Here is a 68,280-nt window from a genome sequence, read left to right as displayed (position 1 = left end):
GCGCTGGCTGTCCTGCCCATCTGGGGAAGCGGTGCCTGGGACGCCCCCTGGTGGCAACCTCAGGGAGAGACTTGCAGAAGAGCGTGCAGTCCCCGCAACTGGTGCCTGCCTTCCACTTTATGCTGGCGATCTGTACCCGTGCTTCACTGCAGCAATGGCCAAACTCAGCAGCGTGGTGGTGAAGATGGCAAAGGAAGTGAAGAAGAAAAAGTCTAGCACCTACAGAGCACCTCCTACCTACCAGCACTGGGCTGGCCACGCCACATGTGCACGATGACCTTCCCCAAGCATCTCCACTTACGCTTGTGGTTGGTTCTTCAGCATGCATTTATTAAGCCCCTCCTCTGTGCCAGTCTCCAGACTACAGGAAACAGTCCACTTCCAGGTCTCCCCAGGCTGGTGGGGGGAATACCCAAGTGGGGGTGATGGGTATGAAAGGGATGCTGGCTGAAGCTGAAGAGGATCATGGGTCGGGTAGGAGGGGAAGCAGACTCCTGCATAGGCAGGGATATTTGAGCAGATCTCAGGAGAGGGGGAGGCAGGCTAGGGAGGGTGTGCACAGGCCTGGGCCTGCTAGGAAAAGGCCACAGCTGAGGGGAGCGCAAGGCACCAAATCAGAGGGACCTGGGTCTCCTTTTGAACCAGAGAGCTCTGTAGAGGCAGGTGGAGGAGGGAACCCAGGATCAGGGACTGGCTGCCTCCACCTTCCAAACTGGGCCAGCACCTCAGGTTTGGGGCCTGACGATCCCAAGAAGACCAGAGTCGGGCACTGCGTCATCCCACCAATGTATCTTGAGCCCCGACCATGCTGGTGGGTGGGGAAACAGTCCGCAGGCATAGTAAACTGTGGACTTTGCTCTCCAGGAGGCTGAGATAACTGCGCAAGCTCCTGAGCTCTGCCTGGAATGAGATAAGGGTGGTGGCAGAGGCTCACCAGGCCGAACGTGGGTGGCGAGGACAGGCCCTGCAGGATCATGGGAGGTCTTCCAGGAAGGGCGTCTGAGCTGGGCCTCAGCAGGGGCAGACGGGGCCCCAGGGATTCTGAGCAGTGAGGACAGTGGATGGAAGCCACTCATGGGGTGAGGGATGGTACTGGGACCAGAGCAGGGGTCAGATGTCTGTGGCTGCATGGAGTCCTCAGAAGCAGCAGATCCGGCCTGGTGGGGGTGATGGGTATGAAAGGGATGCTGGCTGAAGCTGCAGGGCATCATGGGAGGGGAAGCAGACTCGCGCAGGCAGGGGTCCTGGAGGGAGCGACCCTTGAGCAGATCTCAGAAGAGGGGGCGGCAGGCTAGGGAGGAGGGCTCCAGACTTAAAGTCGGGCGCATGCCCCGGAGCCTGTGTCTGCACCTCCCGAACAGGATCACAGATTACCTCGCAAGGTTGCCAGTGGGATTCTAGGTACTCGCAGGTGACAGGGGGGATGGAAATAGCACAGAACAACGGGACTGGGTGGGCACAGCGCTCAAGGCAAGGACGGGGGCTCAGGGTGCCCAGGTGGGCACTCAGAGTCAAGAAGGTTCAATCCTAGCACTAGGGGGAAAAAAGGCTGGGGCGGGGCTTGAAATGGTCAGAAGAGTGAGCCTGGCAAGAGCCAGAAACGTGCCCCAGGTGGAGGGCACTGCAGGGCCAGAGCAGAGGCCACCCAGGGCAGGCGCTTTGGGCTTCGCTCATGAGAGTGGAAAGGCGAGGTGGAGAGAACGGGGCCTCAGGGGCACGGGGGCACCAAGGTCTTCCGTGGCCCCTGCAGGTCTGGCGGCTGGCATTGAGGCGAACATACCTGTGACCTATGGAATTGGCAGCCAGAGGGGAGACGAGAGCACTGGCTGTCAATTCATAGGTCAGAGCCCTGTGCACTCGGTCTTGGCGGCCCGCCGACAGCCCAGCAGCCTTGCCGTCCTGGGCTGGGGGGCCTTGCTGTGGAAGCCCCTGCCGGTCTGCAGACGGTGGCTCCCTCTCCTCCTCCGAGAGTGCTGGCCCCCACCCCAGATAACAGCAGCCCCAGCGGAACCCGTGGACACTTCCACATGGAGTTGCTGTTACAGGGGGGAGGAGCCAATTGGAGGCCGGGCCCTGCTTGCCTGGCCCTCTGGTACTCAGGGCCCCAAGTCCACGGTCTTTTTTTATTGAGGCTCCTTATCTCGGGGGCCCAGGCTGGTGCCAGCACCCCTTCCCGGGCGAAGTCCAGAATCAACCCCAGATCTGCCTCATAAAGCCGGGAGTGGCCCTGGTTTACGGCTCTCGGGCAGCCTTTGCCCACTCCGACACCCACACGCCCTCTGTCCCTAAGTTCTTTTGTTTCCTCGTTTCTTTTCCAGTTAGAGCTAGGCCCCAGTTTCAGGTCTGGCCACTGTGGCCTCCGCCCTCTGCCCTTTGCCCAACCTTCCCGGCTGCAGCCATGGGGCAGAGGGGAAGCCGGGCTTCTGTCCATCTCCAGGAACCTTTAAGTGCCCACTCTTGGGAGGGTGGAGGAAGAGAGGACAGGGGAGGGAGGGGCTGAGGGGCTAGAGGAGCAGGCAGAGAACTGGAAAAGAACTCAGAGAGAGGACAGAGGGGAGGAGAGTGGAGAGGACAAGGGAGGGGACAAGGGAAGACTGGGGGCTTGCAAAGATGCAGAGGGCTGGGTGTGGCTCAGTGGCAGGGGGCGTGCTTAGCCTGTGTGAGGCCCTGGTTCCATGCCCAGCACTGCAAAGGAAAAAAAGAAAAAGATAACAAAGAAAAGATGCCGGTACCCAAATCTGCCTGCCAGTGCAAGTCACCGCCCATCTGGAAGAACACTCAGGACCTCAGCAGCCTGAGAGCCAGCTGGGGCCTGGGAGCTGGGCGACCTTGAAGGAGTAGCTTAACCTCTCTGATTCCTCCTATGCAAACCAGGGCTCGTGAGGCCATCCTGCACTCCGCTCTCGGCTGGTGGAAAGTCACCCATCCTTCGACTCGAGTCTGTCCCCGTTGTGGGGATGGGAAGGAGTTGCTGCCTGGGGACCCTAAGCTGGCCCAGAGTAGAACCTTTGGGAAACTTTCATCCCCATCCACACAGGCTTTGGCCTGAAAGTCTTCAGGGACAGGTTCTGGTGCCTGTCCTGCTAGGACCCAGCGGACGTGAGCTAGTGGTAGAAAAAGGACCCCAGAGGCAGAGGAGGCTGCCCAGTGTGACAGAGCAGGGCTTCGGGTGGCGCTACCCTGGAGACCCCCTGTTGAGGCATCTCTCAAGATGCAGTCAAGGCAGGGTGGGGGATCCCCGGGCAGGGGATCTGGGGTCTGCGAATGAAGACGCCAGAGCAGGTGACCAACAATCCTCCTCAAACCCAAACCCAGCAGACCTCCGGGAGGCGGGTCACAACGCCAGCAACTCGGCTGACCCTGCAGCCCCTGGCCCAGGTGGAATTAGCACAGCGGGGAGGCTAGGCGGGCTCACCCGGCCCCTGGGCTCGGGAGCACTTGGGCCGTGCTACGGGAGACCGCCGGGAGATTTCTTACCTTGGCGCCTGGCTGGACCTCGAGGCACAAGCAGGAAGTGGGGACACCCTGGGCTCAGCGCCTTTTGAGCCGTCGGCCCAGCCCCGGAGGTGGTTAATGTTTAGCCCACTGCCGTCAAGACCGATCACAAGTGCGGTTCGAAGGGCAGGCAAGCCTGGACTGTGCCCGGGCAGGTGGGTGGGTCCAGGAAGCATCGGCTGGGCCCCATCCACCCATCCTGGTGGCCTCAGACCCCAGCCATCTACAGCTATCTCCCTCTGGGGTTCGACCCCTTGAGTTCTTGCTTTGCCTACTGTTGCAAGTGACCATGGGCAGCTAGGACCTGGACAAAGCTACTGCCCGTTCCTGGTGCCTGATCTTCCCCCAGGGGCCACAGACAGGGAGCTGGTAGCCCTCTGCTAACTTCAGAGGGGTCTGCAGTAGAGGGCTCTCTGGCTGACTCCCAACCCTGGCCTGCACCTCCACAGGCCCACCTGCTTCTGTGCATTGCCATGAAGAGGACGGGCCATGGGGAAAGGCCCCCTCTTTCTTGTTCACAGGAACAGGGGGTGTGGTGGGGCAATGGGCATCTTCTGGCCTCAGGGAATGTCCTGGGACCCTTCCAATCACAGCTCCGCACCAGCACCCTTCCTCTTCCAAAGCCTGATCACCCCAAAAGCCTTCTACTAGCGATGGCGGGAACAGCCTCCAGAGGGCCCAGGGCTCAGCATTTGAGGAGTGGCCTCCAGTGACAGACTGGACCCTGGCTAACAGGCTGGGACCACTGGAAGGAACCTGAGGCTCAGAGTCTGGGCCACATCAGGGCCTGTGCCTCCCTGACTGGCTCACATCCTTGCCCTTTGCTCTGGCTCCAGGGTTAAGTCTGGACCTTGGGGATTCAAGGGCCATTCCTACGTCCCTGGAAGCCCCAGGTGACTCCTCCCAGCTTCATTCAGCTCCTGCCAGGAGGAAGTGGAGCCAGGGTGACAGCTCCCTGGGAGGGTGGCCAGGGAGAGCCGGCAGCAGAGGCAGGCAGGTGAGGGAAGATGGCTAGGAGGTGCGGCGCCCCCTGGTGGTCACCAGGAGGAGCTGGGTGCAGGAATGGGATCTGGCCAGAACCAAGGGGAGGCTGTGGGGGCAACAGGGCCCTTCCGGCACACAGGACCTGGGAGAGGGACTGGCGGTGGGCGCAGTTTATTCCACTTCATGCAGACACTGACCCACACGTTCAAGGAGCTTAAAAATAATACAGAATCACACGGCATCTGTCCCCCACCGCCCCATGAGACGTGGAGAGACACTTGGCTGAGTGGGGCCGGAGTCTGAGGGTCCAGAGCCTCTGTCTTGGGACAAGGCAGCAGCGTGGCCCAGGTGGAGGGGAGGGGAAGAGCCCCTTCTCCCCAGAGGAAAAGTGCACGGACGGGGTCGAGGCCCCAAGGCAGGGAGGCCCACTCTCACAGCGGGTTGGCAACGGGCAGGCTGGGTAGGTATCCTTCACAGCAGCCATCCCCTGAAGGGCCAGGCCTGCCAGCTATGGATCGCCGCTCTCAGGAGGCTCAGGAGCTGGCGGCACCACTGGGGCAGGCGGAGAGGGTGGCTGGGCAGTGGCCCACCAGGTCCTGGAAGCCCTGGTCTCAGTCCTGGGCCTCCTCCGAGCGCCACTTGAGAGCATGGTCCTTATGGGCATCCGGCAGGATCTGGTTGCGCATCCCCCCGAGCAGGTTGGATGTGGCCTCCGTGGCGAGGATGAATGGCTTCACCACCGTCGGGGGCAGCTGGCGGATCACCCCGCCCACGGCGCCTGTCAACCCCTTCTGCTCATGGCCCCGCGACGCCACATCACAGATGGTCTGAGCTGTGTCCAGGATGCCCTGTGGAGGTCAGAGGTCAGTGTAGGGTCTGAGCGTGGAGGTGAGTGTGGGGTGACTGGGAGCAGGGCTGGGGCATCAGTCACCTCTCGAACAGTGTCATAGGCCTTGGCCACGCCTTCCCGGAGGTCAGCGGGCTGCTGGCCCCTGCGCAGCCTCCGCGCAGAGCGCTTGTCCTGCAGGGAGCGGGAGATGGGTGCCGCCGGGGACAGGATGTCGTACACTGTCTCAGCTGTGGCCTGGAGGACACAGGAGAGTTGGCCAGGCAGCACACGGGTCCCCCGGCCAGCTCGGGGACCTGCCATCACTCGGCCTCGCGGCACTCAGCCTTCCGCTATGCATCCCGCTCCTGCTCGGTCCTCTCCCCACTCCTCCCCTCCCATGGCTCCTGCCGGGGTCAGGGAGTTTCCAGCAGAGCACGTGACCCCTGGGGGCTTTCCTCCCATGTCCCTCAAACCCTTTCCCACTAACATCTAGGCAGGCTTCTCATGGCTGCCACAGGTGAGCCCTCTGAGGCGACTGCTGTCCCCGCCCCATTCCTCACTGGCCTTCCCTGCCCTCTCTACCCCACAGCCGCCCTGGGTCACCCTTTCCCACCCAACTTAGACACTGGGGGCTCTTTGTGCTTCTCGCTCCAGGCTCCTGTTTTGAGACCCTGTTCTCACATCCCAGGATGCACTGCGCCTCCACACAGCCAGCCCACCTCAGGGCTCCTCACACTGTGCCCTGCTGCTGGCCGCCTCCCTGGTGCCCTTGGGGACCCCCGTGGGCCTAGGGAAGTGCATGCCCTGAACCAACGAAGGCCGAACTCTGCAAGCAGTCCCTCTCCTGCCCTCCTTCTCAGACACCCTGAGCATGGAGACACAGCGGGTGCTGATGGACTGGGGGCACTGGTGTCCCCCAGCCATGGAAGCCACTGTGTGCCTCAGGGCTATGGGGCTGCGGGCCATCTCCGGGCCTCTCCTCTCCGAGACTGTTCCTCTATAAAATGAGACTGCGGGACCAAGTCTGCAAGCCTCAGCCATTTTGAAGGCAGACTGAAGGCGCTATGGGGCAGAGGGCTTCTGGTCCTCCCGTCCCCCATGGCCAGAGTCCACACTCACCTGGATGGCCTGCACCAACCGGTTGCTCAGTTCCAGGGCAGCAGAGGCTGTGGACGAGCCGAAGGAGGCAGCCCCCCGCTGCAGCCCCCGCATGAGGCGCCCGTCCTTCCTGTACTGCTCGATGGGCAGCCACAGCAGGTCCCGGAACCCTTGGACTGGGGGCAATGGGGTTGTCAGAGGTGCCTGAGGCCCTCCTGCCTCCATTTCCGCTGCCTGGCAACCTCTTCCTCCTTCCCCCAGGCAAGTTTCCAGGCTGCCCAAGAGTAGTGGCAGTGGAGGGACCTCAAAGCCAGGCACTTACAGAGCTGAACAACGGAGTGCATGGGACCCACGCCTCCCAGCAGGCCAGGCAGCTGGTTCTTGCGGATGTCCTGCAGCCACTCGTTGAGAGCATAGCCCAAGACCTTGTCCACACCCAGGAGCCTGGGACGAGAGGGGAGAAGGGGGAGCGGGAGGAGAGTCAAGGGGCCAGGAGGACCAAGGACCCCCCCTGGCAAGTACCGCGGGGACCTCCATAGAGCAAGGGCCATGCCCTTCACACAGAGGAACAGGCCTTGGCCACACAACCAGTGAGAAGCACAGCAAAGGGGAGATCCAGGACCTGGGGCGGACAGAGTGCTGGGGCTCACCCGTGCCGGCAGCAGAGTCTCTTCAGCTTCAGCTCGGAGCAGTTGAGCTGGGCCAGGCCGATGAGGAGGCCAGCGAAAGTGCCCTAGGGAAGGGGGTCCAGTTCTGCGATGGGACACAGGGAACTGGCCAGCCCATGAACCACTAGAGACTGATGCAAGCACTGTCCCCAGGGAGACTTGGCCACAGCTGAGCAGAACCGGGACCGCCCCCCTAGAGCCCGGTCCACCCAGCCCTGCCTGATGGTCCTGCTTACCACCTGGTCCATGGTGACATGCTTGCCATGGTAATCCAGCCAGATGGGCACCTCAGACGTGAAGCGGAACTCCCTGGATGAGGAAGCAGGGAGAGTCCTGTGGGCACCAGTCTGGGCCCCAGCAGGGGCCCAGAGCATCTAGGCCACACCCCTACCTGAAGTAGATCGGCTGCTGCTCAATGGAGGAACCGTGTCCACTGCCAGGGGCCTCCTGCGAGCCGCTGGGGTCTGTGCTCTTGGGCTGCCCTTCCTGAGGGCTGCTGGGCCGGCCTCGGGTCTCAGGGTGAGCTAAGGCGAGAGAGGCCTCAGACCAGGGATGGACCGGGGATGGCCGGGTGCCTGGCTGCCCAGAGGCAGGTAGCTGGGTTTTCCCTTCCCTGGCCCAGCCTCTCACCCTCAGCAGAGGTCTCTCCTGGGACCATGGGGTTGATGCCAGCTGCCAGGCTGGTGAAGAAGTCCTTGAGGAAGAAGAGGGCATCCTGCAGAGCACCATTTGGGGATCAGAATCAGACTCAGAGGTGTGGAGACAGCAGGGGCCATGCTGGGCTCTGCCCTCGCCTGGCCGGCTCACCTGGTCCACGTTGAGCCGCAGGGGCATCAGTGAGACGCGGAGACAGCACTCAGGTCCACCCAGGTTGGTGGTGGGGGCCACGTGCAGTGCTTTGATGGTGAGCTGAGAGCAGAGGACAAGCTCTGGGTACCTGCTGGGCTTCTGGGGTCCCTGCACCCCTACCCGCCCCATCAGGCCCCTCTGCCTGCACTGTGTGCTCTGCTAGGCCCACCCAAGCACTGTCCTCCCCTAGGCTCCCACAACACGGGTGCATGTGCGATGTGTGGGTGCTCCTGAGCAGTGCGTGAGGGTGTCGCCCTGTGCCCCGCGGGCACGCACCATGTTGGAGTGGGTGCGTCGCGGCAGACGCTCGCTTGTGTGCAGGTGCAGGAACTTGTTGATCTGGGAGGTGGCCAGCCGGTCTCGGATCTCCAGCTCCTGCACAATGAGCACCTGGCGGGACAGTGGCCGCTCCTCCAGCTCCTGGCTGGGGGCGGGGCCTACGGCCGGCTCCTCTGGGTACACCTCGTGCTGGAAGCTCACCTGTGGAGTGGGCCCGGGAGGGAGGGAGGGAAGGCTTGGCGCAGGCCTCTTCTCTCAGCGACTCCGCCTGTCCCCATTCCCACCTCAGGCCTGCATTTGGCTGCCACCCGGACACCTTCACGTGACAGTTCCACCAGCGTCAAAGGACTTGGTGGGCTGAACTTGAACACCTCCCCCATGTCTATCTGCCCCACCCCACCCCACTGCCTCCAGAAGGGCGTACCTTGGCTCCACTCCCCTCCCCGAGGCCTCCTTGGAACACCTTTGAATCTTGGACTGTCCCCACAAGAGCTGCCTGCCTGCTCTGCCCTGGACAGCCCCTGTCCACTCTCTACATGCTGAGAGGCCGTGAAGCGCCGCATGTCCCCCGCTTGCTCTGCCTCAGCCTCGGGCCCTGCTCCCTCCCTCTAGACCCGCCATCCCAAGCTTCCTGTGCCCCACGGCCCTCAAACAGGCCGGCCCATGTCATCCTCAGGCTTTGCCTCGTGCCCCACTGCAGAGAACCTTCCTGCTAATCCGCGAGAGCCCCGGCTGCCACCAGTCTCAGGCCTCTGGTCCTGAGCTATCCGTGTGCCCACTGCTCCAACGGCCTTGTGCGCTGCCTGCCCCCACAGGTTCCTTGGCACCGACGGAGGTCACTCAGAAAGTGGGGCCTCCCCTGCATAGTTTCTCAAAACAGAAACCTCTGGAGCATTCTGTGTCTCCTACACAATACAGAGCCCAAACTCTGCTTCTGCCTGCCATCCGGTCCCTCCTGAGTCTGCCCATCCTCACCTTCCCGCTGTCTTGCCCTGACTGAGGCAGCCTCTACAGGCCCCGAGGGGACCTCACTCCCGTAAGACCAAGTAAGACCAAAACCGTTTCTGGTCTCCAGGGCTCTACAAGGTCGCTGTGACCTCTGGCCTCACTCCTCCCCCTTTCCTCCCTCCCTTGGCTTTGGCCTTGCTGGAGCCTGGGGCTCCTGGAAGATGCCACGATGCTCCCAACTGGCAGCATTCAATGTTCCCTGCCCCGGGTCCTCTCTGCCTTTGTTCAGAGGTCTTGTTTCGAGAGGGCTCTTCCTGACTCAGTCCCACCACTGGCCGCACCAGGGCCATATTGCTTGGGTTTTGCCTGTCTTGCTCCACTGTGAAGGCAGGCAGTGTGCCTGCTTTGCTCACTGCTACGGGAAGCGTCTAGAACCTCTGCCCAGCCGTGCTCTGACGGTGCTGGTGCCCGCTACGTGAGCGTACCCCGCGGCCCGCACTCACCTTGCTGAGCTGGATCTCCATGAGGACCTGGTGCTGTCGCCCACTGCCTCCCTGGGTGCGCCATGAGTTCTGGGGCCGGTTGGGACCAGAGCAGCGGGAAGGGGAGCCCCTGGGGCCCGTAAATCCAACTCTTGTTCTGGGAAGCGGGATGAGGGACAAGCTGACACAGGAGTTCCTGCCCTCCTCCCACCCCACCCCTGCCTTAGCAAGGCCTTCCTCCTGGAGCAAGGGGCCAGCTCCAGTCTCAGGCAGGCAGGGCAAGGAAGGAGACTCAGGCCAGTGAGGGGTGTGTGCTGCTCGAGGTCACTAGCTGCCAAGTCAGAGCTGGGCTGGGCCTGGGCCCCCATCTTCACTGGCTGCCACCCATACCCTCCTCCTCACCTGTGGCTGGGGTGGGGGCCAAAATCTCGGCCCCCGTAGAGGTGCCAGACCAGGGAGACCTCACGTAGCACCACACGACTGCTGGGCACTGGGAAGTGGGCAGGTGCCCGCAGCAGGTCTGTGCTCCCCAGTGGCCGGGAGAAGTGCCCATCCTGCACGATGATGGGACCTGGATGCAGCTGTGTCACCACGGGCTCCCCATCTCGGGGCTGCCAGGAGGCCAAGCAAAGATGCGTGAGCACGGAGGCAGTCCCGGGCGCAGGGCCGCGCGGTCTCTCCCCTGTCCTTACATCTCCCTCTCCTCCTCCTACCTGTTTTTGACAAAAGATGGCCCTCTTGGGCTACCATCCCCAGAGCTCGTGTCTGACTATTCTGCCCAGGAGGGACTAAGAGCCCCTTGTCCCAGGCAGCTCTCTCTCCCTGGATCTTCCTACTGGCTCTTGCAGCCACATGGTCCCCAGCGCTGCTAACTGCCCTTCTCTTCCTTCATCCCTAGTTCTCCCAGTCCCTCTGCTCAGGATGCCAGGCCTCCTATTCCTGGAAACCCACAAGCTTCTTCCGAGCCCAGAGCCGAGGCCTTCCCTGCCTGCTCCTCCCACTGAGGCTCCAGAAGGGCCGAGCCCGAAGGGTAGGAACGAGCCAGCCCCCACAGCACGCACCGGGATGCCCAGGCCAGGAGCGTCAAGGATGCAGAACTCGTCACTGTCCAGGGTGTCTCCATCCCCCTCCTCTTCCTTCTCCTCTTCCTTAGCCTCAGAGCTCGACCCTAAGCTGCCAGCGGGGCCCCCAGGTGGGGCTGAAGGGGGCTGGGCCCCACCCCGTTCACCTGGGAACAGGTAGACTGAGATGGGCGAGGCCTGAGGGAGGGGACCACCTATGGGAAAGAGAGGCCAGTTTGGAGAGATGTCACTGTGGGTGCCTGATTGGGTCTGCTATCCCTGAGGCGTCCCCAGCCCACCTGCAGGCTGGGCCAGCTCCCGCAGGCTGCGCTCCGTGTCCAGGAGGGCGTCGGTCAGGTCCCGCTGGTTGATGAGCGCCGTCTCCACCGGTGGGCATGAGGGCAGGGAGGCAGGGTTCTCGGAGAGCTGGGCCAGGTGCGGAAGAGTGACAAATGAGTGACAGGAGGGAAGGAGGTTCCCGGGGCTCCCAGCCCCGAACCCCGAGGGCCATGCAGGGGAGGGGCCTGGCCGAGCCCTGGTAGCCTGTGTGGCCAGGCCTCACCTGTACCTTCTGGCCGGCGATCTCCGTGGGGCTGGGGGGCCGGGGTGGGGGGTGCAGGTCGCCCGCGCTCATTACGTACTGGAGCAGGTTGGCCAGCATGGCGCAGGAGTCCGCGCAGCTGTGCACATGCACCACGTTGTTGGAGCAGCGCAGCTCGAACAGTGGCTGGCTCTGCGGGCCCAGGGCAGCGGCATCAGCACATGCCCCTCTGCTCCAGGGGCCGGCCCTGGGGGGCCCACAGTCCTGCCCCTGCCACAGGGACAGCTGGCCAGGTGTTTCTCGGGTGGCGGCCTATGCAGCAGCCGCTGAGGGAATGTGCAAACTCAGAGTGGCAGGGGCCTGGCTGAGGCCTGGAGCAGGACAGCACCCACTCGCCTCCCGCCTCTGCCCTCAGTCCAGTGGAGGAGCCTGTTCTCTCACTGCACAGAGGAGGAAACGGAGAACCTGTAGGGTCACCAGTGTCCCAAGACCCCATCTGGGCCCTCCCCACAGCTGCCCTCAGGTGACAGGGCTGAAACCCGGTGTCCATTCAGCAAACAGTCCGGGCACCCAGGAGCCTGGACCTTCCCAGGCAGGTACTAATTCAGCCAGCAAGGGTGGGGCAGGCCCCGTGACCGCCTCAGGCGCCCCGAGGCCCTGGTGACGGCTGCACTCACCAGTTTGCCCTCAGTGCTCCCCTTCCACGTTTTGATCACCAGCTCCAGGAGGTCAACATCCAGGACACAGACATAATCTGAGGCGGAGGTGGAAGACAGGTTACTATAGCCTCTGGCCACCCAGCCCCTGCCCACCACCAGGGGGAGGATCAGGTGCTCTGGGTGTACCCCTGTGTGTGTATGTGCATGTGCACTGAGAACCCGCGAAGCAGCTGGGCGAGGACCCCTCCCTGCCCTGGGTGTGGCGGGGGCTGTGGTCCCTCAAGGGAAAGGAGCCCAGTCCAGGCCCTGCCCACCTCGCCGCAGATCCAGGGTCTCCACCTCACACTTATCAGACAGGTACAAGGCAGAGTCGTCAAGGATGAACCTGGTGGGGAACAGGGCTGAGAAGGGCCCAGGAGCCACTGCGGCGGCAGCTCCATGGCAGCCGGGCAAGTGTGGGGTTCCTGGCAATAGGCAGAGGGACCCCCGAGCCCACAAGGAGCTGCCCTGTGAGGACCCCACCAGCCTCGGGGCTCATCTGTACGATGGGCAGAGAAGGCCTGCACTGCAGACCCGGTCAGCAGGCACTGGTGTGGGGACACACTGGGGGTTCTCAAAGTGCTTCCCCTCCACCACCCCACGTAGGCCTCACACAGATCTGGGGCAGGGTTCCCGGTACAGCATTACTCTTTTAAAACAAGTCCTTAGCCAGGTGCAATGGCTCATGCCTGTGATCCCACTGGCTCAGGAGGCTGAGGCAGGAGGATCACAAGTTCAAAGTCAGCCTCAGCAATTTAGTGAGGCCCTAAGCAACTCAATAAGACCCTGTCTCTAAATAAAATATAAAAGAGGGCTGGGGATGTGGTTCAGTAGTTAAGTGCCCCTGGGTCCAATCCCTGGCACCAAAATAAATACATTAATAAATAAAATTGAAATTAATAAATAAATATAATAAGACAAGTCCTTATTTTTTTTTTCCTCTGAGGTGCTGGGGATTCAAACCCCAGCTCTTGCGCATGCTAGGCAAGCACTCTACAATATGGGCTATATCCTCAGCACTGACAAGTCCTTATTTTATAGCAACATAATACAAACTATATTTTAGCATATAATAATAAAAAAGAACTCAAGTCATTCATAATCTCTAATCTCAAATTCCAAGAAAATTACCAGGTATGCTTCTTTCTAGTCTTTTCTGTGCAACCATATATATGTGTGTATGTGTATATTCACCCACCCCCAGGACGGAGGAACAAACCCAGGGTCTTACACGTGCTAGGCAAGCACTCTGCTATTGAGCTAAATCCCCAACTACCATTTTTAAAGCATTTTTTAATGTTATTCTTCAACTTTACATTAATGGTTACACTATATCTCATGGGTGGAGCATATTACTTTATTCAGTGGTGATTTGGGGGCATTTAGATCATTTGTAAGTTTGGATTTTTCTTTTTCTTTTTTTGTTATTTTTGCCATGATAAGGATTGAACCCAGGGCCTCACACCCTTGCCTTGCCAGGCAAGTGCTCCCCTCAAGCTGCGTCCCCAGCCCAGTTTGGACTGTTTGCAATTACACTACAGAGGCTTTCCACTGCACCTCTCTTATCCTTATAACCGCAGGGCAACCCCTAGAGGAGAGATGACCAGCAGAAGCAGGAGGATCAGATCAGAGAGCTTGAATACCCTTGTAAGGATCTGACTTGGGGGACCCAGCTCCCTTCTAAGAAGATGTCTGCAAGGGGAACCATGACTCTGAACATACAGACAGGCTCAGATGTGCCTAAGGACACAGGGTGGGTTGGCAGCTGCACCCCACAGCCTGAGGGGCAGCCTGCATACCTGAGCAAGAAGGTGGACGTGTCCATGACAATGTTGCTGGAGAGGGTGAAGGTCTCGGCGGTGAGGAGGACACGCACGGGGAGGTAGAGGGGCCTAGGGGACATACTCGGGCTGGGTCAGGCTCCTTACACTTGAGGCTTGCCCCGCTGCTCCTGCCCCAGCCCTGGCTCTGGTCCTGGCCCGCGCCCGCCCAGCCTGGGTACCTGTAGTCCACAGCGCAGGAGAACAGATGTGTGTGCAGGACAGTGATGACGGTGGGGGGCAGATAGCCCAGCACGGGGTCATCCAGCACATCTAAGAACTCCAGCAGCTTCGGAAGCCGGGCCAGGAAGGGAGAGTGAGCACAAGGCGGCCTCTTCTAATACCTCCCTGTCCCGGCCCCCGCCCAGCACCACACCTGCTGCCCCTCAGCTGTCCACACTCCCCTTGCTGGGAGCTCCAGCCAAGGTCAGCTCCACTTCAGCTGGTGTCCCTCACCCGCTTCAACCCCCTTCAACCTGCCCACCCAAACCGAAGTCCAGAGTCCCTGGGCCAAGCGACTTCCCAGGCCCCTTCTGTTCACCTGGGAGTGCCAGCTCTGTTCAGGCAGGGCCATGTAGTGGCGCAGGGTGGCTTTGTGCAATCTTAGTGTCACCAGGAACTCCTGAGGGGAGAGCAGTCAGAGCAGGGGAAGTCTGACCCCAGCATACACGGGGGAGGCAGCTGCCCAGCCAAGCAGGTAGGTGGAATCTGGGGAAGCTGTACCTTGACATTCTTGTGGGGGTCCAGGTGGATGCGCACGGCAGCAGACAGCATGGGGGGGCCCTGACCCTGGCCCTTGCGGCCTGAAGCTCCCCGCTCGGTCACCCCCTCCTCTGAGGGGTAGATGGTTGGGGCCAGCTGGGTTGGCGGAGTGAAGCTGGGCAAGTCCAGGTGGCTGGACAGCTGGTAGTCGTCCACAGCCGCTGCAGAGGGATCTCACTAAGCCCCTGCCAAAACCATTGGCCACCCGCTCTGCTTGGGGACCCTGTCCCCCAAAAGCCCTCCACCCTTCACACCTCGGTGGTACAGCGTTGCCTTCTCAGCCTCCAAGCAGAAGTAGCCGAGCCCCGGCTGGCCGCGGTACTGAGAGACGCTGAAGACGGTGCCCCGCTCCACGTCCAGCACCAGTTCTCCATGTGCGACCTCCAGCCGCCTCCCACCTGCATCCTGCCGACAGAGGACCCCTGGCCTACCCGCTGTGTTCCGCAGCTCCAGGCCCTTGGGACAAGTGTCACCTAGAGGCCCACCTGCGGGGGCAGCTCTACCTCCCCGCAGATCCACTGGAGGCCCTGCCAGCACTCGCTTCCTTTGACATAGGAGAATAATCCCTGCCCTCTGCTCCTGGGGACTAAATGATTCCCTTTCTGCCCAGCAGCGTGGTTTCACCCAGATGGGTGTCAGTAAGTTGCTGACAGGCGCAATGGAATTGGGGGGTGGCGGGGGAGGGTGCTGGTGGCCACGTGGCCTTCTGCTCTCCAGCTCCTGCCCCGGAGCTGTCACGCTTGTGGTGCCCTGTCAGGGGGTCCGGGGCAAGGGCTGGTCTCCCAGGTTGCCCTCACCTTGGCCTCACAGAGGGCTGTGATCCGACCCTTCAGCACCGTCACCAGTGTAGAGAAGGTACTCTGGGCGTGACGGCGTGGGGGCTCGGGGGCAGGGGCCTGGGGGGCGCCTGACGGCCCCACTGAGAAGAAGTGGGCGTCCTCGTCATCCGAGTCGGAGTCTGGGGTGAGATGAAGGTGGCTGGTGGGACGGAGACCGGGCGGGCTGGCCCCGCCCCGCCTGGCCCTGCTAGAGCGCCCCTCCTACCCAGCTTGAAGGCTGACTTGCACATCTTGAAGTTGTCATGCCAGAAGCCCGAGGAGCCCAAGAAGCCCGCGGGCTGAGCGGCAGGGTCGGGGGTGGGCAGCAGGTCCGCGGGCTCCCACATGAGCAGGTCATTGTTGATCCTGAGATGGCAGAGGCATGACGGGTGAGTGGGGACAGGGCCCAGCCCCTCGCCCTGCCCTGCTGTCCCGTGTGGCCACCTGTTGTAGATGCTTTCATAAACCTCCTTGCTGGGCAGGAAGATATGGGCTCCAGGCAGAAGCACTTCCAGGCTGCAGCGGGACAGCGCCAGGGTACGGCTCTGGAACGTTCTCATCTCCTCAGGGTCTCCAGGGATCACCATCTGGACAGAGCAAGGGGACCCTCAGCAGGAGAGTCACCTCAGACTTCCAGGGCCTATTGCCGGCTCCAGACCCTTCATTCATTTACTTATTCGTTTGCAGAAGCCCTTCTCTGTGTGCATGGGTGATGCCCATCTGGGATCCAGCACCCACGGCACGCCAATGCTGCCCAAGGGCAGAGATCCTTTAATCCTCACAAGGGCCCAAGAGACAGGTCCTTGTACCTACCTTCCAAAGGGAAAATTCATCTGCAGGCAACTCCCCGAGTGGAGAGCCTACTTGCAAACTGAGGCGGCGTGGCCCACAGAACAGCCTCTCAGCCCTGATCAGCTTCAGAGAGGAGGCTGCCGGGCCACGTATAAACTGCCAATAAACAGCTGAGCTGGGCTGGGGTACTGATCTTCCCAACCAAGGGGCCTGCCCTCCCTGGGTGCTTCCCTCCCCAGCCCTGAGTGAGGAGGGGGGCTTCACATGCCCTTATTGGGCTGAATGAATGAAAGAAACAAAATCCTCCCACTTGCACGCCCACCCCAGTCACCTAGGTGTTCCCCTGGCAGAGATGCAGGGTGGTCCAGGGAGAGGTGGGGCGGGCGGGCTCACCTCCTCCGTCTCATACATGGTCCTCTTAGAGGAGAAGGGCGAGGGCTCCGGCTCCCGCAGCTCGCACGGACTCTCGGTGGACAGCTCCAGCTCTTCCCCCTTCTCCGGGGCCGCCTCCCACTGTGTGCTGCTGGACTGGGGGTTCAGGGTCAACACTACCCTGCCAGGGCACAGGCCTGTCACTGGCCTGTAGGACCCCTGGGACCTGGGCCTGGGCTGGCCTCCTGCTGCCCCCGTGGCAGAACCCTCCCCTCCAGCCGCTCCTTCTAGAGTCCCCACTTACTGGGGCAGAAAGTACTTGTGTCCAGTACTCTTGGGGTCCAGGGCTTTGGAGACACGGAGGCAGGGGACAGGTGGCTTCTCACCATCTTCATAGATTCCTGGAGGAGATGGGCAGAGGTGAGGATCCTCACTGAGGCCTCTCTCCATTTCTTCCCCATTGCTGGGACAGGTCAGACACCCATGGTCTGCAGTAGCCCAGGGATAAAGGGTCCACTCTGCCTGTTGCCCAGGAGGCCAGGGATAGTCAATGCAGGTGTCCCAAAAAGCTGGTAAGAGCCTGTGCCAGGGTTTGCTCCAACTGTGACCCATTTGCCCCAAGCCCACTCTCCCCGAGGCCCAGGCCCCCTGCCCCAGGTGTTATTCTTGAAAGGGTTCTTACCATGCAGGTCAGAGCAGGTGAGCTCCAGGCGGGTCGGGGCTGGGGGGCCAGGCCCACTGCTAAGCTCTGAACGGAACTGAGGCTCACTCAGCTCCAGCCGCAGCTGCTCGGCCCGCACAGCCCGGCCAGCCCAGGGGTCCCGCTCCGGCCTCAGGTCAGCAATGGGGAATCGCAGCCTCAGTGTGGCCCGGGGTGCTGAAAGCCGGAACACCGTCTGCTGCTCAGTGGCTGGAGGGGGCTCTGTCTGCAGAAGGGTCAGGGATCAGACACCAGGGCCCTTACTACTATGGTCAGGAGCCAGAGGGTCTGGGCTCTGCTCCGCACCCCAGCTTGATGGGATGTCTCACCAGCAGGCCGGCAGGCGGCTCGGGGGGTGTGGTGGCCAAGTGCAACAGGGCAGCCAGCCGGTCCAAGGCTCCCAGCTCCACATCTGCTTGGAAGTCCGCCAGGTCCAGGGCCAGTTCTGAGTGGCAATGGCAGGCAACAGAGCGCCGGGGCCGGCTCTGTGTGGGCAAGAGCGTTAGACCAGTGAGGGCCATGGGGAGGGGAGGCAGGACAGGAGAGGGCTTCCTCCAGCAAAAACAACCCTGAGCCCTCCCTGCGGCGGAAGAGCTTGGGTAGGGGCCCAAGGAGACTGGGGCTTTCAACACCTGGCCCTGTGTAGATGACCTGCTGGTTTATTTAAGCCAACCAACATTTGCTCCTCCCACCTCAGAGGCTCAGCAGAGGACTGCCGTGTTGAGCCAGGGAAGGGGACAACCAGCCTAAGAGGACAGCATGGACGGAACAAGAGGTCAGCACACCACGGAAAGCAACAGAGCCTCTCAGCCTGGAATGGCGGTGTTACCTTGGGCACCCGGCGCAGAGTCTGTGTGTGGCGCAGGTGGGCACAGGGCCGAGCTGAGGCCTGGGAGCCCAGGTTGCTGGGAAAACTCAGGATCTGGGATGGGACGTGGCAGGTAAAGAGGGTCAGGCAGTGTCAGGCCCACCTGAGCCCCTGGCCCCGCCCCTGCGCTCACCTCTGTGTACTCGGGCTCTGATGCGCCCCTGGGCCACAGGCACTCCAGCACCTCCAGCTGCCCGAAGTGCGCTTCTGTGTTGCTCATCCGCCGGCCCCGACCGCTGGCCCGCAGCTCCCAGGACAGCTGCACGGCCGTGCCTGTGAGCCTGCAGGGAAGAAGATGGGCATCAGAGGGTGGGCCTGGGGACTCCGGGAGTCTCTACAGGCCCCTTCCTTGGGCTTGCGGCTTATACCGGACATGGCTACAAGGGCAGGCTTTCTGGAAGCGTGGCCGAAGGTGGTGGAATTCTCGGGAGCCGAAGGGCCCATCCTTGGCAGCATCAAACTCGGCAAAAAAATGGGTGGTGAGGTCAGGTGGTCCGGAAGATGGGGCAGATGTCTGAAGCAAAGTCAGGGTCACACCCCCCAAGGTCATCTTCAGCAGCGAATCAGGGCGCATGGTGTCCGGAATGGGTGTGGGGGCCGCTTTGCCTGAGGGGACAGAGGTTTTACCAGGGGTTCCTGGGAACTCGTGGGCACCCCAGCTGGGTGAAAGTCAGCCACGGAGCTGGCCAAGCTGGACTGTTGGGGGCTGAATCGGACCCATCCTGTAGCTCTAGCAGGGGGCTCAGTCAGGCAGTGTCAATGAATACCTCCTACATACCAGGGCCTCCACCCAGGCTATTAACCTCCTCAAGGTGCTAGAAGGATTGATTGGTATGATAAACACCCAGCCCAGTGCCTGACCCACAATAAGCTCTCACACCAACCAACGACAGCCAGATCTTACTATGCCCCCCTTTTTTTTTTTTGCCGTGCTGGGGATCGAACCCAGGGCCTTGTGCTTGCAAGGCAAGCACTCTACCGACTGAGCTATCTCCCCAACCCACTACGCCCTTTTAAATCTCAGTCTCAGAGAGTTTAAGTGCTTGGCCACGAGTGCTGACTTAGGTACCCAGCCCTGTCCATTACATCGCCAGATTCCCAAGTTAGGTCTCTGGGGAACTGCATCATAGGTGGCAGAGTCTCAGGCATCTCTGGGAGTCTCCTACATGCATCCGAGACTATGCATCAAGCCTTTCCCAGCCCTTCTCACCCCTGCAAGGCTGCCCAGGGTACTCCACTCACCAGTTGGGTGGGTCGGGACAGAGAGCCGGCGGGAAGCCATGTTGCTATGCACAGAGGAGCCCAGGTCCACGTCAGAGAGGGAGAGCTCAGAGACTGCTGAGGTCACACTGCTTGTAAGGCCAGTCATGGAAAAGAAGAGGTCTAGGGACAAGGTGAGTCATGTTAGGGACAGACAGGTTGGCCCCTGGGCTCCTGCACCCATGTATGCTGCCCCTCCAACCCGCGTCTGCCCTATACCCACCAGTGCTGTCCAGGTTGGTAAGAGGGTTGGTAAGGGGGTCTGGGCTGAGGGGCTCGGCCACAGCACCCGCCTGCAGTTGCTGGTTCAGATCCTGTTCGATCAGCCACAGGTCTTCAGCACCGAGCGGGCGACTCTTGTTCAGCTTGTCAGTCAAGCCTTCGGGGTCTAGAGGAGGGCATCTCAGTCCAACCTGGCTGGCACTCCCTGCCATCCACCCCTGGACTGCCCAGAGGCCTCACCTGCAAGGCTAATAGCACTGAGCAGATCCTGAAGCTGCTGGAGCTGCCGTGGGGTCAGAAGCAGGTGCAGGGAGCCCAGCTGTCCAGCCACCTCCAACTGGGAGCCAAAGGGACAGCCATGGAGCCTGTAATCACCACCTGCCCCTCTGAGTTCTGCTGCCCACCTGTCCTCACCCTGGGGAAGTAGGATGAACCTGGCCACAACTCAACCTCTCTGAAACTCAGTTTCTCTAGTTGTAAAGAAAGTAATAACGTCTCCCGTTTGACATCCTCCCTCTGGCCTGTGCGTGAGCAGCACTGCTATGGATGGGTCCCAGATGGGACATGCTGCTCTTCCCCAGAGGCCTGGGGACTCACCTTGGGGCCTGGGAAGGCCTCATTTTGCTTCAGCTTCACCGTCAGCTCCATGTACCCCGAGCAGCTGCCAATTTGCAAGGGGGGCTCTGGCGGTTCTGCCTGGGAGGCAGAGGGTTGAGAAAAGCGGGTGATGGTCTGAGGGATGGGGGAAGGGTGAGGGGGCTCAGGGCGTGGGAATCCGCTGGCCCACCTGTCGGGGGAACTCCTCGAAGTGCAGGCGCACCCCTGCCAGCTGCAGCAGCTTGTGCAGGAAGGCGGGCGGCTGGTGCACATCCACTGGTGGCGCCTGGCTTGGGTCCCGCACTGCCTCGTCACAGTACTCCAGTCTGGGGAGTGCAGGGTCAGCCCTTGTCCTGGCCACCCCAGCCTGCAGAGCTGCCCATCATACCCAGACCATCCTGGACCACCATGTTCACCTTGGGGGCTCAGGCCAGGCCTTGGTCCTCTGACTGACCCTCAGCAGCTATCCTGTGTTTGGGGCCCAGCCACTCCAGGCCTGGATAATAGTCCAAGCTCCAAACACAGCCCACCCCTACCACTTCACCACCACCCAGGCTCACCCTGCCCTGCCCTGCCACTTCCCAGGAGCCTGGACCAGGGGCAGGGGGCCAAGGGCAAGGCCATTCAGCACCCCCATCCACCCTAGCCCACCCCAACCTGGCCTGCTCCTACCTCTGTACGTGGACTTCCACAGCCATGCCGTGCTCCCCATCGCCTGGTGAATGCTCCACCCTCACGACTGTGTCCAGGAAAGTCACCTTGATCCTCCGCAGCACTGGGGAGGAGGTCTCAGATCAGGTGGAGCAACAAGAGGGCAGCTGGGTAGCAGAGTTACTGTCTGGGCCCTTGTCCTGTGGGCCAAGGAGGGGCCTGCTCACCAGTCTCAATGGTCTGGGCAAACATCTCCAGTCCCTCCAGAGGCTGTGGTGGCTCAGAGGGCTCAGGGAGCCCCTCCCGCAGACACTCCTGAGCCAGTTGCAGGCTTGTGGTCATGCATGAGGCCCAGCTCTGCGAGTCAGCAGCCCCTGGCCCTGTGGGGAAGAAAATGTTCTCAGGGCAGACAGGTTCGGTCAGCCCCAGACCGCCCAGCCCTGGCCTGGCCTTACCCTCACCTTGTCCTTGGCGGGGCTGCAGGGTGAGCTGGAGGCCTGACACGCGCACGGTGCAGTGGTCAGTGAGCAGCGCAGCCCAGGGCACGGCTACCTCAATGGAGCCCACGAAACCTTCTACCAGCTCCAGCGGTGACTCCATCGACTCCAGTACCTCGTTCACAGACTGGAAACAGGCAGGGGACAAAGCCAGCTTGGTGAGCCCCCACATCCAGCTGGCAACCACAGCCTTTTCAGTTACTGTCATACGGAGCGCGCTGCTTTCCTGGCCCTCCACGTGCCACCTACCAGGTCCTATCTGGGCTCATGCTGTTCCCTACCCCTGGCCTCCATCATCTAAAGCTACCCAACCCTCTAAGCCAGTTCAAATGCTTCCCTCTACATGCAGTTAAAATCATTTACTGAGCACCTTCTATGTGCTAATGCCAAGGACCCATGAGTATACATTCTAGACATGGGAACAACACGTGCTCATGGTGGGCAGAGAGAATAGCAGCGCCAATTCACCCTGGGCAGAGTCCAAGGGAAGAATGTCCAGGAGGGGGCTGACCTGAGGTGGGAAGGAGCCTCTGCACCCAGACACATGGTGTACCTCTGTCTGAGGCACAAGGTTGAGCCCCTGGTAAAGACATTTGTGCTGGGGTCTCACCCCCATAAATGGGGGCTGGGAGCTCCTTAAGGGAAGCAGCCCACTTGCCTTCTCCCTGTGATCCCAGGTGCTCTGGGTGCTACCACCTTCTACTGTAAGGACTGAGGCTGGGACCCCAGCCTCTCTCCCCATCCCACCTGAGTCCCCAGACAGGTAGTCTTTTGGGGGGCCTTTAAGGTGGGGCTGTAGGCCAAGCACCTGGGAGGTGAGGTTGGTTAACAGTAAAGTGCCTGCATTCTCCCCCAGGTGAGGCCGGAAAGCAGCCTACCCAGGAACCCCATGGATCCCCAGTAAGAGGGCAGGGCTCAGAAGAGCAGGAGTGTTTTCTGGTGCTGAAAAGAGAAAGGGGCAGCTCAGAGGTCTGGGCCATCTTTCAGGCCAGCCTAAGAAGCCAAGTTCAGAGGTCAGAGACCTCCTACACTGGAATTCACAGACCACAGGCTGCTGGGAAGTGCCTCCAACTCAGGGCTAACTCCCCACTCCCTCATTTGCTCCCAAAGACTGGCCACCCTAAGCCTTGGTTTGTCCTTCCCGGAACTACGGACTCCTGAGGCCAGCCAGAAAATGAGAAGGCCCTGCCTGCATGCCTGACCTGCTGCTCTGGACCTTGAGGGCTGACCAGTACCAGCCCTAAACTGGGGCCTCTAATTGGTGGCTCCTTGGCTACTCCAGGTCAGCTGAGCTGTGAGTCAGGGCCCCTCACCCACTTGCCCCCAGTTTCGAGCCTCTGAACTAGGCTCACTCTGGCTTCCCCTGCATCTCCTTCAGCCTCGTCCTTGCTCAAGGCCAGACCTTCACACCCTTCCTTGAGGGCTGCCCTCCAGGTAGAGATGCTGGATCCCAAGTCCCTCCCTAAACACTGGTTTGGTCCCTCCTACTCTTCCAAAAGCAGGAAATAGACAGAGTCACACGAGGTGTTGATCAACACGGGTGCTGACGCTGTTGTTGACATCCACATCCGGAGGGGAACCCCACCCACCGGCCGGGATCCTGGGGTCAGGAGGTCAGGGTGCACTTTCCACAAGTGTCCCCACCAGGGCTCTGAACCCCGACAGCCTTCCCAAGCAGCTGCTTCAGCCCCAACTCTGTCGCTTCCCTGGCCCCACTACATGGGAGTCCCAGTTCCTGGGCTCCCTCCTCAACCACTCTCTATACCCTGGGTATCACCCTCCTCAACTCAGCCCCCAAACTCAGTGTGACCATGCTGTCATTCTCCAGACAAGCGACATCCCATCCTAGCCTGTTTCTCCTCCCGTGAAGTGGAGACTCGGACACCTTCCCTCCCAGCTTCTTGCTCTGGCAAGGAACTGAAGCCACCAGCGGGGGTGCCTCCGACTCCTGGAGAGGGCCCGGCTGCCCTGGCCTCTCATGCCGGGTGCCGGATCCTTCGGCCCGAACTGATACTTCGGCAGTCTCAGGTCGCTGTGCTCCCGCCCTCCGCGCCTCCCCGGGCTCGGGCCTGGCTTCTCACCCAGGTCTCCAGGTGGATATCCCGCAGAGCAACGCTGCCCTTGTACAGATCCAGGCTGAGCTGGTCCAGGCTGAGGTGCTCCTGAAAGAAGTGCCCCAAGTAGTGGTGCAGCAAGTAGCGGCAGACCCGCTCTTTCACACAGTTCGACCATGGCCACAGCCATCGTGACATCTCGGAGACCGCCTGGCCCGGGCCGCCTCCGCTTGCCGCCAGCCGGTGAACCCTGTCCGGCTGCGCTGTTCACTAGAGCCCCCGGCTCGCCCCGCCGCTTCTCTCAGCGCCAGGCCGCGCCCCCAGACGCCCAGCCACGCCCCCACGCTCACCGCCATTGGCCATTGTAAAGGGCGAGACCTGCTGATTGGCCGCAGGGGGAGGAGCTTTTGGGAGCGAAAAAGGGACTGGGCTCTCGGCAAGATATAGTGCTCTCAATCATGATTTACGCTTGCGTATAAATACTGTGTGGGAGGACCTTTAACCTCCCTTCTACAGGCTCTGGGAAGGCTGTTGCTGTAGGTTTGGGGGGGCGGCCAGTCCCGCAGAGGAATGCGCATGTGCCGACTCGTCCGACTACTTTAGGTGGTTGGGAAGAATTTAAAGGGACAGTATCCCATCAAACTTCGTGGAAGGCTTCCCAGAGGAATAAAGTCAGTGTCGTATCTGTAGCATGTCTCTGTGGAAACAAGTGAATAAACATTTGCATTTTATGAAACGCTTAACCATTCTTTATCTCATTTAAACTTCTTAACTCTCTAAAGGAGTGATTATTGTCATCCATTTACAGGTTTATGTAGGTTGCTGGGTCCACCAGGAAGATCTTTTATTCCACTCCTCACCAAGGAATGCGCCACAGATTAGCTGACCCACCCTTCTCTCCGCAGCTGGTCAGGCCTTGGGGCCCTCTGTAGAATAATAATAGCTTTTCATGTCTCTAATCCTAAAATCAATAAAAAATGAATTCTACCTCCCTCTAGAGAGGCATTCATTGTTTTTGAACAGCCTGTGAACTGAGAATGGTTTTTACATTTTTAAATGGGTGGGGTGGGGTGGGGGAATCAAAAGAATTAACATTTCATGACGTGAAAAATCATATTTCAGTGTCCACGAATACAATTTTATTGGAATATGGCCATACTCTGGTTGAATAGTTACGGGCTGTATTCCTGCTACATTGGCAGAGTTATGTACTTGAAGCAGAGGCCTGCAAAGCCTAAAATATTTATTTTCTGGTCCTTTACAGAAAGTTTGCTGACCCCTGCTCTACAGGTTGGCCACAAAATCTCTTCCATCAGGGGAGACTTCAGGGGTCCACGGATAATGATGATTCCATTTTAGCTTTACTGAGGAGGTGGAATTTGTTTAGGTCTAATGCCAAAAGTCAGCTGAAGCTTGGGTGACCAACCAATCACCCTGACCCCGGGGGGCAGGGTCCTGGATTCCAGTCCCAGTCCTGGGTGTCCTCAGGCAAGTCATCACTCTTCTGTAAGCCTGGGTTTTATCCCTGTGACCTTTGATGAGGAGAGTAGTCTGCACAACTCATTCCTGGAAGAGACAGAGGAATAGCCTCCAAGAGAATCCAGGAGATACTGGGGAGGCCCCCTTGGGAGAATGGATTGATATGGGTCATGAGAAGATGTTTGTGCAATGATTCAAGAGAACTCTCTGTCCTCCATGACAGGTTAGGCGCAGGGCTGTGCTCATCAGTTGTATATTAAATGAATAATAAATAATAATAAAAATAATAGACCCCATGAATTGAGCTTGTGCGATGCCCTCTGTCCTTGTTACCTTGTACACATTATTTCTTCTGCTCTTCTCCATGAGCTCGTAAGGGAGGCTTGCAAGGAAACTGAGGCTGTGTCCAAGTGCCTGAGAGCAAGTGAATGAACGAGTTTCACTTCTACCACAGGCAGTGGAATATTCTCCTAGAGTCCATGAAAATGTTCAGTCTGGGGGGGGGGGGGGCAGTCACCACTTCCCTGCTGGGGGACTAGGAGCATCACATGCAGTTGGACACAGGATCACTCCCTATTCTCAGTATTTTCCTGAGGTGGCAGCTTCTGTCCAGGGAGGTGGCTTCCAGGGCCAGGCCACCCTCACATCTATCTCTCATTGTAACTTGATTGGCTACCACATCTGCCTCTTGGGTAGGTGCCTGGGAGTCCACTCCTGAGCCCAATCCCCAGTGCAGAGTGTGAGCAGAGCATTAGGACTGAGAGGGTACACAAAGTTCCTTCTTCCCCACATAATTCACCACAAGCTCCAAAGAAAACCAACTCCAAAGACCAAGCCTAGGCCCTGGGGCAGAATAAAGGGGACAATGGCTTCCTGGGAGGGAAGGTAGTGTTGGGGACCTGCCGGGGTGTTTCTGGAATGGACTCCCAGGCCTCACTTGATCCAGCAGTCCCAGCATCGACCTGGTCACCACATCGGAGGACTTCTACTGGATGACAATACTGGAACCCAGTAAACTCAAGGGGTCTGGGGAAGGATGGGGCCAGGATTTCTTCCCAGAGAGAAAAGGGGGAGGGATGGGCTTTGTCCAAGGGTCCTGGGAGGGGCACCTTAGATTAGGTGGAAACTCATCAGGCAAAGTGTGCTCTAGGCTTCAGGGGACTGCAGAGTCTCTCCCTGCCCCCAGGGAGGGCTGACCTTTCTGGATCCCATCAGTAGGATCAGGATGGGTGTGGAAGAGGTGGTGGCTTTTGATTTGAGGCCTGGGTTTTATCAGAGGGAAGGGTTTTCTAGGAGCAAGACAGGCTAAAACACAAGGCTGAATGGCGTGGGAAGGAGGTTTCCAGAAGATGACAAGGAACAGGGGTCCAGTCAAAGACGTTCCCTGAGGCTAGCTGACAGGCAGTCTGGGACAGGGAGGTCTGGACACACCTGAAAAGAGATCCATCTCTGAGCATACTAAAAACCACTGAAGCGACCAGGCAGGGTGGCACACGCCTGTGATCCCAACCATTCAGGAGGCTGAGGCAGAAGAATCCCAAGTTTGAGGCCAGCCTGGGCAATCTAGGGAGAGCCTGTCTCAAAGTAAGAAAAAATTTTAAAGGGCTGGAGAAGTAGCTGAGTCATAGAGTTAAAGGCTAGGCAATAACTCCAGTTCAATCCCCAGTACAGAAAAAGAAAAAAAATCATCCCATCCTTTTTGTTTTGGTACCAGGGGTTGAACCTCGGGGCACTTAACCACTGAGTCAATTCCCCAGCTCTTTTCATATTTTTTTATTTAGAGACAGGGTCTTGCTAAATTGATGAGACTGTCTTTGACTCATGATCCTCCTGCCTCAGCCTCCAGAGTCTCTTGGCATAACAGATGTGTGCCACCACACCAGGCTTTTATCCCAGCTTAAGGCTGGTTTTTTGTTTGTTTGGTTGGTTGGTACCAGGGATTGAATCTGGATGTCGGGGGGCTTAACTACTGAGCCACATCACCTGCCCTTTTTGTTTTTAATTTTGAGACAGGGTCTCACTAAGTCTCTTAGGCCCTCACTAAATTGCTGAGGCTGGCCTCAAACTCATGGTCCTCTTGCCTCAGCCTCCCATGTCACTAGGATTACAGGTGTGCACCACCGCACCACCATGCCTGGCCCATCTTTTTTTTTTTTTTTTTTTTTTTTTTTTTTTTGGTACTGGGGATTGAACTCAGGGGTACTTGACCACTGAGCCACATCCCAGCCCTATTTTGTATTTTATTTAGAGATAGGGGTCTCACTGAGTTGCTTAGTGACTCACCTTTGTGGAGGCTAGCTTTGAACTCACGATCCAATTGCCTCAGCCTCCCGAGCCACTGGGATTACAGGCGTGCACCACCGCGCTGGGCTGGCCCACCTTAATGCTGTTCCTGAGTGTGCAGTTTGGTACTTTTAAGTATTTCACATTGTCACATAACCAACACACAGACCTTTTTCATCTGGCAAAAACTGAATGATATTCCCGTTAAATGACTAAAATATGGGTGAATTTTAAGTTATGTCTCTGATAGCTCAATAGAGATGTTAAAAATAGAAGAAAATAATTTTTAACCTCTACCCCTCAGTTGACATTGCGCTTACTTTGAAACACAGTTCAAATGCCACTTCTGGGGCTGATGGGTAGCTCAGTAGCAGAGGGCTTCCAGCATGGGAGGGGGCCAGATTGACCCCAGCACCAGACAGACACACACACATTCTCCCTCTCTCTCTCTCTCTCTCTCTCTCTCTCTCTCTCTCACACACACACACACACACACACACATACACACACATAATACCCCCCAAAAAACAAATATCACTTCTAGAAGTCTTACGACTGTCTTCTGCCCTTTGGTCCCCTGATCCTCAAACAGAGTGCCTACTTTGTACGAAGCCCCCACCCTCCATGGTTAGTCTGGCCTTGAGACCACAGTACAGAAGTCTATGGTGGGAGGCTGAAGCTAGCTGGCAGGTGGAGGCCTGGTCCCTGTCACTGCATTTTGGGAGAGAGGCATACTGGGAATGGGACCCAGAGGCACTTTACCACTGAACGACATCCCAGCCCTTTTAATTAATTAATTAACTTATTTATTTATTATTTATTTTTTAACTTATACCAGCCCTTTTAATTTAATGTCATCGTCGTCATTGTTGTTATTATTATTGAGACAGGGTTCTTACTAAGATGCCAAGGCTGGCCTCAAGCCTGTGATCCTCCTCCCTCAGCCTCCCCAGTTGCTAGGATTACAGGAGGGCACCTCTGCTGTCACTCCTGGTAACTGCTTTTGATGACAGGCTGTGTGACCTTGGGCAAGGCACTCCTACCTGGGCCTCGAGGTCCTGGCCTGGCAATAGGAGGTTCTGTGGTCTGTTTCTCTCTCACTTGTTCTGGATATGGGAAGGGTTTTGCCTCCTGAGCCTGAAGGTGGGTAAGTAGAGAGATTAGGGACTCCAGTTTGCCAATAAGGACACCAAGGGCAATGCCTGCTGAAGATTTCTGGCAAGGGGAGCACTGTCCAGGTCTCCAGGGATACCCAGCCAGGACAAACTGTGGCCCTCAGTAAAGGCCTCTGCCTTCTGCTGCTCTAGTAGGTGTGTGTCTCTTGGGCACCCAGGTTTTCTCTTTAGCGTGAAGTGGTGAGCAGGGCTTGAAGCAAGGTGGGACAGACTCTAACAAGGCCCCAGCTCCCTCCCTGACCTCATTGTCCGGGCTTATTACCCTCTCCTGATGCTCAGCATAGACCAGTTGTTCATCCAGGCAAAACTTCACGGTGGAGATTTCACAGCAGTTCAGGGGAACAGAGAGGACGTTGGGACCCCAGGTTTTTGGAAGGGAGCCCAGGACTGCAGGTTTGGAACTTCTGGCCAGAATATCAAACTTCTGGAATTCCAGCTGTGCCTTGGGTACTAAGCAACAGGGTTTTGGTCAATACCTCTCTCCCCAGCACATCTTGGAGACAGGGTGGCCGGGGAAATCCGTCTGGGAGGCCAGGTTGACTGGGGTGGGTAACAGGGTGGGTAACACCTGCTCTCATACTTTGCCACTCCGGGGTGGCCCTTTAAACCACAGACTATGATGTCACCGCAGATAGCAAGGGACGGGAGGGGGACTGCAGGCCTGAGTATGGACTGCATTTCCCAGCAGCCTCTGGTGAACCACACCCCTCCCAGCAGGCACTGGGGTACCTCGGACTATTAACTGGTCCAGTGCTGGTTGCAAGGGTTTTCGGAAGCGTCGGGCCATTCTGGGGTGAGGGCGGGGCTCCCACGGGGATGCCCTGGGGCATTGATGGCCCAGGCCAAACGCGCCGGCCTGTTATAGCGTGCTGGGCCTCTTTTCTGCCAGCGTTCTGGCATCATCCCCAGGTTCCTGGTGCAAACTCCCGCGTCCTCCTCTTTCCCTCCGCAGAATCCAGGCATCCAGCCCCGGCTGGAGCCCGCCCCACTCGCTCTCAGGCTTCAAGAGCCTCGGCCTGTGCCGCGGAGTACGCGCTCAGGTGCTGCCCCTTTGGTCCGGAGGCTCCCTTTAAGCGGGGCGGGGACTACATTTCCCAGCGGCCCCGGGGCCTTCCTGACGCAGCCCCCCCAGCCGCGGGGAGGTGCGGGCCGGGAGGGGGGAGGTGACTTGATGTCATCCTGAGCAGCTGGGCGGCGGGTGCCGGTGCGCCCAGAGCCGGGGCTCCCACTGCGCTGCGCCGCGCGGGACCCGAGTCCCGGGACGTCAGCCGAGGTCCGCGCGCTCCCGGGCCAGCCGCGAGCCCGCCGTGCGCCCGGCCCCGACGCGGGGCTGAGCCGGGGGCATGCTCCAGTCCCCCCGGAGCCCCGGAGAGAACCCAGGAGCGCCGCCGCCCAGCCCCAGCGCCCCGAGCGGCGGAACTGCTGCGAAGGAGCCCTGAATCGCCGCCCCTCCCCGCGGGCAGCCCCGGGGGCTCCGCCGCCAAAGTCTGGGCTTCTGAGAAGTGAGTGTCCCCGCTCCGGGAGGTTTGCAGGGCCAGGAAGGAGGAGCTGAGTTGTGGGGAGGGTGCTGGGGTCTAGAAAGGGTTGGCACGAGGACAGGGTCTCCGTTCTTGGGGAGGTCCACGGTGGCCGGCTTTAGTGCAGCAGGACCGTCCATTTCTCTAGGGATTAGGGATGAGGAACAGGGTCCCCAATCTGAGTCAGGGGCTGCCTTGGGGAAAAGGCCCTCTTTGGGGAGGGTTTATTTTAGAGCCTGGGGGCCTTTCAGTTTGGGAGAAGGGAGGGACCTGTCCATGATGGGAAGGGGCTGCACCCCTATTTGGGGGCTGCTCGAGTAGGAGGGAAAAGAAGACATGGGCACACAGTTGCACAACCCAGGCCATCTCTTGCTGACCTTCTTGCCTTGACTTCCTTCTCACAAGAGCCAGAGTGGGAACCCTGACAGGACTCTTCTGGACTCCCAGGAAGGACCTGAGGCCTGAGCCATCTCCTTTCCACCCTGCCTGCCCCCCAGGACTGGGCAGTTGCCTAAGGCCCTGGGGGGGGGGCCCAGGACTGTGGTCGTGCCCCCCCCACCCAACAGGATGGGCCCAAGTTAGTCCACCCAGTCTCACCCAGCATCCTCTGGGCCGTGGGGCAACCCCAGGGGCTCTGAAAACTTGAGCTGCCGCCTGCCTACCATGGAGACGAAGCTGCCCCCTGCAAGCACCCCTACCAGCCCCTCATCTCCTGGGCTGTCACCTGTGCCACCACCCGACAAGGTGGATGGCTTCTCCCGCCGTTCCCTGCGCAGGGCCAGGCCCCGTCGCTCCCACAGCTCCTCTCAGTTCCGCTATCAGAGCAACCAGCAAGAGCTCACTCCACTGCCTCTGCTCAAAGGTGAGCTGGCGGCTGGCTGCCAGGGTACCTGAGCCCAGGAGGGGACCAGCAAGGATGGGGGCAGTGCGGGGAGAAGCATCCAGCAACTGCCATCAGAGGGAATTTGGACAGCTCTGCCAGGCTGGGGATTTCTCCATGGGAACTGACCCCCAGCCCTCTGCTGACGCATGGCCTGACTGGCCTGTCATCCCTGGAGGTGGGGCATTGGGAGGTGGTGCCACTCTGGGGGGCAGGCCAGGGCCAAGGGTGGGGCACACAGCCTGGGTTCCAGGAGGCCACTATCAGCCCCGCCAGCTGCCTGTCTTGGGGCAGGTGCTTGGAGTGGTTCCCGGTGATCACCATGTCTCCCCCACCTTCACTTCTGGCTCATTGAACAGGGTGCCACCTAGGAGAGGGAGGCAGGGGCTATTTTTGGAAAGCCCATATAACCAGGCTTTGTGGTCTTGCTTAAAATTACAAAGCCTCTGAATCTGGATTACGAGAAATGGAGGAAGACCCCTGACCCCCAGGAGTGGAAGATGGGATAGGAAGTGCTTATTCTCTACAGGGGGTAGGAGAGGGTACTGGAGCATGGAGTCAGGGGACAGCAGGAGCTGGCCCTAGGGATTAGGAGGTCTACCCCTGCTCAGAGCCCTGGCAGCTGGGGCCTAGGTTCAGTCCCCCGTCCCTCCATAGATGTGCCAGCCTCTGAACTGCATGAGCTGCTGAGCCGGAAGCTGGCCCAGTGTGGGGTGATGTTTGACTTCTTGGACTGTGTGGCTGACCTAAAGGGGAAGGAGGTGAAGCGGGCGGCACTCAACGAGCTGGTGGAATGTGTGGGGAGCACCCGGGGAGTCCTCATCGAGCCTGTCTACCCAGACATCATCCGCATGGTGAGCCCTGGGCTCAGCCTTTGAGGGACTGCCCAGGGGATACAGGAACCCCTACTGCCCCGCCTGTAGGGCCCCGGGGCTAGGAATAACTCTACACCCTTCAACTTGGCCTCAAGGCCCATGTCCTCTGTGTCCCCTGAATCCCACTGCTGCCCAGCACCCACTCAGGGGCTCCTTGCCCATCCTACCTCCACACTTTGCTTATGCAAGCAAGGCCTGGGGCGCTGGTCCCCTGTGTCACAACCTTCTGTGGCCTGGCTGTGGTGCTGCCTTTCTTATGAAGTCTCTTTCAATGACCAAGCCGGAAATCTCCTTTCGCTTGCCCAGAATGCCTGTGGGCTTACTGCTGGCCACCTCCTCTCCCGTCTCTGGCTGGGGTGCATCCCTCCCGCTTGACTCCCGGCCCCAGCCTAGGGCTTGCACAAACTCGGTGTTCAGGTGAAGATTGCCCAAGGAGTGAACTGGGCACCTTGCTGGGGCGGGTGCCACTTTTGACCCATTAGGATGTTGGATGAGGGACACCCCAGCTTCTGCCTTCAAGGAATTATCCTTAAAGAAACCTGACTGCCCCCCCAGATCTCAGTGAATATCTTCCGGACCTTGCCACCCAGTGAGAACCCTGAATTTGACCCTGAAGAGGATGAACCCAACCTCGAGCCTTCTTGGCCACATCTGCAGGTATGAGGGGTGGGCAGGCAGGGGTCCACAGAGGAGCTTCAGTCAGGGGGTCTGCTTAGCCCCAAACTGTTGGATGAGGGCTGCGGGGTGGGCTGAGTGGGTGAGGCTGTGGCTGGACTGATCTTTGTCTGTCCCTTCCCTCAGCTGGTATATGAGTTTTTCCTGCGTTTCTTGGAGAGTCCAGACTTTCAGCCCTCTGTGGCCAAGAGATATGTGGATCAAAAGTTTGTCCTGATGGTGATGTGGGGAGCCCAGGCTGGGTGGTACCAGAGGGCAGGGGCAGGTGCTCTGAGGGCCGTGGGATAGGATGGAAGCAACCTGGGGTCAACTTCTCACCTGACCCCACACCCCATGTCCCACAGCTCCTGGAGCTCTTTGATAGTGAGGACCCCCGAGAGCGTGAGTACCTCAAGACCATCTTGCACCGGGTCTACGGCAAGTTCCTGGGTCTCCGGGCCTACATCCGCAAACAGTGCAACCATATCTTCCTCCGGTGAGTGGCTGCTCTCTGCCCAAGAAGAGCCCTGGGGAAGCAGGGAGGGAAGGAGGGAGAGAACGGTTGGGGAGAAGACTGAGACCAGGGCTCCTGGGCTACCGGGTCTGTGTGGGATTCTGGTCTACCAAGTTCTTTCCCCATAACATAATATTGATTGGAGAAGCCTGTGAAGTCAGCAGAGGACTTGCATTTCACAGATGGGAAAATAGAAGCTGAGAGAGTAGCTTACTGGGACCAGGGCAGACCAGGGAACCTAGTTCTAGAGCTTCTCATCCTTACCATGCTGACCCATAGGACTGGAGAGAGTTTGTCTGCAAATATGTATTAAATGCCAGCACCCCGCGGGCACTAGAGACTAACATGGCCTTGTAGTTGAGCTCATGGCTCTAGTGTCAGATAGTCTATATTTGAATTTGGTTCCAGTATTTTGGGTGAACTTGGACAAATCACTTAAGCTTTTTCCTAGTTTTCTCAACTTTGAAATGGGGATGCTGCCTTAACTAACTTGGGGACCAAGGTGAGATGAGGGGATGCCTTCAAACAGAATAGTTCCTGACCCGAGGCGGGGACTCTGAAGCATTAGCTCTTATTGTCATTAGCAACAAAGGAGGTAAGAGGTGATCTGGGTCCTCCAGGAGCTTGGAGTCTACCAGATTCCCCACTTACTAACTTTGGGGCAAGTGTCATTTAGCCGCCGAGTCTTGACTTCTTCATCTGTGCAATGGCTCTCGTATACCCTACTTCTCAGGAGAATTTGTGAATTACTGGGTGCGGAGTAGATGCTCTAAGTGTTTGTCGTTGCTCTGGTGGATTGTATCAAGAAGGTCGTAGGCTGGGTGCCTGTCGTCTGGGAGGGGAGGTGAACAGGAGCGCCTCAGCAGAGAGCCTGGGCTGGGCGTCGGAGCGGCAGAGGTGCCTGGGCCAGGAGGGTCTTTCCAGAAGTAGGCGTGGATCTCGGTGGGGCCTGGTTTGGGGCACTGGGAAGGGAGAGTGGCCTCCGGGCCGGGAGCTGGACAGGCGTGCAGTGGGGAGGTGGGTAGGCAGGTTGGCTGATGCAGGCCCATGGCTCTGAGCCCCTCCACGCTTCCTCCTCCCCAGGTTCATCTACGAACTGGAGCACTTCAACGGTGTGGCCGAGCTGCTGGAGATCTTAGGAAGGTGATTGTCCTTGAACCTCAGCTAGAGCTCAGGGTCCTGGGAGGAGGGACTGGGACCTAGTCCCCTGAGCCCTGCTCCTCTCTTCTGCCCCCTCCTTAGCATCATCAATGGCTTTGCGCTGCCCCTGAAGACTGAGCACAAGCAGTTCCTTGTCCGCGTCCTGATCCCCCTGCACTCCGTCAAGTCACTGTCCGTCTTTCACGCCCAGGTGAGGCCCAGGCCTGGCCCTGCTCAGCAGACACTGCTGACACAGTCAGGGCTGCCCGCAGGACCAGGAGGATGGCCTGACACTCGTGGGATCTGGCTCACCTCGGTCATCTTTACCAATTCTGTTCCGCTGTCGGGATTCCCAGTACCCTGGGAGGCCAGCCATGGACATCCGTGCCCAGCCTCCGGCCCTTCCCTTTCTGCCTGCTCTAAGCACAGTGAGCTCCTCCCTCCACAGGCCCAAAGACCGTGGTGCAGAACGCTATCAGGGAATCTTTTGCAAAATTTATAAGGAGGGCTCTGCTGAGCATTTCCCCTGTGAGGTCATCGTCATTCCCAGCTTGCTGGCATGTGCTGCCCAGGCAGCTGGCAGTGCTGGGCGAACAGAGTGAGAGGCGGTGGGCGGTGAGCACCTGACTGGGTGCCAGGCCTTGGTGCCTGCGCCCCACTGACCTCTGGCTTCCTCCCTCTCCCCCGACCCCGGCAGCTGGCATACTGTGTGGTGCAGTTCCTGGAGAAGGACGCCACCTTGACAGAGCATGTGAGTTCCTCTGGGGGAGGGTGGGCCCCTCACTCTGCAGGTCTGACTTTCTTCCACCTCTACCCCCACAGGTGATCCGGGGGCTGCTCAAATACTGGCCAAAAACCTGCACCCAGAAGGAGGTATGAAGACGGGCTTCGATGCCCACCAGAGGGAGGCTGGGGGCCATCTCCCAGAGGCAAAGAGGCGCGTGTGTGTTGGGGAGATGCGAGCTGTCACTGCTGCCCCTCAGGTGATGTTTCTGGGGGAGATGGAAGAGATTCTTGATGTCATCGAGCCCTCCCAGTTTGTGAAGATCCAGGAGCCCCTCTTCAAGCAGGTGGCTCGCTGTGTATCCAGCCCCCATTTCCAGGTATGGGGCAGGGACAGGTGGGGTGGAGGCAGTGCCACAGCCTGGAAAGGTTGGCCATTTACCCCACATAGTTCCCTCTCCCCTCAGTTCCTCCTCCAGTCCTGGGTCTGGCAATAGGGAGATGCTGGGTTTAGGGTCAGGAGATGTAGGGTCAAACCTCAGATTTGCCTTCCCCCAGCTAAGTTTCCTCATCTGTAAAATGGGCCAACATCAGTTTCTTCACTGGGTAGCGATGAGGATCAGCGAGGTCTTGACTGTAACATGATAAACTGAGCCGGAACAGGATGGAGTGTTATCACTTTCCCCCTTTTCTTAGTGGTCCTAATATTTTTGTTGGTTGTTTTTGTTTTGGGTACTAGAGATGGAACCCAGGGGTGTTCCACCATTGAGTTACATCCTCAGTCCTTTTTAAATTTTTGTTTTGAGACAGGGTCTTGCTAAGTTGCTGAGGCTAGGCCCTACTTTGCAATCCTCCTGTCTTAGCCTCCTGAGTCACTGGGATTACAGGTGTAGCCACTGTGCCTGACTTCATCCCCTTAGATCTCATCAGTCCTTAAGGATCCAGCCAGGTTTCCCCCACCACCTAGCTGTTGTAATGCACTCTTCTCCATAGAAGAAAAAATAGACTCACTTCCAGTCTATTTATCCCTGCCATGCTAGGGATGAAACCCAGAGCCTTGCACAAGCTAGGCAAGTGCTCTGGCCACCAAGCTCTTTCTCCAGTACTCTCTCATTTTTTATGAACCATGACCCTGTGGAAGTCAGTTCTTCCTACAGTGACTCTAATAGTTTCACTTTGTTAGACACTTTAAAGTCCATTATCTCATTTTATTCACTTGTCCAGTGGAGGTAAGTATGATTAGCTCCATTTTACAGACTAGAGAACTGAGGCAGAGAGGTTGGGTTCCTCACTGGGGTCATGTGGGTGGAGTAGAGTCTGGCAGCAAGGATTTGCCTGGGTTTTGATTCCAAGACCAGCGCTTTCTGCTTTTCTCTCACCACCTTGTCTCCCCCAGGGGACCAGATGAGCCTGCAGGATGGGGCTGTGTAGAGGTCAAGGGGCCTGGGCTTCAGGGTAGGGATGGAAGCCCGGCCGTGCCAAGCAGAAGCCACTACTAGGCATTCTGTATTGCCTTGCCTGCCCCAGGTTGCAGAGCGGGCTCTGTATTTCTGGAACAACGAGTATATCCTGAGCCTCATTGAGGACAACTGCCACACTGTGCTGCCTGCTGTGTTTGGGACCCTCTACCAAGTGTCCAAGGAGCACTGGAATCAGTGAGTGCCCAGGCTTTGTCCTCACCCTTAAACAGTGGGAGCACAGCCAGCCTGGCCTCTGGGGCTGCTCCTGGCTGCAGAAGATCAGAGGCAGTAGCAGAAGATGGCCGAGGGAGGTGGTGCAAGGGCAGGGAAGCGGGGCACTGTTTGGGGAACAGAACACTGGGCAAGTGGGTCACACTGGGGTTGTAACCATCTCAACCCCCATCTCGCCTGCACCAAGAACCATCGTGTCTCTGATCTACAATGTGCTCAAGACCTTCATGGAGATGAATGGGAAGCTCTTCGACGAGCTCACGGCTTCCTACAAGCTGGAGAAGCAGCAGTGAGTGCGGGGTGCTGGGTGTGGGGCAGGGGGAGGAAAGCAGGAAGGAGACTGACCCTCGGACTGGACCCTGAGGCCAGTAGAGGACCAACCCAGTGTGGGCAGATGTTCCAAATCCCTCCCTTGGGTTCCTGCACCCCTGCTCAGCATCCTCCTGCCGTCCTTCCTGGCCACGCTTCCTGCTCTGCCGCCCTGTGGCTCCTAGACTAGGCTGAGAGCATTCTCCCCTCAGCGCTTTGCTAAGCAGAGGGTCCTCTGGAGTCAAAGGACAGAATGTGGTTCTGTGCCCCCAGCCCCTGCTCTGCAGAGTGGGGTGGAGGATGGAGTGTGGGCCCCAGCTGGGGAGCTGCCTTACCCTCTCTCCCCAGGGAGCAGCAGAAGGCCCGGGAGCGTCAGGAGCTATGGCAAGGCTTGGAGGAGCTGCGGCTACGCCGGCTACAGGGGACCCAGGGGGCCCAGGAGGCCCCCCTCCAGCAGCTTACACCCCAGGTGGCCACCAGTGGGGGTCAGAGCTAGAGAGCCCCCAGAAGGGGAGAAGCTAAACCAGACCAGAGCTGTCAGTCCCTCCGTCCCTTCTCCTGCCCAGGGGCCCAGAGAGGCACACACCTACCCCTGGCCTTGCCAGAGTGGGCTCTGAGGACTCCCTGTCCAGCCCTGTGTGGGCAGCTTTCACTGGGGGACAAGAGGACAAGATGGTGATTTTGGCAGCAGAACTCTCAGGCCCTCTTGGCAAGACTTGACCAGGGCAAGCTTGACTGGGAAGCTGCCATCAGGGACATTCCCCTGCCCAGCAACGCCGGGCTCCAGGCTACAGGGGATCCCACCTTGCCCCCAGCCTAGGACAAGGGCACTGGGCGCCTCGCCTGCCCCTGCCCTGGGCCGGCACGAGGTCCTTCCTCATCTCCACCACGGGGTCCACGATCTATTTATTCTGCCCTGCGCACCCTCAACACAGGCACTGTCCTGGCCCTGGGGCATCCTCCTTCCTCCTGTCCCTTGCCCTATACTTCCTTGTCCCCTTTTTATTTATTGGGCAGGGGGAGGGGCAAGGGCACAGGCAAAAAGAGATTCACAGTGTCCTGGGGTAAGGGGGTCACAGTAACCATGGTCTATCCTCCTTCCCTGGCTGGAGGTAGACTTAATAAAGAGAGAAACGAACAGCTGCTTGCTTTATTTAGGGGTAGGGGCAAAGGAGGAAGGCCAGGCAGAGGCAAGGCAGAGGCGAAAACTCCCCTCTTCTTGGGAGGCGACATCATGAACAGGAGGGTCAGAGCTGGAGCACCCCTCCTTTAAAAAAGTTCCATAGCAAGTCAGGGGCAGGATGGGGCCTCCTTCCAGTGACTAGAAGCGCGAGAGGCGACACATGTCACACTGGCAGGCCCTGGCTGTGAAGATCTCGAGCTCCCGCCTCTGGTCCCCCACACACTGCAGCTGCACCTTTACCTGTGGGGGCGGGAGCCAGCCACAGTCTGGACCATTCCGGACCCATCCCCTCATCTCCCGACCCCAGCGCCCCTCACCTTCTTCAGGCTGCTGATGGTGCAGCACTGAGAGACGGAGGTGATGTTGTGTCGATAGCCGCTGGCCACCAGCACAGAGTAGCGGGAAGGGAAGGCACTGGACTCACAGTGGCCCACGCAGGCCTGTGCCACATGGGAGCCCTGGCAGGTGCCTTGGCGGTCACTGCGCACTGTCACGTTGAAGGCTAGGAGGAGATGGGGAGCCCCGCGCTGTTGTCCCTGCCTCCCTGGGCATCATCTAGGGTGCTGCCTGCCCGCAGTCCGTCTGCGCCCACCTGGAACCCCACTCCCAGCTCTCTGGTCCCAGAGTTACTCACGGTGTAAGTGGCAACCTGGAATGGCTGCCTCCTGACCCCAGCCTTCAGTGACTGCCAGGACCAGCAGGCAGATGAGCAGGGCTTGGGGGCACGCCATGGGCACCCGAAGCACAGTGGGCAGCAGTCTCTGAGGGGGTGTGCAGGTGGGAGAGAGTTCTTCAAACTGCACCTGCCTGAGGTGAGCGAGCCAGAGCTGGTTGGTGGTTCTGACAGGTGAGACATGCCTGAGGGACTGTCAGTACCCTGGCTGCCTCCCTGCCTGGGTCACCCTGGATGGGACTTGTGTGTCAGTCCTCCAGCCTTCTGCAGTGATCCTCCCCTGGAATCATCCTCGCCATCTGGACTGCAAACATCTTCCTCCCTCCATCTGCCCCGTCGTGGCCCGCATCTCCCTGCCCTCTGGGAGCTCCTCCTGCCTCAGCAAGCTCACCAGCACAGGCCGGGTCGGCAGCTTGCAGCCTCCGCTGCTCCAGAGACGTGCCGTCGCTCCAGGCTTTTATTGGCGGTGTTTCGGAGCCACGCCCTCTTGGAGATCAGCTTTCAGGCGCCTCCTGGCCAGAGCTCTTGAAGCAGTCCACCTGGGAGAGCCCGGCTCTGAGGTCCAGGGCGGGGGAAGTGAGGTGTGCAGGAGAGCCCAGCAGCTGGGGGCGGGTGCAGTGCGTGCACCGGAGGAGAGGGCTCCAGACAGCTGAGCTGTGGTCACCTGTGTCCTCTTTGCTGTGGTTAGGACACTTCTCTGTTCAGGCCTGTGCCACCCCCAGCCTAAAAAACTCCTAAAGCAAGCCCTGCCCTACTGACTACACAGGAAAGAGACTGGAGGAGATTCTTATGGATAAGTGAGTGTGCTTGGTGTGCTTGGTGGCAGAGCCATGGGGGCTGGGTCTACTGGGTCCTCCTTCAGAGCCTCCCTTCCAGGTCAGTGGCTGTCTTCCCACCGTGTGGGACAGCTTCAGAGGGGAACTCTGAGCTAGAGGGCCCCTCTGGTCCCTGGAATAACAGCACTCTAACTCCTAAAAGATCCTGAAGCAGTTAACCCCAGGAAATCAGATGATTTAGTCCAGCTCTAGTTTCACAGACAAGCTTTCTAAGGCTCAGAGAAAGGAAGTTACTTGCTAAAAGTCACACAGCTAGTCTAGGTCCAGGCTGATTTAGAACCCAAGTCTCCTGCTGTACTACCCATGGTGCTAAATTAAACTTGGGGCAAGAATGTGGCAAGTCAGGCTGGGGCCCCTAGTTAGCAGGAGCCAGAGGTTGGGGCAGGGCAGAGACCAAAAGGGAGACTGTGGTGGTTGTGGGCAGCCCCACTCAGGGTCACGGCCTCAGAAAGAACAGGCCAGTCACACAGACTGCCAGAGCTAGAAGGCCCCTAAGAGCTCATCAAATCCCACCCCCTCATTTTCCAAGTGAGAACGTAAGAACTTCCCCAAGGCCACACCGGCCGCTAGTCCAGGTTTTGGAGCTGTACCCTTCACAGCTTTGTCAAGGAGGCCACATTTGGGACAGTAAGGCAGGGGCTGCAAACACAATCTGAAAGGAGCTGGTGTTACCCATATTGCTGACCCTCAAATCCGCACACCCTCCGGCCCCCTCCAGCACTTCCCTGCTCAGCTTCTGGGCCCTTACCTGCCAGCCCCTCCCACAGCAACCTACCCCTTCTTTTCTCCCCACCAGAGTTGGGGCAGCCAAACAAGGGGACACAGAGGGACCTCAGCAGTCCTGCTCCTACTCTCCCACACAGCACAGCAACCCTCGGACATATGTCAGATAATTAGCTACTTGAAGACTCTGGGTGACAAGGACTCATTACCTCACAAGGTAGTCTATTCTAATACTGGATGTTTCTAACAGTTAAAAAGTGATCCTTTTGTTCTGAGATAAAATGAGTTTTCCTAAATTTCCATCAGCTGATTTGGTTCTCTGAGGCCATACAGGTCTAAACTATCTGTCCCAGACTGGCCAGTGGTTGAAGACAGTGTAGGGTGTCCTGCCCTTTTCCAGGGGCCCTACCTGGACTGGCTTCCAGTTAACCTGATAAACTAATTGGTGCTACTGTCAAGGCACCAAAGGGATAGAGTGGTGGGGAGCATTTTACCTGTAGAGAGGCTATCTCTTGGAGCCCAGATGAATTGGGGAAGAGATCCTTTTTTTGGAGGCAGCAGGATTCCGGACAGTGAGTCTTGCACAATCCTACTCCCTAAGGTTGGGGATCAGTAAGACTCACCCACCCAATGTCATCTGGTAAACAGCAGTCGGGTAGACCAGGGGAAGTTTCGTGCATTGCTTTCTCTATATTTGAGGGAAGTTTGTTCTCTTAATCTGCTTCACTGACTGCAATCAATAACTCTTCATAAATAATTTATTAGCATTAGGATCCTAAGTGCTGGGAGACAAAGGACCTACACTGGCCCTCATGGCACTGAAATTCCTAGACCATAGTATTTTAGAAAGCCCCATTTTTTCCCTTGATGTCTTAACTAGGGAAAAAACTATTCTAAGGGAGAAGGGACAAGAGAAACCCACAACAGGGCTCAGTCAGTCAGGGCCATGGCTCCAAAGGAGATGTGGTAAGATGGAGTCAGAGGAGGAACAGTTCTGGAGGCGTGGTGCAGAGAGGACCTTCGTTCTGTTGCCGAGTCTGGAAGGCTCACTGACTGTTCTTCCTGAAGAAATATCGAAACGGGAAGATGGTGCTGCAGGAGTGAGAGGAGAGTAGGCTGAGACTGGAGACCTCCTTCCCTTCTCCCCAGTCCCATTAAGGCCTCATTAGCCAGGGCACTTTGCTCTGGGGAACCACTGTATGGAAATTCAGGCCTGGAGCAGCATTTGAGAAGGTACCTAAATTAATTACACTCAGAAGGGAGAAATAAAGGAAAAAGAATCACAATGGAATGGCTGAACCCTAGACAGAGGGAAGGATTTGCTAACTGTTTTCTGCAAAAGGACTCTGAAGACAACCTAGGTTCAGAGGGAAGGACAGAAATGTTTTGGAAACCAAACTATCTGAATGGCTCCAGTAAAACAGGAGAGACTATTCCAGCAAGGTTTTGAAACCAGGCCTTACGCTGGGCACACTCGTATGGGGGTGAGGGGCACAAAGACAAATGAGACAGTATTGAATTCACAGGTAAGGCCCTTGTCCCCAATCTCATTTCCACAATCTATCCTGGAGATAACTGAGAAACTTCTGCAAGTCATCTGCTTTTATTCTCATTTTCCCTGAAAGACTCAATGAGGCAGCTCTGGAGCTAATCACTGCTTGGACACTGGATCTCAGTTTGATAGCAGGAGAGGAGTTCACCTTACCTTAGAAACCCAAAGAAGCCACTGGTTCCTAGCTCTTTAGGTGGAGGTGGGTTGTTTTGCTGTAATGGTGGGACAACTGGCCCTGGCAGGCTGTGTTCCTTTTTAGAATCTGTAAGGAAAACACTCAGGCAGGAAAAAGGTATTGGTCCATGGGCTATTTTCACACGAAAATGCCAAGATTTCTTTAAAGCCAGGTGAATTGTTTGCTCTGACCTTCCCAATTTCATCTCAGCTCAATGAGATGCTCGTCTGACCTTGGAGTATTTTCAAAGCCAGGTTCCACAGATATTTACACAGCTCAACTCCGCAGTCATTCACCACAGCTGATGTTTTCACACAGAACGACAGCGTGTCCAGTAACTCACTTGCTTTGTGTCCTGCTTCTAGGATAACTACAGTCCACACTGAATCATCATGCTGGGTGAAAGATCAGCAAGTTGGAAGGACACCACCTCCATATGCATTCCCGGGCCTAGCAGAGCACCTGTCTGTGCCCTGAGTGTTCATATTAACATTTGAGGGGGAGGGAGAGAAAGCTCCCCAAGATGGTTCTCCAGCTGCACAGAAAAGACACCTCCCTTCCAACTTTTCCACAATACTGCCCACCTTATTTGGAAACATTCTGGAAATGCAGGATCATCAATTTCACTATCAGAAGCAGAGGAAGGGGCCTGGGGTTGTGGTTCAGTGGTAGAGCACTTTGTCAAGTATGTGTGAGGCACTGGGTTCAATCCTCAGCACCACATAAAAGAAATAAATAAATAACATAAAGGTATTGTGTCCATCCATAACTTAAAAGAAAGAAAGACAGAGAAAGAGAAAGAAGCAGAGGAAGGGCATGCTTTATTGCTTCCCTTCCCTCCTTTTGGGAGGCGGGAGGGGGGTTCTGTTACTCCAGGTCAGGCCCCACTGGAGGACAGCTAATGGTGACTCTAAGGGTGAGAGGCACAGCACCTAAGTGTGTTCATACTCAGAGCACTAAAGGGGGCAGGGCGTTATTAAAAGAGGGTAAATATGAACTTCCCAGAACCTACCCTGTTCCTGGGCTTCAGTGGTATCAGAGTCTGGGGTCGCCTGCTGGGGTTTTCTTTCCTTGTTCTGATAAAAAGACCAAGAAAAGTCTTAAGTTTTACTCCTACATAGGCTGGTGATCTGAATTGCTATTTTCTGATGAACTGATTTCACATCAGCACTGGGGCCTGGTTTCTGGCTGCCCAGGCAGGTCTGAGATTTCCTTCCATAGGACTGTCCTTTTTCATATCAGCTCCCTAACCACTGTCTGTCTAAAACCACAAAATTTAAGAGCTGAGAACAAGCCAAGCTGGTCTTACCTTACTGTTCCTTACTAAGGAGAAGGCCCACTATTATTAACACAATATTGAGGCTTCAGAAATCAGGACTACCTTACTATTACCTTGGAGAACTGTGTAACTGTGGGGTAAAACCAACCTATAACCCATATGCTACAAGCCAGCATGCTGAGGCTGACCCCCTGAGTCTCTAGAGTGTCCTGGTTGCTGAGGAAGACGTGAGCAGAGTGGGTGGCAGTCGTCAAAGAAGGCTTCACGGGGAGAGTGACGTCTGGATGGGGCCTGCATGGATGAGTGGGATTCATCTAGGGGGTGAGGAGCTGGTCAGTGAGAGCAGGGTACTCCAGACAGGGACATGATGAAAAGGCACAGTGCCATTAAAGAGTAAATGTGATCGGCATGGCTCGAGCCAGGCTCAGCAGAAATATGGCGATGGCATTAGCAGCCAGCACAATACCGTGCAAACTTATTATTTCTCCACGTGCCACTGCCTGATAGGAATTCCTCTGTACTTTGAAGAAGACATTCTACAACTGGTTTCCAGGACCACAGCATTTCTCAGTAAACACCCTGATGATCAGAAACACAGGCATTTATTTTCTTTGGGACTGTGCCTGAGAGAGTCCGGCAAAGCCCATGTTCCTTGAGCTGTGATATGAATTCTGGAGCAGGATGGACTCAGGGAGGCAGACTCAGGGTGGGCCCTGGGCGATGCAGGACGGGCCGCGCCCTAAGCACAAGCTTCAGGTCAGAACAGATCTTTGTGAGATGAGATTCTTCACAAACCTCTCAAATCCTAGTCCACAGCAGCATAGTCCGGAAAAATGGCAGGGAACTCCAGCAAGAAAGGACACCATAGACCATTCTTACTTTTTCTAGACAGAGTGGTGACAAGATTTAGAGGGCCCAGCTCTGATTTCTGGCTTGAGGGAATTATTCTTACAAGTTTGATGAAACTATGCTTTGGACCTTAAATTCTGTGATACAGAGTAGCCTTACAAGAGTGGCATCTATTAGGGTTGGAAGCAAGGACTAGAGGGCAAAGGACCGAGGGCAGAGGTAGAGCCTACCCCAAGCCAGGGAGACCCTCACAAGACACAGGCCTCTGTGCTCTCCTGTGATCTGAAGGAGGTTTTCCCAGGCAAACTTGTAAGAGAGGAAAAACAGCCTGAAGAAGACTGAGCAGGGACCTCCAGCAGGAGAACACACTGAAAACCTCTGCACGTCCAGGGCCAGATCTGCTGAGAATGGGTTTAGTAGAAGGGCAAACAAGCTGTGGGCACCAGTCTGTTTCACTTTTAGGCCATTTGTCTGTTTATCCCCTCCACTCCACATTTTTTTGTTCTTCCACAGTCTGGGTCTCTAGGTCTAGCGCCTGAAGGAACAAAGGGAAGGGGTCTACCTTTCCTTCTTCCGCTCCCCCAAATCCAAAATCCCTTTCATGAGATAACTGTTGCATTCGGCTAAGCTTTCCCCGTGCAGGCTCCCAATGTGTTCAGGCATGCAATCTGCACTGGCTGAGATCCTGTACCCTAACTTCCCTCAAAGGGGAGAGAAAATACCAAGCATTGGACCATAGGCACAAATTCAATTTTTCCAGCTCAACTGACTTACACTGAGAGTCACTGTGATCACTTTAATTTAGGAGAAATCCTCTCCTTGGGAACAGGGTCTGTGATGGAGACTGTCTTTGGGCTTTGAGTCAAAATCAATAAACATGCTCCTTTTACTCAGTTTTTTTCTAAGCCCAGAATCAGGTTGAAAAGGTAATTATGTTGAGTAAGAAGCTGTGGGTACAGTTCTTGAGGGAGATGATGTGTCAAACTAAGAATAGGAAGGTACGAAGGGAAGGGAGCGAGAGAAACGTTCCTTAATAGTAATTATCTTGGTTGTATAAAGTGTCTTTGTTCTCCAGAGCTTCATGTACCCTTCTTGTACTTTTTCATGTCTTTTTTTTTTTAAACCTCTAGAAAGGATGAGAGGGAGAGAAGGGGGCGACTTTCTTCCTAAAGTCACTCAGTGGGCTACTTGGCTATGGCACAACTAGGGAATGTCCTGGGCCCCCAGAGGCAGAGGGCTAGCACCCCAAGGGTATGCTCCTCCCCCAGGTATATTATAAGCCCCAGGAGAGAAGCCAGGCTTTACATGTGTTCGTATGTACCCTAGCACATAACATAACATCTTGCCAACAGGAGGCAGAAAACTGGCTTAGCAATGCAAACTGCAGGATGGGGGACAGCTCAGTGGTGGAATGCTTGCCTAGCCTGTGTGAGGCCCAGGTTCAATTCCCTGTACTGGAAGGAGGCCTCTCCTGCTGGCCTCTCCAGTAACATTTCTATTTTTAAAGTGGATTTTTTATAATAACTTTATTTTATTTAGTTTTGTATGTGGTGCTGAGGCTCGAACCCAGTGCCTCCTGTGTGCTAGGCAAGTGCTCTACCATTGAGCCACAACCCCAGCCCTCCAGTGACACTTCTGGTACTGTGCTCTAAGCTCCCAGGGGGCTGGCTGCAGCCACCAAACACCCTGCACTCTTCCCTCTCAGCCTGAGCTCTCTAAGCTCGCTGAGCTCCTCAGGGCTCCTCTGGGAACCTTCCTTCATGGTCACTTTGTGTTCTCTCTGTACCATGTGCCTCCTCCTCCTCTGCACACGGTCAATCTGTAAGTAACTGTCGGCCTGGCCTGACACGGCTGGTGTTTTCAGGGCACTTGGTACACAGCAGACACAGTGAAAATTTGTTAAATTCATGCACACGTAAATGTCTGCTCAATAACTGATCATGTTATAGGTCCTGGGAACGTGAAGGATATGAGGCTGGTGTTTGGGTACTGAGGGTCAGAGCTACTTTGGAAACATGAAGTGGAAAGAAAAAAGGAAAGATCTATAAGGCAGGTATAACAGCAACAGCTATTTAAAGAGGGGAGAAAATGTAAAAGGGCACTACTTTAGAGACTATTATGGAAAAGAAGCCTTGAAATGGAGGAGTAGCAGATATATGAATATTCAAATGGGGAACAGACTCCGTAAGTAGATTCAAACCAAATGGGCAGGGGCCAGCCCATCACTGCTTTAGAAATTTTCTCTTACCAATTTCCAGTGCTGATAAATGTCTAGCTCATCTGTTAAAATTAGCCATTCCCAGACTCAGACCCCAGTGTAGATGAAATCAAAGTTTTTGAAAGAGAAAGTTCTACACTGAATTCCACCTCTATTCAATACAAACCTGTTTTCTTACTTCAGTTCAACTACAGAGTACATGCAGCTGCTTTCTAAGTTGAGAAGAGGCAGGTTTTAACAAACGGATTCATCCATGTGTGCATTATACAGCCACTTTGGGGATGGTTGTGGCAAGGGGGAAGTAGTTGAATGTTGTTCTGCAGACAGTGAAACCTGAGCATGCACTCAGTCAGTCCCATCTGCAGTAAGAACACTCTGTGCAGGTAACAGGAACCCTGCCTTGCCACAGAGCAGGAGCAGGAGCAGCCAAGAACCTCAAAGCCTCCATTTTGGTGCTCACCTTCCTGGTTTCCATATGGGGCTTCTTTTTGCTGCTTTCTTGACTAGAAGTCCCCATCTTGGCCCTGAGTGGGGGAAAAAGCCCAGGAAATGTTACTGGCAGTGACAACATTACCACATTCAAGCAAATGTGGCCCAAATGAATATTTCAGCAGGTTGGCTATTTTTATACCACTCCTGGCTGGCAGGAAAAATTGTGTGGCCAAATTTTCTTTGGGTGCTGCTTTAATTCGCAGTAGAATCCCAATTTGAAACACTTAAGGATATGGGGTTTGAAAAAGGGAAAATGTGACTGACAGCAGGTTTTAGATTCTGAAGTACTTGATTGAGCATCAAAACCCAGAGAAAGGGAAGATCTGAAGCCTCATCTCTATGGAAAATTCATTCAAATGGAACATAGCAAAGCTTCGCACCTCCAAGAACACTCACATCTCCCTAGCTTGGAAAGGAACTCCCTACCCCAGCTCAGTTCTCCCAGCGTGCGCACCTGGAAGGCACGGGGGGCAGCTCCTCTGTGGTCTACCCCAGGATCCACACGGTCCCAGGAAAAGAGCGACTGCCCTCTGTGAACCTGGGTGAAAGCACCAGGGGCTGGGGAGCAGACCACACCTTGGATTATTCCAGCAGGCCTCTCTGGGATGCCAATAGGGATGGCTGAACTGTCTTGTAGGTTCATTTTGTCCCTGACAGAGAATCAAAAGATCATAAGCAGCCTCCACAGCAACTTCGACATGATAGAGTCGAAGTTTTACCTTGTAATTCATGTGCTCAACATTCTCCCTAACAATTGCTATGTATAACTGATACTTCACCTAAAAATTGATATTCACCCTCTTGCAAGCATTTATAGTTCTCCCTGGACTACCTTTAGGGTCCTAAGAGCTTAAGGCTCACTCAGTAAAACAGAATAATCATATTTTATTTGTTCTCTCTTTCAAGGTTTCCCTCTGTTTTTGGATAATGTTCTGACTTCATAATTTTTGTGTCTTTTGACTGGGCCTTCTATAATGCTGCCTTGGTACGCATTCACTGACTGCACTGGAGTCAGTACAGATCTGACTGTATTTCCTCTCAGCCTTCATCGTGAACAGAACAATCCTACTTTGCTGAGAAAGGGACTGCGTTCAAATTACATCACAAATGTCAACTTGCTTACTTTCCTTAGTCCACTCACTAGAACAGGCAGGTACCGAGGAAGCCCCCCAGCTCAGGTAGCAAAGCCAGGCTAGGAGGAGTCAGCCTCCTGAGGCTGCCACTGACCTGCGCAGCCCTGTGCTACGGGGGGAGCCGGGTTCTTCCACAAGTCCTCGTTTCCTCACAGAGGCTCCTGCTGTTTTCTTCTCAGTTAGCAGCTTCAGTGAAGAACCAGAGTCCTGTGAGCACAGAGTGGCTCACAGTTGAAGAGGATACCAAGAAAGGGAGCTACCCAACTTTAACCTGCCAAAGGCAGCTTTTTTTTTGGCAGTGCTGAGGGTGGAACCCAGGGCCGTGTGCGTGTTAGGCAAGTGCTTTACCACTGAGCTACAGCTGCAGCCTTCAAAGGCAACTTTTATCACCAGCTTCGTAGCAAGGATAGATAGACGTTCACGGTGCCTGAAATCTAGCTAAGGGGACACACAGGGTCTCCTGCCTATAATTCTGATGGGACCTAGGCAGTGACCAAGTGGCAAAGTCTGAGGAAGAAAAGAGTAGCATTATGGGGACAACATGAGGTGATTACAGTGATTTTAATTTTGTACAGAAAGGGCAAACTTACCAAGCCAAGAGGACTGTCATTTATTGGTCTCCCTACAATAGGAAATTGAAATGTCATAATGGATCCAAACTCTGTTTGCCTGAATTTCTGGCTACTATTTGCTTCTCAGAACTGGCCCCAGACAAAACTTCCTCATGTGCCCTTCTCCCTTCCACCTGGCACCACTTTCCCTAGAAACAGTGTCTTCAAACTCTCACCCTCCTTGCTCCAGAAGGACTGTCACCTACAAGTTGAAATAGGTTTGAGTCACATTATATTTTGATGATATATCACTTAAAAGGAGATAATCGTTACTATAAAAGAAAAACTGGGACTTCAGGCATCGGTGACAAGTGAATTAGTGAACTATTTGAAGGCATTTGCACCCTTTTCAAATCACTCCAGCAGGTGTTTTCTTGTCCCTCAATGAGTAAAATAACCCATGGCCCTCAGGGATTAAAAACTGGTGAAAGTCACTGGATTCTCTAAACCGAAGGCAGTGTTTATAGAAGACTTACCTTCTATTGAGAGATCACTCTAAGTCAGACTGTATTTCCATCTAGTGTTTATACAGTTACTTTCTTTAACGAAGATTAATAGTGAAGTAGGTACTGATATTTTTCTTCACCATTTCATAAAGGAGGCATAGAAAGATTAAATAATTGATCAAAGGTCATATGGCTATTAAGTAGCAAAGTCACAGGTCTAGTGGCAAACACCTATAATCCCAGCAGCTCAGGAGGCTGAGGCAGGAGGATCGAGAATTCAAAGCCAGCCTCAGCAATTTAGTGAGGCGCTAAGCAACTCAGAGACATCTTGTCTCTACATAAAATACAAAAAAGGGCTGGGGATGTGGCTCAGTGGTTGAGTGCCCCTGGTTTCAATCCCGGGTATCAAAAAAAAAAAAAAAAAAAAAAAAAAAAAACCAACCAAGCCACGGGATTTGAACCAGACAACACGTGGTCCTGGCTTCTACAGGGCGGCTGGAACCCAGTCTGGCAGACTTGCACCATATTCAGCTTGCACTGCTAATCTCTTTCTTCTCTACCACCCCCAGTCCTCTCATGCTACTTACCAGGTGACAGGTTTTCATGAAACCATTTCATTTCCACATATAGAGTGAAAACAAAGGGGTAGGGGAGCAAGACAATTTCTCCATGTTTGAATTTCAAGTGGGAAACTCTCTCCCACTTGCTTTTATCTGGGAAATGGTGCTAAGGAGTGAGGAAGGATGACTACGCATTCCCTGAGAATGGCTTTAGGGCTTAGATTCCCTGCCCCTTTCCATGACCCTCCCTCCAAACTGCTTATGGTTTTCTTGCTTCCATTTGAATCTACAGTGGCAGCTATAGCTCATGACAGCCAGGAAAGAAAGGATACAGGGAAACACGATGAAGTGTTCTGTAACAAAGGGCTGCAGATTGTCCAAGTTTCCCAAGACTGCACGGATAGAATCCTGAAAAAGATGTGAGATGACTTCAATACTGTCAAATCTCAGCCAGTCTTTCCATTTATATTTTTCACTGCTTCTCACATACCCTGTCTTCTAACAAAACTGAACTAGTTTCTATTCCCTGAATGTGTCTTCTGTTTCTTCACTTCTGTCCTTTTACTGTTCCCTCTGCCTGAAACGTCCTCTCCATCCATCATCCCCTGTCCATATCCTACCTTTCCTGTAGGGTATAGTTCAAAAGTCTTCTCCTCCAGAAAGCTTTCTCGAGTTGTAATCAACTGCTGTCCCAAACTTCACAGTAGTTAGCTTGGGGCCTTTATTACATTTCACATGCAACATTCATGTTTCATTTTCCTTAGTGGGAGATCTAACTGAAGTCGAATATATTACTGATTTATTTTAGCATCCCTTCTATGATGTGTACCATCGTGGGTGATGCAGAACAAACCCTTAACAACAGATATATGAATGAATAATACCTATATTTATCAATATACAGTTATTTTGCTTTTGCTTAAATCAAACCTTTTCTTGTACTCTTTTTAAATCTTAATCAATTAATCCCTAATTAAACATGATTATTAGTGTATGCTAATTAAATCATTTGGGTATTATAAAAAGACTGAATTTCTACGGGAAAAATATGAATTTCAGTTCCAGTTTTGTCATTTCACCTCTGTAAACCTCGTTTTCCTCCTGTTTGGGCTGCCATTTGCTGGGTGCAGTCTGACACACACCTGTAATCCCTAGTGACTCAGGAGGCTGAGACAGAAGGCTTGAAAGTTCAAAGCCAGTCTCAGCAACTTAGAGGGGTTCTAAGCAATTCAATGAGACCCTGCCTCAAAATAAAATATAAAAAAGGCTGGGAATATGGCTCAGTGGTTAAGTATCCCTGGATTCAATTCCTGGTACTCCCTGCCCCTCAAAAGAAACTTTTTTTTTTTTTTTAAATCTCTGCAGTCTCTGTACAAGCATGGTGTCTTGCTTATAATTATAACAATTAATATTTTTTCAAAAATTACTATGGCAAGTGAATGTTTATGTATATATTAATACTTGCAAAGCCCCTATGAGATAGGAACTTTATTATCCCCATTTTACAGATAAGGAAACTTAGAAAAAGAGAGGTAAAAAAAACTCACTTAAGGTTTACACAGCTGGGAACAAAGGAGCCAGGATCTGAGCCCAAGCAGGAGGGCTCCAGAGCTCACACTCTTCACCATAGGCTAGATCAGCTCTCAGTAAATACACACTGACAATTAATAAATGAATGAAAGACAGTGATAACATCTGCCCCCAAACTAATGAGAGTAAGACAAAGAGAAGATATAAAAAGCACTTTGAAAAATTTAGTATGATATATAAACATATGTAAATACTCTCTGGCTACCACTTACTGGGCTGCTGGTAGGCACTGCATACATATACTCCTAATCCTCACCACAGTCTTGAAAGTAGGCACCACTTATTAACCTTATTTGATAGGTAAGGGAACAGACTGAGAGAGAGAAGGTAACTTGCCTAAAGTCACATACATATGTTTGAACAGAAGAACGAGAATTCAAATTCAGGTTCTCAAGTCTGTGCTCCCTTCATTTCACTATGCTGCCTCGAGCTTGTCTCTGTCCAAATTAATTGACGCAAAGTAACATGAAGTTAACTCTGCTCGGAATTTTAAAAAGAAAATTTTCACGGTGCTATATGGAAATAACTGTTATTTATAATGATATCCTTGAAGACTTGCAAGATCCTAATGTACCTTTTAACATGTAGCTAGAGAGTCACAGGAACATTTAAGGCTATGACTCAAAGATTTGCTTTCATAGAGTTTTGTGGTTAAGTTATTTAATATATTATAATTCTTTGAAATGTGGAAGCACATCTTAGTAAATCACTTGTCATAATCACTGAGTTGTGAACTTAGAAGAGGATAAATGAGTTCAAACCTCTTGTTTTATAGATGAGGCAGTTGGGATCCAGACTGACAAATGATCTGCCAGGGTCACATAGTTCATTAGTGTGACCAAATCAGGACTAGACTCCAAAGCTCCCAGAATTCCAACTCATTCAATGCTTTCACTGATTTACAAAGTTGCCTAACTGCTGCTCAGTTGTCTTTTCTTGGGAAGCCTAAAACTAGAGGAGTGGGTAGAACAGGAATGAAAACGAAATGGGAATAAAGCAATTGCAAATGTTTCCAATTAAAATAACGACAGCAGCCTTGTCTAGTATTTACAGTTGAATTTCCTGGACGTCAAGTACCAGGCAGTGGTTGGGATGAGGTTTCCCAGAGCCCTGGAAGGTGGAAGGGCTCCTGAAGCCTTCTCTGTGCCAGCCCCCACAAAAGAGGGGGGTATCTGGGAACTCTGGTGGAAACAAAGTAACTCTCAGCCTCAAAGGTGCTGACACTTCAACTAGAATTGAGAAAGGATATGGGCTTTAAATTTCTCTAGAAAAACAGTAAAGTTTCTTTGCAGAGGAAATGTGGGAGGGAGAAGTCAAGTTATCAAATGGAGTTTGTGACTCAATTTGTAGGAAATAATTAGAAGTCTGGATGTGAATGTATCGTTGGTGGGAAGAGTGACTTTTCCAGAAGTAGTTTGCTTCTTTCCTTACCTCCAGTTCCCGGATGATGACATCCTTATTTTCTATCTCTTCTCCCCTAGAAGGTGAACAGATAAAAGATGAATAAGAAGGAAAGCTCTGGCAAGAACAGATTCTGGTCTATTCTTTAAATAGCTGAAGAGATATGAAATACATAACAATTGTGTGTGCTGAGGCTGTTGCTCAGTGGGAAGAAGTGATCACCTAGGTGGTGTGGTCTGAGCACTGGTAAAAAGCTGTACCAAAATGTCTTCTCTGTTGACCTACCAAGATCTGAAATCCCCACTGTAACAGCTAATAATTCATTAGTCCAGTTGCACTCAAAGTGTGCTTTGGGGGTCCCTGGGGCTTCTCAGGACCTTTTCCAGGGGTGTCCAAGAGCAAAAGCTTTTATACTGCTACTAAATTTTATTTGCCTTTATAATTTTTCATTTGTACATTAGTGCAAGAGCAACAGTGGCAAAACTGCTGGTGCCCTGGCACAAGTCTAGCTACTGCACTAAGCTGTGCCAGCAGTCACAGTAATTTTTACTGCCACATGGGAAAAAAAAAAATCCAGTTTCTTGTAATACCCTTGAGGAAGCAGTAAAAAATAATTATAGAAAACTTCAATCCTTGACTACATCTCTTTTTTCATCTTCAAACTTACTCAAATTTATTTTAACTGATATATGAAAACAAAATTTATACTTATTTATGAGGTACCATGTGATGTTTTGATACATGTATATAGGTTGTACAATGTTTAAATCAGAGTAAACGTATCCACCTCTTCATTTATCATTTATGTATGAAGAAAACATTCAAACTAATTTATTTTAGCTTTTTAAGATATATGGTACATGACAGTATCTTACAATGTGTTATATGATAAAATAGGAAATAAGCATAAAGTATTTCTGCTACTTACCAAAATACGATGGTTCAATATATAATGACTATCTTGAAGAGAAGCACTCATGTGGTTCTTTAAGTTGCAAAATTGAACGAGCTGCTTTTTTCCCGAAATTATATTTTACTCGAATGATCAGCTGACAAACAAACTATGGTTGCTATTCAGACTTGGGAGTTTGATAGACATTTTCTCAAAAATGAATAAAGTGAGCATGTCAAGTCAAGGGAAACAACTGACAGTATTTGTTGTCAATGGTATATCTGGGCTTTCAAGAGAAATTTTGAATTTTGGAAAACTTCTATCCACGATTGTGGTTTTGACAGTGTGAATCTGATAAGATTGGTAGAGACATTAATAATTTTTTATATTATATAATGAAATGTGTCAACATTTGGAGGATCTGTGTAAGTCAATGAATCAAATATTTCAAAATGATCAATGGAATTCATCATACTACAAAACCATGCTAAATAAAATATGCACACAAAAAACAAGATAGGCCAGTAGATTTTAACGTAATAGAGTTCAAAAAATTCACTGTTATAATTTCAGATTCCACATTGCAACTAACCTTAAGGAGGAAAAAAACCTACCATTTGAAAAAACCCCAAACTACCACTTGTCCACGTTTTTGTTTTAGTTTTTGTTTTGTGGTGCTGGGGAAGGAACCCAGCACCCTGTGCATGCTAGGCAAGTACTCTACTGTTGAACTATATATATGCCCAGTCCAGTCAAGTTTTGATGTAGGGTCAAAGAAGACTATCTATGATGATCTGAAAGGGCTACTAATATGCTCCTACCTCGCTTTCCTAACTACAAATTTATGAATTGGACTTTTTTTTCTTTTTGGGTGCTGGGGATCGAACCCAGGGCCTTGTGCTTGCAAGGCAAGCACTCTACTGACTGAGCTATCTCCCCAGCCCCTGAATTGGACTTTTTAAAAAAAATTTTTTTAGTTGTCAATGGACCTTTATTTTATTTATTATTTATATGCGGTTCTGAGAATGGAACCCAGTGCCTCACGTATGCTAGGCAAGCACTCTACCACTGAACCACAACTCCAATCCCTGGACTTTTTAAATACCAACAACAACAACAAACAAACACAATGCAACAAACAATGTGGAACTAGATAGAGTAATCTAGCTAGCAGTCTTCTATTAAGCCAGACACTAATGAGATTTGCAGAAATGTAAAATGATGCCAATCTTCTCACCTTTTTTTTGTTTTTGAAAATATTTGAAAATAAAAACAAACATTTCATGGATATATCATTTTTAAATTAATACATTTAACATAAAATTTACCATTTGAATCAATTTTTTTTTTTTTTTTTTTTTGTGGTGCTGGGGATTGAACCCAGGGCATTGTGCTTGCAAGGCAAGCACTCTACCAACTGAGCTGTCTCCCCAGCCCTGAATCAAATTTTTAAGCATAGTAACTCAGTGGTATCACTTTAACAGTGTAGTATGACCATCATCACTACTTCCAAAATTTTCTGTCACTCCAAGCAGAAACACTGCTCAAGCACTAACTCTCCATTCTCCCCTCCTCCCAGCCCCCATGTCCTCTAATCTACCTTCTGTCTTTTTGACTGTCCTATGCTATATATCTCATACAAACGGAATCATACAATATTTGTCCTTTTGTGACTGAATTTTTCACTTAGCATATGCTTTAAAAATTTATCCCTCTTGTACATGTATCAGAACTTCATTCCTTTTATAATTTCTTTTTATGGCCAACTGGTATTTCATTGTACATATACACCACATTTTTTTTATCCATTTATCCACTAATGGACATGGGTTGTTTCTACCTTCTGTTGTGAACAATGCTTCTATGAGCATCACTGTACAAGTTATCTGAGTCTCTGTTTTCAATTCTAGGAGTGTAATTGCTGGTCATATGGTAATTCTGTTTTAACTTTTTGAGAAACTGCCAACCCATTTTCTATAGCAGCTGTACCATTTTACATTCCCACCAGCCAAATACAAGGGCTCCAAATTTCTTCACATCTTTGCCAACAATGTTACTTTCTGACTTTTTTTAAAGGCATGCTGGCAGGTGTATTGTGGTTTTGATATTTATTTCCCTAGTGACTAATGATATTGAATATCTTTTCATAAGCCACTGACCATTTGTACCTCTTCTTTAGAGAAATGCCTATTCAAGTCCATTGTCTGTTTTTTAACTGGGTTGTTTTCTTTGTTGTTAAGTTGTAAGCGTTCTCTATATATTCTGAATATTAAACCCTGATCAGATACATGATTTGCAAATATTTTTTCCATGCTGTGAGTTGCCTTTGTACTCAGTTAGGTACTTTTATAAATAAAAATTTTAAAATATTTTTGTAGAGTCCAATTTATCCATTTTTCTTTTGTTTTCTGTTTCTTTGGTGTCATGCTTTTTTGGGGTGGGAGTACTGGGGATTAATCCAAGGGTGCCGCATCCCCAGTCCTTTTTTTTTTTTTTTTCATTTTGAACAGGGTCTTACTGAGTTGCTGAGTTTTGCTAAATTGCTGAAGCTGGACTTGAACTTGTGATCCTCTTGCCTCAGTCTTCCAAGTAACTAGAATTCCAGGTGAATACTACCATACCCAGCCATTTAACATTTCTTTGTGATAAAAACATTCAAATTCCTTTCCTTTCTTCTAGCTTTTGAAATATACTGTGTATTATTTTTATCTCTAGCCACCCTACTGTGCACATGAGAATTTCTTACTCCTAATTATACTTTAGTACCCATTGACTAACTTTTCCCCATCCCTCCCTCCCCCAACTCTCACCAGCCTCTGGAAACTACTATTCTGCTCTCAACTTCTATGACAGCAATGTTTTTATATTTCACAAATGAGTAACATCATGTAATATTTTTCTTTCTGTGCCTGGTTCATTTCACTTAACATAGTGATCTCCAGTTCTATCATGTTATCACAAATGATAGGATTTCATTCTTGTTATAGCTGAATACTATTACATTGTGTATGTACAATGGAATTATATACAACTGTGTAGTACATTTTCTTTATCCATTCATCAGATGATGGACACTTGGACTGTTTCCATTTCTTTTTTTTTTTTTTTTTTTTTTGCGGTGCTGGGGATCGAACCCAGGGCCTTGTACTTGCAAGGCAAGCACTCTACCGACTGAGCTATCTCCCCAGCCCCTCCATTTCTTGGATTAAAGATTCTAAGATAAAAAAAAATTGAGAGCTATTGCCCCAAAGGCATGATGCCCATATTTTGGCAACTTATATGAATAAAAAAATATTGAATGTGAAATACCCAGGAAAGAGTGTGTAAGTTAGCTTTTCATCACTGTGACCAAAATAAATGACAAGAACAACTTAGGGAAAAGATTATTTGGGGCTCACAGTTTCAGAGGTTCAGTCCATAGTTGACCAACTCCATTTCTCTGGACCCAAGGTGAAGCAGAACAATGGCAGAAGGTTGTAAGAGAGGAAAGCTACTTAGCTAATAGCATCTGGGAAGCAGAGAAAGACAAAGAGCAAGTGTGTGTACACGCTGGGAGCCAGGGCAAGATATAATCCCCATGGGCATGCCCCCAGTGTCCTACTTCCTCCAGTCACACCCTATCTGCCTACAATTACCACCCAATAGTCCTTCTTTATTCATTCATCGGATGGATTAATCCATTGTTGAGGCTACAGCTCTTATAATCAAATCATTTCACCTCTGAACATTCCTGCATTAACACATGAGCTTTTCAAGGGGACATTTTTACATTCAATTCATATCACTCCATGCCTGGCCCCCAAAAGCTCATGTCCATCTCACAATACAAAAAGCATTTCGTTTATCTCCAAGAGTCCCCAACAGTCTTAACAGTTACAGGATTGCTCAAAAGTCCACGTCTAAAGTCTCCTCCAAGACTCAAAGCAAACTCCGATTTTTACTTTTCTGTGAAAGTCAAAATCAAGTTCTATATATCCAGTACACAATGGCACACCAGTTATAAATTTCCATTCCAAATGGAGGAACAGGGGCATGGAAAGAAGAGATGGGACTAATACAAGACTGAAACCCAGCTGGGCAAATAAGTCCTGTAGTTCCACGTCTGGCATCTGGGGAAAACGGCTGCAAGATGTGATCTCCAAAGGGCTTGGGGTAGCTCTGTCCCATAGCCTAAATGGCTGCAGCCCTCATGGCCTCTCTCAGTTGGGCTCTTCTCACCTCCTGCAGCTTTCCTTGGCATGCATTCCGCATTCATGGCATCTTTTAATTCCTGGGGTCTCCACTGCAGCTTCAGCTTCATTCTCATGGCTTCATGCTTTGCCCTCTCAGGGGTTACCTGTAGGGATTCCAACTCTGGTGCATTTTTCCTGGCTTCCCAGGCCTTCTTCCTTTGAAATCTCAGTGGAGGCCTCTCTAGCTCCCTGCATTCCTGCAGAACCAGCACAACACAGAAGACCCAAGGTCTGCTGCCAGCTTGAGCAGTACCCAGGCCCCCTTGGACCAAGACTGTGGAGGCCTCTGAGTGCTTGTGGGGCCAAGCACAGTGAAATGAATCCTGGGGAAACAATATCCTATGATCCTGTGCAAGCAGGGTGCCACAAGTTCTCCTAAATGAGTTTTCACTTTTACACCATTGAGTCTGCAGTAGGTGTGGGCTTGCCTATTCCTGAGATGCCCTTAAGGCATCTTATCCTTTTGTTTCTGTGCAAAGTACTTAGCTTCTCCTTAGTGGTGGTAATCTATTCCAAAATCATACCTTTCTTGGCCCCAATTTTACAAGTACTTCTTGTCTGGCCAAACTGCTTACAACTACCAGCAAAACCCATGTCATAGCCTGAATGCTGTGCTGCCTTGAAATGTCCTCTGCCAGATTAATTAGCCCATAACTTTTAATACATCATCACACAAAGTCTCAGGACATGGACAGAATGTAGACAAGTTTTTTGCCAGACCAATACAGTCTTCAGTCCCATATAAAATCTCATGAGCACATTCTTTACTGTGCACATTCCTAGTGGCATTCTGGTCTTCTGAGCACACATCAGAATTGCCCATTAAGCTCTGCTTATAATATTATAAGCCTTCCCTAGCCTGCATATCCAAATTTTCCTAAATTCTTCCTGCAATCCAGTTGCAAAGGTTTCTGAAGCACGTGGTTAGGTATGTCATAGTAACAACCCTACTCCTGGTACCAATTTCTGTGTTAGTCAGTTTTTCATTGCAGTTACCAAAATACCCAACAACTTAGAGGAGGAAAATTTATTTTGGGCTCATGGTTTCAGAGATTTATTCCATGGGCAGCCAGCTCCATTGCCCTGAGGCCAAGATGAGGTAGAACATCATGGCAGAAGGGCATGGCAGAGGAAAGCTGCTCAATTCATGGCAGCTGGGAAGCAGAGGGAGAGAGAGTTCAAGCATGGGGATCCCGGAAAAAGACATAATCTCCAAGGGCACACCCCAAGTGACATAAGTTCCTCTAGCTATGCCTCACCTGCATATAGTTACTATCCAGTAGTCCATTCAAATTATTAATCCATCAAATGGATTAATCCATTGATAAGGCTATAGCTCTCATAATATAATCATTAATTTTACCTTTGAGCATTTCTACATTAACACATGAGTTTTTCAGGGGACATTTTTAGAATCAAACCATAAAAGAGAATCTTACAAGGTGCTAATGCAACAACTGGACTGCAGTTTCCTGGACTGAATGAAGACAAAGAAGGGATGAACCTGGAAGAATACACTAACCTGTGCTTGCACAGGCTACTCTCCTACCTTTAAAATTACCTGATGCTGTTGCCATATCTGATTTTGAATTTATACACATTGGGTCCTGCATGAAGGAATCTCGTCTCTGGAAATGGGTAGGTAAAAGGTTTTAAACTCATTGTTTCCAAATGGTAACCTAAATAAAGTAGAAATATTAGAGAATTACTAAAAGGCAAAAGATTGCTCCTTGCATATAAGAAAGGGAGTCTATTCAATCTGTAGCATTTCTTCTCAAGTAAAATGCCCAACACTCAGCACCACTGTCCTTGTACCAGACTCAGGTCTGCTATTAGTTATTGGGACCATTTTCCTATCTGCATGGGGAAGATGCATGGTGTTTTGGGAAATCTCTGCTTGAAGGTAAAAGATCTGATTGCAAGTTTTGTTGTTCATCTTATGGCCTTGTGTAAACCACTTCTCTTCCACAAGACTAATGATGCTAACATCTGCCCTGATGACTCACAAATTTATGGTTACAATGAAATGTTTCTCCCAAATATCTATTGAATCTATTCTCCTTCCCTAGTCCCACTTTTCCTGGAACCTAGATGAATATGAAGAGGACCCAAGTGAAATAATGAGAAAATTCAGATAATACATCAATAATTGGCATAATTAGGAGGACCTCTACCATTAATCTGAGAGGAAATTAAGGAATTAGCACAGCTCCCTGACATGGCCGATGCATCAGATAAGGATGTACACACTAAGGTTTTCCTATCTTGCAAGAAATGCCTTATTTTCCCTGCCTATTATTCTTCCTCTCCATTACTTGTGAGGTTTCCCTAAACCCCAAGAGTGACTAATACACCCCTAGCACTTACTATTTTTATTTTTCTGATTCCAGAACTCTGCCCACCTAAGTTACATTCCATGGGGAACTCAGTAAAGTCAGATAATAGAGGGAGCATGGCACGCCGCTTCTCCTCCAAGAGGGCATCTGGCATGTGCTCAAAGGTACACTGTAATTTCTGTCACTAGGGCTTTGCTGTGCCACTTTATATTTGTAGAGATAATAAACTTTGCATTCCTTTTATCTCTTCATATAGAACTTTAACTAATGAATAGAGAAAGAGGTCTAGAGTTTCTATCAAAGCTACCTGTATATAACACAAGGTATTGATTTCAGAGACAGCTGAGATGGAGTAAATAGAACAGGTACAATGTAAGAAGAATCTGGGCTTGAATCTCAGGTCCAGTGATTCTCCTTAATTTCTCTAAGCCTTGGTTTTCTTACACACAACTAACAGCAACTTTTTTTTTTTTTTTTAACAGGGGTTCGCTATGTTGTCCAGGCTAGCCCTGAACACCCTGGGCTCAAGCAATTTTCCCACCTCAGTCTCCCAAGAAGCTAACACTAAAGGCATGCACCAATGCACCCAGCCCTATTCTAATCACTATATATATATATATATATATATATATACATATATATATATATATATATATATATATTATCTCACTTATTCCTCACAAAAAGTCTATGAGGTAAGTAGTCTAAATTTGACAAATGAGGAACCCAAGGCACTGAAAGTTGAAGTGACTAGCACATGGCTATGAACACTGGAATCTGGATTCAGACTTAAGTATAGATCCATTAACCACTCTGCCAATAGAATACCTGAGGTTATTAGGAGGAAAAACAAGTTAATAAACAAAATAATTTTGCAAGTAGTAAAATATCATACACACATAAAGGTCTATTTCCATTATTCTTCCACATAATCCTAATGTCATTTCTACTTAGCAGGGAAAACTCTTGTATGGTTAATTCAGCAGGTCTATGGGCCCGGAGAATGGAATTTCCCACAATTTCCAAAGTTTAAGTCTGGGTTGCCAGTAAGGAGATACCCCAGTGTCTGGTCTCGGCTATCTGGGATTAGAATGAAAGGAGAGTGGAGTCAGAATTCATGGGACTATTTAGACTAGAATTGCAGTCAAAAGTGAAAAATATTTGATGCCAACTACAAAGTCACTGGAGTGGAAATATTGCTTATATCCCAAGAAAAAACTTGCTGAGTCCTTTGTCCAAGGTATGGCAGGAACTCAATCTAGATTTGATAGAGTTTGGGTGCCAGATGACTTTTTTATGTAGTAGGCAGGGAGCCACCTGGTAAGACTTAGGTTGCTGCCACAGAACTTTAGCTCTGTTATTCAGAGTTCTTCTAAGATGCAGTCAGTTTTCCACATACTGATGACTGAAAGCATCAGAGCAAAAAAAAAAAATGAAGAACACTCAGCTGGACGTGACAATCTAGAGAGGAAATGTCACGTGCTACACCATAGCTGGCTGTCTGAAAGAAGGAGAAACAACTTTCTTCTAGTTGGGGCCTGTTCCTGTTAATTGCTGGCTGCCCACTTCAGAAACAAACATCACACACTAATTACTTCATTTGAAAACACAGATTAGACAGCATAATCCAAAACAACAACATAGTAGTAGTGCTTCAAAGATTTCACAGCATTATTTTCCAACACTTTCTACTGTAGCCATGGTGACACTATGTCCCAGTAATTAAGTTGATGTCACCTTGCAGAAAAAGGTCAGACTTTTGACCCATTTTTAGATGACCACAAATCATGATGGCTTTAAAGCAAAAGAAATTATAGAAGAATGGGTTGGTACAAAAGGCATATTTAAAGTTGAAAGACCAAGGCTTAAGTTCTACTTTTGCCTCTTATTAGTAATTAGCAAGTCACTTAATCTTTTCATTTCTTAGTTTCTACATCTATAATGGGAATTGCACCTACCCCTGGATTGCTGCAGGAATTAATGAGATAATGTGGTAAGCAGCCACTCCATAAACTCTAGAGTATAATATAAATCAGCTGTTATGATAGATTTAAAGAGTTTCTTTCTTAATGCTTTACAAGAAAAGTGAATTCAAGAGAGCAAAACTGATTAGCTTTAATCAAAATCTGACAAGTCCCAGCCTAGAACCTTTCCTTGAAAATACCCAAGTATTAGATTTAAAAGACACACAGGGCCAGGCATGGTGACACACACCTATAATTCATTACTTGGGAGGTTGAGGCAGAAGGATTGGAAGTTTGAGGCCAACCTTGGCAATTCAGCAAGACCATGCCTCAAAATAAAAAATTTATAAAGGACTAGGAATGTAGCTTAGTGGCAAAGGGACCATGAGTTCAACTCCTGGTATCAAGGGAAAAAAAAATGAAGGTAACAACTTCCACAAAGTCACATAATCCAGTATGGAACCAGGAATAGTCCCCCAAGATTGTCAATCTCTGGTCCCTGCATTTTCCCACTATAACCTATCACCTTGTCATTTTAAACTACAACTTGTTCACTCAGGATGACCCCAGGCAAACTCATTCTGGACAAATATATTGAAACAAATATGATCTTTTCTGATAAATGGTTCTTAGAATTATAATTTGGGTGTAAACTGCTACATTCACATTTTTTGTCCATTTTCAAAGGAACTATTCCACTTCCTCACAATGCAGGGTAATAAGAATAATTAATAAAATTATGTATAATGGCTCACTATAGTACTTAGCACATAGGTTACCCAATAAGTAAGTCACGTGTGTGCATGTGTATATATGTATACATGTAATAGATAATATATACACACACACACACTCACATGTGTGTGTATATTTTGTGTGTGTGTTGCAGGGGGTGGGTACTAGACATTGAACCCAGGGCCTTATTCATGTTAGGTAGGTGCTTTACCACTGAACCACACCCACAAGCCCAAGAAATTTTTTTTTTTATCCAAGTGTTAGGATACAAGACAGAAAGAGATTGATGAGGCTACTTCCAAGCTTACTGATGTCATTCTGCTTTCTCAAAGGTTACGTCCCCCTCTTTCTGGTAAGACATAACCTATAAAATGCCATTGGCATTCATGCAGGAATAGATTTGCCCTTGGAACTGTTTCAGGTTTTGCTTGGGGGAGGAAGAAGAGTAACTAAACTTTATAGTTAGGAAAATAACTCTGACATAAAATCAAAAGATCTTAGTGGACATCTCAATAAACCAGAAGTGAATCCAAGTTAACCTCTTAAATTACTCTTCATACCTAAGTGCATCTTCTACTTCTACCTTAACCCTAAAAGTTAATGAAAAACTTCCTTTGGTCAATAGGATCAGGATTGTGCTCTTCATTAAAAAATGCAGTGGTTCCTTATCTCACTACCTGTTTAGTAGTTGTGACTTGTCACATGAAAATCAACCTTTCCATTAGCATTCACATCACAGTGAACTCACTAAGAATCCTACCAACCCCAGGAACCCAAAAAACATTTGGATGTAAAATTGCAGGCAATGAGGGACATTTCACTTTTTGGTTATACCACTGGGCGAGTTACCCTGAAGCAATACATGTAGGGAGAAGATTAAAAATGAAAACGGAAAAAAGAAAAGCAACATCAATGTTTCAGAAGAGTAAGTGGTGGACAGAATAGCCTCAGCTGAAGAGAAAGGAAGTATCTTTTACAACATCCAGCTGTAAACCGAGTCTCTGGTATACATACCTGGACAGTCTTACTGGCAGAAGAAAGATACAGTGAAGTGTAAAAAGAAGCCTCCAACATATATTTTGTTCTTGATAGGAAACAATGGTAGATTCTGAGGAAATTAATAAGAAAACCAAGTGCTGGGCACAATGGGGCAGGCTTGTAATCCTAGAGGTTTGGGAGGCTGAGGCAGAAGTATCACAAATTTGAAGCCAATTCAGCTAATTTAGTGAGACCCTGTCTGTTACCTTACAAACTGGCCTAAACTCAACATTAGCCTTAATTCTTCATATGTTACCACCTAAGCATAGTGAATCAGGCTAATTATTGATAATAAACAGAAAGTTTTGCATACCGAAAGACTATCAGACCACAGGGATCTGATGGTTAATAGACCTTAGCCAGGAAAAACAAAAACAAAAACAACCTTCTTTCTTTTATTCATTTTTTGCAGTGCTAGGAATTGAACCCAGGGTCTCATACACACTAGGCAAATGATCGACCACTATTTATACCCTCAGCCCCCCAAATATCTTATTTATAAAACACTTGTAGTTCATACATAATGATCATTTCACATGATCTGAAGTTTTCTACTGAAGTAGGCAGGGCAGATTCATCTAACTTGCACTCGATGCTAACTGCTCTCTTAATGTTTACCCAAATTAACTACTTCAATCTTGTGTTCATTCAACATTTATTCCTTTGGTTCACAAATACCTGCATCTCTACTGTGTGCCAGAAACTAAGTACTGGAGGTAAAGACAGTAAGATCTTGATCCTTGCCTACAGAGAGCTTACAAATAGTTTTAACAGCTACATAAAAAGAGAGAGACATAGAAACATGTTACAGAGGAACTTAACCTATATTGGAGTCAGGGAAGCCCACTCTTAAGCGACTGATTTCTGAGCATCAAATAGGAGCTAGGGAGGCACAAAGTGAGTAGGTGTGGGTTCTGAGGTTTCACAGAAAACAGCAGGTACAAGAGTCCTCAATTGGGAGCAAGCATGGCACTTTTGGAAGAGAGAAGTGTAGTAACCTGGAACACAGTGTGCAAGTGCAGAGTCTATGGATTAGCTGTTAGTTCCCATGCATCTTGAGAACCTACCATGCACTGGGTTCCATTCTGGGCAATGATACATCAAGTAACAACAGAGATGCGAATCCTTGTCTCTAAGGGCTTAAAGGAGGCATGGAGAGCAACAATAAGCACACAAATATTTAAATGTATTTGAGGTATTCTTAGTAGTATGAAGAAAATATCTTTTGTAGGTATGTGTGTTGGTACCAGGGATTGAACACAGGACACTCTACCTCTGATCCACATCCCCAGCCATTTTAATTTTATCTTGAGAAAGGGTCTTGCTAAGTTGCTAAGGCTGACCTCAAACTTAACAAGTCTCCTGCCTTGACCTCCTAAGTAGTTGGGAGTATGGGGGTGTGCCACCTCACTTGGTTTACAACAGGCTTTTAAAGTAGAGTGAGTAGGAGACTGCTTTTGTGGCCAGTGAGGGATTTTCAGAGATCACAAGAGTTGAGGCCTTAATGGAAAAGAAACAAGCATGCAAAGATCAGGAGAAAAAGCATCCCAAGTAGAAAACACAGCAAGCACAGCTGCTCCGTGATTGACAAAGATCAATGTGACAAGAAATTAGAGAATGAAGACAGAGTAGAGGGAGATAAAGTCAGTGTGTTAGGTAGGGGCCAGACCATGCAAGGCTTATAAGTCTGTGAAAAGCCCACATTTTATGCTAAGGGTTTAAAAGGGAAGAAAAATTGGTTCGTTTTATAAATATCTAAATATCTGACTGCTAAAAGGAAGAAAACTGTAAGGCAACAAGAACAGAAACAGGGAGCCCAGTTATGCTGCAGTATTCCAGGAGAAAGATGCTACTGACTTGGACTTGGGGTTTTAGTAGTCATGGTTGAATTTGAGGTGTATTTTACATTAACTTATAGATTGGTGTGGGGCTCAGGATGACTCTTAGCAATTAGCTGGATAATGGTACATACCCTTTACTGAGATGGGGAAGATTCTAGGAAAAGATCTTGGGGTGCAGAATCAATAGTTCTGTTTTGGTTAAGTCTGAGAGGCCTAGTAGACACCCAAGTGATTATGCTAAGGAGGAAAACTCTTAGCATCTGAATGGAAATCAGGATGGAAATATAAATTTGAGTCATCAGTATTTAGGAGGCATTTGAAGCTACTGAAATGGATGAGATCATCTAGGAAGAAAGCAGAAAGGATGAGAGCCTTCCTTATAAGCCAGAACTGTGCAGTCTATCCTAAGAAATCAGAAGGCACTGAAGGGTATAATTAAAAAAATGACATGACCAGATGGCTGTTAATGTGGGAAACAACCCAGAACAGGAGATGAGAGGGGACCAGCTAGGGGACTCCAGTGGTTTCAGGAAGAAGCTGACAATGGCCTGGACTATAGTGGAGATTAAGTAGCCCTGACTGGCAAGATGCCTAGGAAGATGCCCAATTTGGTGATTTCTTGGGGAGGTAATGTTGAAGTGAGAGGTAACAGTCCACGGTGACTCCCAGTGGGCTAGATGATTCCTCCTTAAAAAGAAAAAAAAAGAAAGAAAAAGGAGGCTTGGAAGGTTTTTTGTTGCTGTTTTTACTTTTCTGCAGTGCTTGGGATTGAACCCAGGGGCCTCATGCATGCTCAGCACTTGCCCTACCACTGGGCTACACCCCTAGTCCTGAATGTAGCAAGGAGGATGCTGAGTTCACATTTGCACATGCCCAGCTTCCAGGTGCCCAGGAGACACCCTACACGGTTGGGTATTGTGGGGGGTTTACTACCTGCAGACCTGCAAACGAAGGAAATAGAGTTGAGACAAGTCAAGGATGCGCAGCACGGTGCACCGGCCCGCATCTTTCTTCCCACCTCCCCAGATGCCAAGAATCAATGGAGGGCTAGGGGAGCTGACCCAGGAGCTCAGTAAGAGCCATGACTCAAAATATTTACTTCCAAGGCGCAACCAGGCATCTGAAAGCCAGAGATGCATTGGAATCATTAGTACAGGATGCGACAGGAAACGTTGCACCGGGCGAAGTCTCGTTTTCATGGCAACTGCTGAGCCTGGCCTAGAGGGTGGTAATGGATCACTAGGAGCACTTCTGTCAGGGGGCGTTTCTGGGCGGAGCGGGCGGGTGCGGGGAGCTGGGGGCCGCGAGGCTGGGTGGGTGGCAGCACGTGGGTGGCTCGCCGGCCGGGTCGCGCTGCCCTCGGCCTCCGCCTGGGGCCCTGCAACGTCCCCGAGCCCAGAGGTGACCCCTGGGGAACTGCGAGGGTGGGGCCGGGCCGCGGAAAGTTCCCTCGGAGAGGAAAGGGCCACAAAGCCGACCTCGCGGGGGCATCCGGCCGCGGGCGGCCATTACCTCACTCCCCGGCCGCTCCGAGCTCAGCCAGGCTCTTTCGCACTGACTAGGGGTCGGTCGCGCCTGAGGAAAGTGGCCACGGCCGGAATACCTGCTAAGAAACGCTCTCTCAGAAAGGCGGACGCCGACCTCGAGCGAAGCCGGGTTCGACGCTCTGGTACCCGCCCGCCGGCCCACCGGGCCTAATGCGCACGCGCAGCTGAACATCTCGCCCCCCCCGCCCCTCGCCCCCCCCGCCCCCCGCCCCCGCCGGCGCGCCTCGAGGGCCGGCCGCGGTCTGCGCGTGCGCGAGCCGCCCCTGCGCGGAGCTGACACAAACCCCGGCGGAGCTGCACGTGTCCCACCTGGCGGAGCAGACTGCTCAAGCGTGGTTCAGTCGCTCCTAGAGTTATCCATCGACTTTTTTCTTTTTTTTTGGTCCGCAGTATTGGCGATTGACTCAGGGGTGCTCTACTACTAAGCCACATTTCCAGTCCTTTATGTATTTTGAAACAGATCTCGCTAAATTGCCAAGGCTGGCGTTGAACTTGCGATCCTCCTGCCTCATCCTCCTGAGTCGCTGGGATACTGGTATGTGCCTTCATCCCGGCTCCACCACACCTTCTAGGTCCCTGGCGTGGTCCTGTCGGGTACAAGTGACTGCGGACCCCCTCCTGTGTGCCATGTATGGTGCAGGGCACTGCCTGTGCCCCTTGACCTTTAATCCTCACTGCCATGCTCTAAGACATGTCCCAATTTGAACGACACCTGGAAATGGGAGCTACTTAAGGAGGCACAGGACTTGAACCCGGTCTGTGTGATTTCCAAGGCCAGGAAACTTTTCCTTCCACTTCCTATTGATCACGTTCTGACTGTGTTATGGATTGCTAAGTAATTTGGTCCCCACATCTGCTGTGAGTTACTGCAGATGGCTTGGTGATGATGGACCTGTGCACTTGGGTGATCCCTGCAGCCACGTATCTGAGCCCCAGAGCCCATGCACTTTCCTCTGCGTGGACTGCCTCCCCTACCGCTTTTAAGTCTTACTCCCATTCCCAGGTAGTAAGTCTTGTTCGTCTTTTTGTTATTTTGATTGCAAACAGGGTCCTTTTTCCATCTTGGAACTGTGGAACTAATAACAAGACTGAGTGCTGACTGAGCAGTGAAGGCAGGCTGCTGCTTGGCCAAGGCAGGACAAATGGAAGATAAATTCTCAAATCAACTCTATTTTTTTTTTTTTTAGTTGTCAGTGGATCTTTTATTTTGTTTTATTTTATTTATATGTGGTGCTGAGACTCGAACCTGGTGCCTCACACGTGCTAGGCAAGTGCTCTACCACTGAGCTACAAATCAACTCTTTGACCCTGGGGAGTCAAGAGGTTATAGAGAGAGGGGGAAAAGAATGAGGGGAAAGGATAGGCAAATAAAGGGGAATGGGCTGAGAA

General features: G+C 52.2%; 4 protein-coding genes across 19 annotated transcripts; 1 reads left to right on the top strand and 3 right to left on the bottom strand.

Annotated features, from left to right (window-relative positions):
• Positions 1–4,634: 4,634 nt before the first annotated feature.
• Atg2a (autophagy related 2A) lies at positions 4,635–23,626 on the bottom strand. 7 transcript variants are annotated; one of them, XM_047518716.1, is made up of 41 exons: positions 23,373–23,626; positions 21,250–21,418; positions 21,022–21,174; positions 20,816–20,918; positions 20,334–20,469; positions 20,144–20,242; positions 19,787–19,883; positions 19,548–19,712; positions 19,307–19,447; positions 18,433–18,670; positions 18,198–18,345; positions 18,026–18,118; positions 17,526–17,681; positions 17,179–17,422; positions 16,801–16,897; positions 16,518–16,677; positions 15,777–15,919; positions 15,559–15,698; positions 15,312–15,472; positions 14,769–14,919; positions 14,476–14,675; positions 14,294–14,374; positions 13,935–14,041; positions 13,732–13,824; positions 12,208–12,278; positions 11,912–11,988; positions 11,256–11,426; positions 10,993–11,119; positions 10,694–10,908; positions 10,035–10,345; positions 9,654–9,789; positions 8,200–8,403; positions 7,882–7,983; positions 7,705–7,789; positions 7,466–7,598; positions 7,311–7,383; positions 7,057–7,139; positions 6,729–6,850; positions 6,428–6,582; positions 5,411–5,563; positions 4,635–5,327 (listed from the first exon to the last, which is right to left on the bottom strand). In XM_047518716.1, the coding sequence occupies exons 1-41, from the start codon at positions 23,541–23,543 to the stop codon at positions 5,091–5,093; spliced, it is 5,901 nt and encodes a 1,966-aa protein (XP_047374672.1). In that variant the 5' UTR covers positions 23,544–23,626; the 3' UTR covers positions 4,635–5,090. The 7 variants fall into 7 exon arrangements, with proteins under 7 accessions (XP_047374672.1, XP_047374675.1, XP_047374674.1 ...); XM_047518719.1 differs by having other exon boundaries at positions 10,035–10,243; XM_047518718.1 differs by having other exon boundaries at positions 11,262–11,426.
• A 5,555-nt stretch (positions 23,627–29,181) lies between these two features.
• On the top strand, positions 29,182–37,723 carry Ppp2r5b (protein phosphatase 2 regulatory subunit B'beta). Its single transcript, XM_047516285.1, has 14 exons — positions 29,182–29,784; positions 30,205–30,661; positions 31,337–31,533; positions 32,110–32,211; positions 32,356–32,448; positions 32,574–32,704; positions 33,806–33,865; positions 33,965–34,073; positions 34,560–34,613; positions 34,685–34,735; positions 34,846–34,965; positions 36,113–36,240; positions 36,464–36,565; positions 36,934–37,723. The coding sequence occupies exons 2-14, from the start codon at positions 30,463–30,465 to the stop codon at positions 37,079–37,081; spliced, it is 1,494 nt and encodes a 497-aa protein (XP_047372241.1). The 5' UTR covers positions 29,182–29,784; positions 30,205–30,462; the 3' UTR covers positions 37,082–37,723.
• A 4-nt stretch (positions 37,724–37,727) lies between these two features.
• Positions 37,728–38,942, bottom strand: Gpha2 (glycoprotein hormone subunit alpha 2; the record flags this gene model as incomplete). The annotated part of the gene is made up of 4 exons (XM_047516293.1): positions 37,728–38,008; positions 38,086–38,270; positions 38,403–38,575; positions 38,833–38,942. Coding segments are annotated over 4 exons (570 nt in total), but the record flags the coding sequence as incomplete, so codon positions are not given.
• Positions 38,943–40,819: 1,877 nt separating this feature from the next.
• Positions 40,820–67,068, bottom strand: Majin (membrane anchored junction protein). 10 transcript variants are annotated; one of them, XM_047516288.1, is made up of 13 exons: positions 66,857–66,908; positions 66,444–66,562; positions 58,992–59,109; positions 52,337–52,382; positions 49,648–49,723; positions 49,343–49,468; positions 48,289–48,320; positions 47,793–47,905; positions 47,142–47,215; positions 46,534–46,597; positions 42,740–42,803; positions 41,706–41,814; positions 40,956–41,092 (listed from the first exon to the last, which is right to left on the bottom strand). In XM_047516288.1, exons 2-12 carry the CDS (start codon positions 66,541–66,543, stop codon positions 41,734–41,736), a joined length of 894 nt encoding a protein of 297 aa, XP_047372244.1. In that variant the 5' UTR covers positions 66,544–66,562; positions 66,857–66,908; the 3' UTR covers positions 40,956–41,092; positions 41,706–41,733. The 10 variants fall into 10 exon arrangements, 6 of the variants coding, with proteins under 6 accessions (XP_047372242.1, XP_047372243.1, XP_047372245.1 ...); XM_047516286.1 differs by lacking the exon at positions 41,706–41,814 and having other exon boundaries at positions 40,820–41,062; XM_047516287.1 differs by lacking the exon at positions 47,142–47,215 and having other exon boundaries at positions 40,820–41,092; positions 66,857–66,899.
• Between the last annotated feature and the right edge of the window lie 1,212 nt (positions 67,069–68,280).

Source organism: Sciurus carolinensis, chromosome 11 (assembly GCF_902686445.1).
Source record: "Sciurus carolinensis chromosome 11, mSciCar1.2, whole genome shotgun sequence".
Lineage (NCBI taxonomy): Eukaryota > Metazoa > Chordata > Mammalia > Rodentia > Sciuridae > Sciurus > Sciurus carolinensis.
The sequence above is the reverse complement of the archived record's forward strand: the minus strand, read 5'-3'. Positions and strand labels throughout refer to the sequence as shown.

Coding starts and splice junctions, on each gene's coding strand:
- Atg2a (XM_047518716.1), bottom strand. CDS start 23,543: ATGTCACGATGGCTGTGGCCATGGTCGAACTGTGTGAAAGAGCGGGTC. Junction 20,243..20,333: donor TCGAGGAGTTCCCCCGACAG/GTGGGCCAGCGG, acceptor TCTGCCTCCCAG/GCAGAACCGCCAGAGCCCCC. Junction 18,671..19,306: donor TGTCCCGACCCACCCAACTG/GTGAGTGGAGTA, acceptor CTGTCCCCTCAG/GCAAAGCGGCCCCCACACCC.
- Ppp2r5b (XM_047516285.1), top strand. CDS start 30,463: ATGGAGACGAAGCTGCCCCCTGCAAGCACCCCTACCAGCCCCTCATCT. Junction 32,705..33,805: donor TGCAACCATATCTTCCTCCG/GTGAGTGGCTGC, acceptor CCTCCTCCCCAG/GTTCATCTACGAACTGGAGC. Junction 36,566..36,933: donor TACAAGCTGGAGAAGCAGCA/GTGAGTGCGGGG, acceptor CTCTCTCCCCAG/GGAGCAGCAGAAGGCCCGGG.
- Majin (XM_047516286.1), bottom strand. CDS start 66,543: ATGAAAACGAGACTTCGCCCGGTGCAACGTTTCCTGTCGCATCCTGTA. Junction 59,110..66,443: donor TGCCTGGTTGCGCCTTGGAA/GTAAATATTTTG, acceptor TACTTTATTTAG/GTTACCATTTGGAAACAATG. Junction 49,469..49,647: donor ACACTTCATCGTGTTTCCCT/GTATCCTTTCTT, acceptor ACCATTTCCCAG/ATAAAAGCAAGTGGGAGAGA.